This window comes from Pelmatolapia mariae, linkage group LG23, assembly GCF_036321145.2.
Source record: "Pelmatolapia mariae isolate MD_Pm_ZW linkage group LG23, Pm_UMD_F_2, whole genome shotgun sequence".
Classification (NCBI taxonomy): domain Eukaryota; kingdom Metazoa; phylum Chordata; class Actinopteri; order Cichliformes; family Cichlidae; genus Pelmatolapia; species Pelmatolapia mariae.
Window position 1 is genome coordinate 48995353 of NC_086246.1, and position 72089 is coordinate 49067441.

General features: G+C 40.3%; 3 protein-coding genes across 4 annotated transcripts in view; 2 read left to right on the forward strand and 1 right to left on the reverse strand.

The window, feature by feature from the left end:
• Nucleotides 1-1518: 1518 nt before the first annotated feature.
• slc44a5b (solute carrier family 44 member 5b) lies at nt 1519-40578 on the forward strand. 2 transcript variants are annotated; one of them, XM_063465784.1, is made up of 22 exons: nt 1519-1750; nt 18309-18357; nt 24803-24876; nt 27015-27099; nt 27383-27467; nt 27601-27714; nt 29049-29109; nt 29211-29334; nt 31120-31203; nt 32230-32342; nt 32647-32778; nt 33931-34030; nt 34116-34208; nt 35512-35599; nt 36067-36329; nt 36437-36531; nt 36634-36737; nt 36853-36926; nt 37398-37468; nt 37916-38004; nt 38942-39026; nt 39281-40578. In XM_063465784.1, exons 1-22 carry the CDS (start codon nt 1714-1716, stop codon nt 39394-39396), a joined length of 2136 nt encoding a protein of 711 aa, XP_063321854.1. In that variant the 5' UTR covers nt 1519-1713; the 3' UTR covers nt 39397-40578. The 2 variants fall into 2 exon arrangements, with proteins under 2 accessions (XP_063321854.1, XP_063321855.1); XM_063465785.1 differs by lacking the exon at nt 24803-24876.
• Nucleotides 40579-43926: 3348 nt separating this feature from the next.
• On the reverse strand, nt 43927-49665 carry LOC134620736 (LIM/homeobox protein Lhx8). The gene is made up of 9 exons (XM_063467018.1): nt 49585-49665; nt 48848-48925; nt 48050-48175; nt 47737-47858; nt 46882-47102; nt 46628-46731; nt 45732-45827; nt 45030-45219; nt 43927-44064 (listed from the first exon to the last, which is right to left on the reverse strand). Exons 1-9 carry the CDS (start codon nt 49663-49665, stop codon nt 43988-43990), a joined length of 1095 nt encoding a protein of 364 aa, XP_063323088.1. The 3' UTR covers nt 43927-43987.
• Nucleotides 49666-60448: 10783 nt separating this feature from the next.
• Nucleotides 60449-72089, forward strand: part of erich3 (glutamate-rich 3) — a 12731-nt gene continuing 1090 nt past the window's right edge. Inside the window, 14 exon segments of the mRNA XM_063467724.1 lie at nt 60449-60468; nt 61816-61909; nt 62001-62126; nt 62251-62322; nt 62452-62580; nt 65160-65318; nt 65601-65810; nt 66128-66308; nt 66421-66607; nt 67379-67611; nt 67697-67831; nt 68022-68375; nt 69618-69752; nt 69835-72089. The exon segment at nt 69835-72089 is cut by the window's right edge and continues 1090 nt beyond it. Of these exon segments, the coding sequence (XP_063323794.1) occupies nt 60449-60468; nt 61816-61909; nt 62001-62126; nt 62251-62322; nt 62452-62580; nt 65160-65318; nt 65601-65810; nt 66128-66308; nt 66421-66607; nt 67379-67611; nt 67697-67831; nt 68022-68375; nt 69618-69752; nt 69835-72089 (4290 nt within the window).

Genomic DNA, 72089 nt, shown 5'->3' on the forward strand with positions numbered 1-72089 from the left:
GCGCTTTGAGGGTCTCAAAAAGCGCTATATAAATGCAATCCATTATTATTATTATTATTATTAATTAGTTAATGTAGAAATACAAGAAAAAAAAACATGTTTTCAGCAGTGCTTTAAAAATAGGTTCCATTTGACTTTTTTTTCAATCTATTTAAAATCCAAAGGCATCTGGCACTGATAAAAAAGAAGTTCAAAGATATAAAGCACTGAAAAAAATCTAAGATTGAAACACAAGCACTTAAAGTCTGTTCTTCTGTTGACCACGCTATGCTGGGAACAGAGGCGATCTCTCTCTCTCTCTCTCTCTCTCTCATATATATATATATATATATATATATATATATATATTTCACTATCCTTTGTATTAGTCACGGCTGAGGGTCTCAGTTGGATCTCTGTGTTGTTTCATTTAAACTGTTCTCATCCATAAAAAGGTGAGAAACTATTGTCCTACACCAATGTCACAAAGACAAATTGTCCTACATTTATTTTATTGCACTTGGCTATAATGTGATTCTGATTCTCCCGGTGTGCTACTGGCAGTGAATCTGCCACATCAACATGCAATCTGTCCCCGGGAAGTCAATCCCTTCTTAATGACCAGCCTTTGGCAGCCTGAGCTCTCATTACTTTCATCCACAGCGCTCTAAGAGAGACATCACTTTTTAGATGTCAGTTTAATACAAATGCCCGGTCCAGTTTCTCATTAGGTATTAACATTTCAGATATACTGTCATTAAAAGGTGATTATATTCCATTATAATGGAGGTAACATCCAGGGCTGATCTCTGAGGTTGCAGCTTTAATAGGTATGGTGACCAATCAACTCTTCTGCTCATTGATTTCCTGGTTAGTCTCCACATCCTGAGTGGACATACAATACCCAGAATCAATGTTTTTCCATGAGTGCAAGACTGATAAGTGGCCTTCTTTCACCACATTTTTCAAAATATGCAAACACGTTTTGCAGTTTATTATCTCTGCCCGTGTGCTCACAAAGGCATTTTTACTTGTTCTGTGCAGCTGGCCTCCTCAGCATCATTTATTTTCAAGGCTGACTGTGTGATTCCAATGTCGAACACTAGGTGATTTTTAACAAGTGTCAGACCTGATTTAAAAACCGATGCCTTGCAAACCTGAACCTCTCAGAATTTTTTGGCAGGTTTTCTGTCACTTTTGGTGACTTCAGGAAGATGTGCAATGTGACGAAAAACCCAGCTGAGGTCAGTGTTTCTCCACTGGACGGCTCAGTTCGGACAGAGTTGCCACTGCCTAAAAATACTAGCTGCAAAAATGACTGTATTATTAATTAACACAAGTAGCGGCTACTCCTTTTGCAGGCGCAGGAAGCGTGCTAACTCCTGCCTAGCAGTTCACCAGCTGCTTAAATCGGCTGGTGCCTGATGCCCAAACTGCACAACATCCTGCGTGTGTGAGACAGCTTTGAATGTAACAAAGGGAAGCGGGACAGGGGCCCGGGGTGCGCAGCGTCCCCTTTAAGACCGTTTTGGAATAATTAATGACGTCGCGCTGTAAACACGACTGACGCTCAGCTGCGTGGCCGAAGCATCCTCCGACCAAGAGCCCAAGACCTCTGTGTTTATTTCACGACGGGACTACTGGGAGGCATTAAAACAGCTGGGGTTCACCTCGTCTCTCATATGCAGTCTCCAAAACCAAGACGACGGTGCTGCATCTGTCCTGCTAAGTGCCATGGCTAGAAAAACGGACATCCCCACCTCTTACTATGGTGAGTCGGGTTGTCTTTGTTGTAGATTTTTTTCTTCCTTTGTACCGTGTAACGTTATGACAGCAGGATATAACAATATATTCTTTGGCCCGAGTCTTTATTATTAACCCTTTGCTGTGCGTTCAGGGACGGTAGCTAGCTTGCACTATCAGCTGCTAACTATTGTAGGGCTATTTAAAGGTTGGCGTGAAATACGCAGTAACGGTATGACAACATTTCAAGAGGATCTTGGCTCAAATAAGTAGAAGGACGTGTTTTCGAGTTTCGTTGCAGTATATGCTTCGAAAAGAATCCGTGCGTCTGGCTTTGATTAACTGCAGTGGTCTGATCTTTTGCTTTGCTTTGTTTACCAGGTGTAAAAGTGCCCACGGTCCCGTCTCCACTTTCTGCTCCACTTATTATGTCGCCTTTGTTGTTAACGCCGATGTATTTATGCTCTATAACTGCTGTATAACATCATGACAACGGGACAGCTTTAGGGTTTTAGTGGGAGCTGCAGTTAGCCACCATTATCGATTAATCTGCACATAATTCTGTCGATTAATTGATCAATTTTTAGTTAGAGGGAAAAAAATGCCCGTCGTTTTTTTTTCTGATGCTCCAGATGATGTCATCAAATTGCTTTGTTTTGTCCTACACCAATCCAAAGCCAAAAGATGATCATGTTTTATGATAAAAGACCAACTAAGTAGCTAATTAGAGGCAGGGTCGTTATAAAATCATTTTATCAGAATACTTAATGATATTTTAGTTGGAACAGTCAGATGATAATTCCTTCTAAAGCTTTTTAAAAAGCTGACAGTGCATTCGTGTGACAGTCACCTAATGCATTCGTCATTTGAAGTTAACTAGTCCCCTGCTCACTCTGTGTAATCCTTTTAATCTCGATTAATATTCCCTGCTGTGATTTACAGGGACTTAAGCAAGGTAGGTCACCAGTGTCCACTCCTGAGAAGACTGTTTAGCATATTTGACGTCCAACAACATTTGGGGTTTTAAATAAAATGTGCAGGAATATTTGAGGTGTAGTGTTTTTTCATTGTTTCCTAATTTAGCATTCCAGATAATGTGTCTTACAGTAAAGGTTAACAGCAAGTTGTCCTTCTTCCGTAACAAAGGATATTTCTTCTCTCCCACTTGCATTTCTTTGCCCCTGCAGGCATATAATGGAATATATAATCCATGTGCAGATCCACTGTCCATTAACCCGCTTGAGTAATCATGTTGTTCATCAAAACAATATAATCCTTTATCAACACCAGATGCTACACAGACAGTAGAGTATTTTTTTATGAAACAAAGAGTTCCCTAGCTAATACTATTTTTTCTCTCTATTGAATGATTGACCTTTTTCCCCCTCTCACAGATTTACTCCTTTTTTTGGCTACTGAAAAGCAAAACTACGGTGTCACTGAAATCCAGATAAAGCTATCTGCCACAGTGATAGGCCAAATCTTTGGCCCTTTTATGTGAGAAATGTGAGAAAGAATCAAAGGTATACCAAAAGATATGTTTCAGTTATTCAGTTCAGAACTTAATTTGATAGATGATATGTCATTCTTATCGGTTTTCACACAGCCTTCTGCATTATTATCAAGTACAAATGCATTTTGTCATGAATCGTTGATCAAATTGTACACAGTCGCAATGCCCACAAAATAACTCAAAGTAGCACAGGCATTGTCAGGTCTGCTCCTGACAGCTTCTAATGGGGATAGCTGCTGTGTTTTGTTTTTTCTATTTTTTCCTCCCTATATTCTGCCCCTGTTTGTCCCCCAGACCTCATGACTCCAGCACTCTGCCAGTCAAGACTACAGCCTGTCAGCAGTAGTTGATTCTCAGTGCTCTCCACAGACATACAGCTCACCACTGGGAATGTCAGACTCCAGTCAGGTCCTGTTCACAATTTTAAGCTGGTACTTTGCAGCGCATCATAAACCTGACATGTGTAAAATGCCATGAGTAACAGGCTAACTGAAGCAAACACGTGTATAATTTTGTATACATTATTAATGTACAGAATACGGTTAGCGTTTAGTGTACCTGCATTTATATTCTATTGCATTAATGAATTAGAAGGCAGCAATTAATTAGGGGATATAATTTAGCCTTAATAGCATCTAACCACCTAGTTAGTAGAGCTTTGGATGGAGTTATTGTGCCTCCCAGTGTTCAGGTCAGCTACTTTATGTTGTTGACTCCCTGGTGCTTTTATTCAAACGGCTAGCTTGGCAAAGGAGCAATGTAAAGGTTTTTGGGTTTGTTTGTTTTTAACAGTTAACAGACAAATTTAATACCAGAATACTGTACATCATGATATTGTTGAGTTACACTGGAAAGTAAAGTTTCACACACTAAAACATCTGTTTTGTGGATTACAGCACATAGCACATAGTGAGTAACCCTAAAAGTCCAAAAAGACTGATAAGGCTGAAGACCTTCATGATGACTCATGATGAGCACTTCAGTTTATTTTATTAATGTCACACTGTTACCTACCCTAATATAAAGTTAAGCCCGCTTATTAATGATTGTATTTGTAAGAAAAAGAGCAACATAATGCATAGAGCCATAATATCCTTCACATTCAGCTGTCCTATATTTGGTTAATAGTCAGATTCAAGTGTTCTCTTGAGGCCAGTTTATTATATAACATTTCTAACTATGTAGCAAGTGTTCACTGTACTGCTGAAATGTTCAGTCAGTCAGAAAAATAGGAGAGTAGCTCATAATCATTCTGTGACAGCTTTGTAAGTAACAGTATAGATATGAGTTCCATTCACCACAGAAAGTGTTGAGTCGGGCACACTGTTAATTAACAAATTTCTCGCATGGGCAGCTTCCCTAAACGCTGCATTTTTACACTGAGTCAATGCAGACTCTTGACAGGAAGCTGAGGGCAATGGTTTAGAATCAAAACATTCACAGTATCTTCGTGTGAAATTGCAGTTGGAGAAGGTTGCGGCTGAATGGCCCATTTTGCACCCTAGACTAAGTGCTTTTTAAGTGACACTATTCACTCCAAATACCTGTTTCAAATAAAGACTAATGCTCACCCTGCAGAGGATTTTGTTAGTATTTATGGCATTTCTTCTCATTATTTTTAACAAGAGCATTTGCTTTTGTGTGCATTTTCTTAAGCAATAGCCATGCCAGTGCCTGAAATTTGAACTATATTATTCACACTTATAATAGGGCAGGGGTGGGCAACTCCAGGCCTCAAGGGCTGGTGTCCTGCAGGTTTTAGATGTGTCCTTGATCCCAAAAAGCTGATTCAAATGGCTAAATGACCTCCTCAACATGTCTTGAAGTTCTCCAGAGGCCTGGTAATGAACTCATCATTTGATTCAGGTGTGTTGACCCAGGGTGATATCTAAAACCTGCAGGACACCGGCCCTCGAGGCCTGGAGTTGCCCACCTCTGTGATAGGGTGTGTCAGTAAATATTTTCTGAGATTCACTTTTGCATAATACTGGATGGCCGTTCATTTGAGTCTGTGAAAAAGACATTTAGCAGAGAGGTTTTCGTGGGCAAAACGAGCAGAAATGAAATCTCCACTTAGCAGAACAAATATAGTCAGTGTTTATTTAGGACTAAAAGGCTAAGTGACACTGAAAGTGACTTATGAAACACAACCCAAAGACCCATGCCAGGCACATAGTCTTGAGTTGTTTTGAGTCTTGGGTGATCAGTGGAACTAGAAAAGACTTGTGTGCCCGACAGCATGGCTACCTGTACTCAAACAATCCATGCATTGATCCAGATTTGAATCACAGGGCAGCAGTCGCTCAGACCTCCCTATCCCGGGCCACCTCCTCTGGCTCATCGAGGCTTTCCAAGGTCAGCTGAGAGGGATAATCTCTGCAGTGTGGGCCCAGTAGCACGTGGTTAAAATGTCTTACCTGAGGTGTCCACAAGGCATCCTAGTCAGTTTACCAAACCACCTCATATGGTTCCTGCAGGAGTGCAGCTGTGGAACGAATGCATCTGTCAGTAACTAGAGTTAGTACTTCACACTTTTCTGAATGAGCATCAGTGTATTAAAGTGGGAGATGCTGATTGTCATCGAAGTTGCTTTAGTCTCAGCTCCAAACCACCTTAATTTATGCTGGCAGTCGCTGCCTGATAAGGCAGAAGAATTACATCATCTGCAAAGAGAAGAAATGTGATCCTGAGGCCGCCAATGCAGAAACCCTTTGCCAATAGGCTCCACCTAGAAATTCTATACATAAAAGTTACGAACATTACCAGTGACAGTCTGTAAGTGTCACCATAAATGAGCCTGTCTTACTACCAGCAAGTCATCACTAAGGTTGTACTGTGACTGAATGGCCTGTAGCAATGAGTCATTCACCCCGTAATCCAAAAACACCCCCCTATAGGCACAAGGGGTGGAGTCAGATGTGTTTTCCAAGTTATCAAAGGTTCACCTAATGGATGGACTCTCCTCTCCAGCACCCTGGCATAGACCTTCCCAGAGAGGCAGAGGAATGTGATCTCTCTGATATTGGAGCACGGTCTCTGGTCTGGACTTACATGTGATGCTACAGAGGCTTGTCAATTAAGACAGCTCAGTAATATCCAGAGCCTGAAGGAACTGGGTTGTCATTTTGAATACTTCAGTGACCTCAGTCACAGTGATAGTTGTCAAATTGCTTCCATTACAGAATTTGTGTCACTGAGATAGAGGAGATCCTTGTGTCACTATATTCTCAGCTGAAGCCTTTTGCCTTTCATGTCTGTGAAGGTTCTCAGTCATGCAGGTCATCGTAGTCTAAGGAGCTTGGAAAGAAAAGCGTCTGGACATCTTTAAGTTGCTTGAAGGCGTTTCACGCATGGCACAACATAGAAGAGCCACCTCCACGGGACAAGACTCAGCGGTCCATCTGCATCTAAAGGTCAAAGGTTACTCTTTCGAGGATGCCAATGTTCACATTTTGGACAGAGAAGACAGACGGTTTGAAAGAGGAGTGAAAGAAGCCATCTATGTCCACTGCGAGTGACCATCTTTGAACAGAGGCGGTGGCTTACGACACCAACTGTCTGCCATCTATAATCCAGTTTTGAGATCCTTCCCAGACGCCTTAATGCCCACTCACATCCTGGGCCATCTGACCTCAGGAAATCACATGATAGGGTGGGGTTAGGTTTCACAGCGGGTTCGCCCGAAACCTTGGCTGATTGTGACCTACACCCGTTTCCACACCTTGGCTCGTGTGATTAGGTAGAGGATCATTAGGGGGTCCATTGTCCCTCTTGGGGGGGGGGGGGACACTCCCACGGGGCTTAAATCTGGGACTCTCCACCATTTGACCCTAGAACTGAAGAAGCTTCTCGGATGAGAGGTGAAACGTCTTCAAGCAGCTTAAAGAAGTCCAGACGCTTTTCTTTCCAAGCTCCTTAGACCTCTTGCCCTTCCTGAGTTACCTGATTGTTTGCCAGAATTCCCTCTAGGACGACCGAAAATCTTGCTCCAAGGCCTCACCAAACTACTCCCACATCCCAGTTTTCTCTTCAGCTACTTCTATATGCAAATTCCACTTAGCCTGTCGGTAACCGTCAGCTGCCACAAGCCACCACAGCTCACTTGGACTCCATCTTCAGTTTGATGGCTCCCTTCACCTCTGCTGCCCACCATTTGGTTAAGGGGCCAACCACCTTGTGGCTCCTGCTCCTTACATCAGTGTCAACAATGGACGTGTGGACCATGGACCACTCTCTCTCAATGTCCCCAGCCTCCCTTGGAGAAGAGCTTTTGCAATTAGTATGCCTAAAAACAGAGAAGATGAGCAGAAAGTTATGCATTTGAGACAGTGAAGTCAGCAAATGTTTTTAAATGTTTGCAAGTGACTGAAGTTATTAAACTAATATCAATTAATTTGCTTTAATCACCTAATATATTAATGGACTAATTATTACAGTTCTACAAGCCAGGTGCTTGACATTTAATGACAGACTAAATTTACAGACCTGGATTTTATTTCTGCGAAGCATTTCGTCCCTTCGAGCTTCAGCAGTTTGCCAGCTTTTTGTCACTTCAACGTGTTTTTCATTTTATTTAAAAAAATAAAGTAGTAGAAAACAGTGCATATGATGACATTTTTTAATAGCAGTGTTACATCCTTCCTACTGTGCTGCTACTCGTAAAAGCGCAATTGCATCATGCTTCACATAAAACTTGTTAAACTTTAATGTGTAAAGTGAGATGAGGCGCATAAACAGGAAAAAAAACAACTCATCTCAATTAGTCATTCAGTGATTACAGAAATCTTAAAATCTAATTTTCCTAAGTCATGCAAACAAGCCTGCCTAAAGGGTAGGATTATATATGGTAACTTTTTCCACATATACTAATTATCAGAGCTGATCAGTTCTGTTTTCGTTGTCTTTAAAAGCTAAGGCTGCCTTCTACATCATATACCACTACAGAGGCACTGTGAAAGAAAGAGTGGGTAATTGCAGGAGCATGGCCTTTTTTTCTGTGTGTAGAGTACTACACCCTAAATATGTGTTTTCTCACTTTGATTTACTGCGTATTTGGATATTGAGATCTATCCTCTTACTCTTAAGTCTTTATAAATCCTGACCTAAGCCAGTTGAGCATGTCACTAATCTACAGTAGCAGTTGCGAGTCTCATGTCACAGAAACCCAGGGCTGCCACTGACATGCCTGGAGGCTCCAGCAGAAGTAACCAAGGTCACAGAGAATCAGCTACAATACTGCTACTTTTCTGCTTGGAGCAGCAGACCAAGCTGTCAGCATCTGACACTCAGATGCTGACACCCCTCTCGGGGGCTGAATCCCAACCCGTGTCCCACTATTCTCACTGCTTGAAAGGATGTCAGTTACCACTATGTGCCCAGTAAATGCTCTTCATTTACTAGTAGGAATTAACTCCGAGGACTAGCAAGTCAGATACTCCAAGTACAGTTCTTGACCATCTGCTAAGATTTAAGAGGATCCCAAGGGACTCCAGTAAGTAAACCTAAACCAGAGCTTGAGATGTTGTTGTCTTGTTACAATGAGGAGACAAGCACTTTAAAGGCTGTACTGTACTCCAAAGAGAGAAAGTACAAGAAAGGAAGAAATATGATTCTGTACAGAAGGGCAGTAGAAGAAAGGCAGAGAAAAGGGTGAGATGATGCTACATAGAGATTTGCCCATTTTTCTTTCCTTTTTAAAAAAACAAACAAAGCTAAGTCTTCTGATGTAACTGTTTGATTCTTTCAGAACAGATTATTGTGTTTTTTGCGGGAAACTGTAGGAGACTTGCAAGTTAATGTTTGGCCTCATGACCCTGTGTGATCCTTCGTGTGCATTTCCTGATTCAACTATGAAACCTTGACAATAAACCTGTGCTTTACAGATAATCCTGGTATTTCCTTTTATAGTTAATCCACCCAAGTAGGTCTGTTGCTACTGTGTCATGCAGAAGAAACCTGAATATGTGTAGCTTTTTAAATAAAAACTACAGGAAAACACAAAATCCCAAAGCCATATTACTGATGTTGCTTTCCTCTATGGATTGGCAAAAGCCAGTGCTTTGATCAAATATGAATGAATATACTGTACACAGCATTCAGACTTACAGACTATGCCTCCCCTGCCGAGCAACATCATTATGCTGAATTTTTAAAATTTCTGTTTTCTCTTTTTCTTTTTAACTACTGCTGGATCTAACACTCTAACCCAACGTAGCTCTGACAGAAGTGAAATCTCTCAGCACTTCACTCTCTCCGGCTCCTGGAAATGTGGATGAATACAGAGAGTGAAAACAACAAAAAAATAGTCCTTTCCAAATGGCTCCTTTGACCCAACCCATGCAGAGCACCTGCAGTGTTCGAGCTGTTTGCCTGACCACTGTATGAAAGAGGCCTGTGTTGGACAGTGGAGCCAGGGGACACTGGTGCCTGTGTCTGCCTGTGCTGATGTTGGATGTGTTTATGGCTACAAGCTGAGTAACCCTGGGAAGGGGAAGGGTGGAAACGGGTTAAGGGAAGTGAACAAGTTGTAGTCTGGAGGGTGTGTTATGCTGTACTCCGCAGTTAATATTTCCACCCATTTTATGTGTGGTAATCGATATATGATGTAGTGCAATAAATGTGCGTGTAATCTCTGAGCAGATTTCCTAAAAGTGACTCAAAGGAGGTAAGTCTGCAGGTTATTCTCCTAAATTTTGAAATGCACTGAAATGAACTGCTTCTCTGACTTTTCTCTGAAGTTCTATCACTCCAGGGCAGTTGTTAGATCTGGTTTGCTTCCAGCACTGTCACTTTGAAGTTGATTTTCTGTAGTCAGTGTTAGCACATCCTGCACTTCAGAATCTGACAGTAAATATGGGCCTTGAAGGTCCCATATCATACCCCTTTTAACACATTAACGCAAGTCTCACATATCTCCAAAATGTGTCTTTCAAGCACAGATCATTCTTTCTTCCATCTCTCTATATGTGTTTTTTTGTTCGCTGCTCCAGTGGGCTGTTGCAGTATCTGTAGCTTTAAATAATAATAATAATAATGGATTGCATTTATATAGCGCTTTTCGAGACCCTCAAAGCGCTTTACAAATCCACTATTCATTCACTCTCACACACTGGTGGAGGCAAGCTACAGTTGTAGCCACAGCTGCCCTGGGGCAGACTGACAGAAGCGAGGCTGCCCCAGGGCAGCTGTGGCCATCACCAGTAGGCGGTAGGTGAAGTGTCTTGCCCAAGGACACAACGACCGACACAGGGCTCGAACCGGCAACCTTCCAATTACAAGACGAACTGCCAACTCTTGAGCCACGATCGCCCAAAATCCAGCAGGGCTGGACGTATATGCGACGTATATGCGACGTATATGCAACGTATATGCGAGTGCCAGAGAACCAATGAGAGCAACATTCACTTGTAGGGCTGAGCCATATCATACCGTTCACGGTAATACCGGTATAATGTTGGGCAACGATAAGAAAATGAAATATCGTGATAGAATATGGGTAAAACCCGCATGCGCAGTGCCTTTGTTTTCATACGCACATGGCGGAAAAAGCATGGCGGCAACGGAGAATGAGAAGGGTGAAAGCGGATCGTTGAATGAAACGGATGAACCAGAATTGGTTTGTAAAAATGCTGCAGCTTCAGTGGTGTGGAACTGGTTTAGCTTTCGTCCGTCAGATGCACAACAAAGCACTATTTTTGGTAGAGCATGCTAGCGGGCCGTCGTTATTACCGTGTTTTTTGGAAAATACGGCACACTTAAAATCAATCCTTTGATTTTTCTGAAAATCGACAGTGCCCCTTATAATCCCGTGTGCCTATGTATGAACTCTGGTTGTGTTTACTGACCTCGAAACGATTTTATGTGGTACACGGCGCTCGAAAATCTGTCAAATGTTTTAGTACGACTTTGCTAAGCTATGAACCCGGACTGCTTGATGGATTGTCGGAGCATTACGGCTATCGTAGGCAGGAGCCTCGCGGAGTGATACGTACTGTGCTTCAACATAATATTACCGTATTGTGTGTGTATAACCTCTTTTTAAGTTTTGTGGATTTTATACATGGTTATGCTGAGGATATGTCGGCCAGTTTCCACTGGAAATGCTTTTTGGTTAAACTGTCAGCAAGGAATTTGCATTTGCACTTTTACATTTTTATATAACTTTAATGCAGATAAAAAAACAGCTGCTTGTTTAAGTGAAAATACATTGATGTTTGGGTTTTTTTGCACTAATAAAGTTGTGGAGTTGTAAAGTATTTTGTCTAGTGTCAATTATATCGTCAGTTATATCGTTATCGCAAATTTTCAAACGTATATCGTGATAAATATTTTTGGTCGTATCGCCCTGCTCTATTCATTTGACAGCACAGCAGCTGATCAGGAGTTAAGTCTGTTGCTTCTAACATTTTGTTTGAGAAGTTATTTTTAAATGTAAATACAGGATTTCAGCAGTGCAGTGCAGCGGCTTGAAAAAGATGTCTTGTGTCAGTGAACTAATACGTAGCTAATTGGCCACATCCAAGTCATTATTCTATGCTTGTTCCCTCCCAGAAGAAACAGAAAAATGTGTATATGAGAACAGCTTTATTAGAAATGGAGCTGTATTGAAATGCAGTATATGTGAGCACAGAGAGGAGAAGGGAAGAGGCAAACGGAGAGGAAAAGAGCTGGCGAGTTAATACACCCAGTCCTTTGCTTATTGGTTTATATTGATCATGAAATTGTCCACAGATGTCCCTTAAAATTATATTTTTAGCATAGATCTGGCTTGTGTGCATTCACTAAACAATAAACATGTTGTTGGGTTGTTGGGTTCGGAGTTGGCAGTGGTAGTTGGCAGTGGTAGTCTGTTCTGCTCTGCCGCCTTGGTGAGTTTGATCTAGCAGGTAGAAATCCAGTTTTCCACCTCCTGCAGTTTCTGGTTAGAGTAGTGTAAAAACTGGCAGCAGATTTTTACAGCTACCTTTGGTGGCTGCAGTCCAAGATCATGGAGCTGGAGGTTCCAAGGTTCCAACAAGAGAATCTCGTAAGAGGTAGCTTAATGATTTCCAGGGCTCCCACAACAGCGTCCTGGGGGGCCTGCTGGGACTAGCTGGTTAATGTGCCGGAGTTTTCAAAACTGCATCAAGGGAATTCTGCTCTATTAAATCAGTCGCGGTCGTGGTGTGGAGGTGAATAAATGTAAAAGAAAATGTTCAAATTAGTCACCAGATAGACCTGGTTAGTCTAACCAGATAGACTAACCAGATAGACCTGGTTAGTCTATCTGGTGACTGGTTAATATACTCTGGGAAACAGAGTGGGACATAAACAATGTTATGGTGGCTTGGGGTCAATAAAAAAGTGTATCAGGCAAGTTGATTGACCATCCACTGGCACTGACCACCAGCCAAAGTCACCCGTGATAGAAACTGAGTGAAATAAAACATCAGTTTCCTAAAAAGTGTTTTGTTTCTTTTTTTCCTGGAGTCACTATTTCATTGTAGCCTAAATAACAAGACTTGCATTAATTATTCAGGCCATGCAGCATCTTTTTGTAATATATATGTTGATGACACAAAAGAAACATTAATCATACAATAATCACGGGTGGAATATATGATATACCCACCACCCCGTCTTTCTGACACACATACAACAGGAGCAATCTTGGTAAAGTGAAAGAAAAGGTTTGTCTCAACTTGACAGCTCATTTCTGTTGTCCAGTGAAAATAGTAGTGTGTAAAAGCCAGTAAGAGTCCTCGTCACACTAGCTGTTCTACAAACCTAAACATGTAGGCGAAAAAGGATCCGCGTCCATCAACTGCTGAAACATCTTTTATGAGAGAGCAAAAGTTGCTTGTATGCAGATATCCTGTTAATTTTATGATAATCGAAAGTGTTTTACTATTTTTATGCATGTTCTCGCCCCTCCAAATTAATCCATAAATCCTATTGCTGTGGGAGACCAGCCACGAATACAAGTGGAAATGTGGAGAGATGTTTCTGCCAAAGCCTTTGTCTGATCCTGATGTGTAATTCTTCAGCCCATGAAGCCTTATTTTCTCAGAGCTTTCGATCACCACCATGATTGTTGGGCTGTGCATAAATCTTTCAGTCACAGAAGGACACGGTGGCATTATCTAACACTATGTCAATAGAGGAGACCAGCAGTTATGCAGCTAACAGCGACTCTAGCTGTCCCAGTGTAGCATGCCTGCCAGGCTTTTTCCGAACGTTTTTGACTACAGACCCCCATTCAGTCTGACTGCGGCCAGCAAACACATCCACTCCACCAGACTCATCTCCTACACTGGCAGACTGCAGTGCAGGCTAAACAGCCGTTATCTAATGCAGAGTCTGCTGGTGGCCCGGCATCGCTGATGATTTTCAACACTTTCTCTTAACCCTTCGCTGAAATCTGATTTGAGGGTCGGAGAAAGGTACAACAGCCGGGTGGAAGTACTCAGGCTCGTGTTGTGAGTCAGGAAAGCAGCTAAAGCTAAATTTAGCTCAGGCACATATTCCTTCTCCTCAGTGCTACTGTGTTAGAAAATCTCACACAAAGAGGTGTGAGATTTCTTTTTTTAGTGTTGGCTATTTTATTCAGATTCTGTTTAGATATCTAGATATTAGGTATTTATTTTAGATATGAGTGAACTGAATTGCTGAATATTTCTGCTATTGTAGAAATCGGGTTTTTAAGTTCCTACTGCAGCATTGTTTTGGCAGTTTTGGGTTTTAACCAGAGCCAGACCACTTGGTCCCCCTGCTGTGAAAAACCTGGAAAAAACTGTGCCCCCTGACATTTATTGCACCACAATCTGTCTTCTCACCACTGACTCTCCTTGATCCCAGTGTGATTCAGCTCCACTCACCATATGGACTAACCTGTTTTCACCGCAATAGTTCCAGCACTGTGGAGACGGACACGTATTTGTAATATTAAAATAAAATCTGTATTCTTACTAATAGTTGTCTTGTCTAATAGTCTAATTAGTTGAAATATTATGTTAATGAGATGAAATGATGCTGTTATAGGGAAGTGTTTCCCCAAACAAAGATTTTACAGTTATATTAACAACCACCCAAATATATTTGTTGACCTACTTTAGCATTTTTCTTTTATTTCATCACATCCATTTGAAAGAGCATCATCATCTGCCTTAGGTTTACACTTGAACAAGCTTTTGAATGTTCATTGGCTGCTAACCAGTTAACCCGGCCCTTACTGTCTACAGTTTCTTCACAGGCAGACAAACAAGGTCGCCCTTTTTAGTGGTATTCAGTATTCAGAGAATCAGACTGCACACTGCCTTATTCTTATCTGTATCTGTATGTTTGGGCTACACCAAACAGAACCTGCAGCAGGTGGTGAACGGGTTTACGTGCCAAGGCTACAGAGAAAAACAAGGACTACTGGTGCACACGGCAGTCCAGTGCAGTCTACCTGACTGTAGGTGCAGATAAAGAGGATTATAAATGCTTCTCTCTTTGTCTGACATAAAGTACTTGGCAGCTAAAATATTTGTGGAGGATCTCATAGTATTGCCCTGTTGTTAGCATTGATTATTTGAGCTTACCTGTTGTGTATCTGTTACATAATTTTAGCATTTCTGTGCGAGCTCTTTTGTCAACCTTACAGACTTCTGAGTTAAAAACAATAAGCTCAGCATCGTCTTATTCAATAGCAGTGCGACAAAAGCTGCAAAGAGCACCTGGTTTTGTGACATTGTGTCCTTGGGTGAGGAATTCACACAATTAATCCAGAGCATCTACCATTTTTAGACCTAAAACACCACTCAAGTGAGTGACTTTCACTGATAGCCAAGCAGATGGCTGGAAACGGAAGTTTTTAACAGCAAGGACAAACGGAAAGGAAACATTTACCTTCTCCTGTCAAATAATGTAGCATGAGGGGGACAGCTCGTAGCTTTTATTGCTTCTGTGACAAAGAAGCTGAAATTGTCGTCATCATCACACCTACACACATTCAAAAGTACATCCTTTAAAACCTTTGATCTTCTTCTTTCCTCTCTAATATAGGTCTTTATCAGAATGGAAAAAAAACACGGGACCCCTAAAACAGCTCTACCAGAGTTGTTTTTGTGTACTCACAATACTGGTTGGGGTTGTTATACTTCAGATGCTGGTGTGGTTCACTGTCTAGGGCTGCGGATATGTCTTGCTGTACTACTATTTGATCTTCACTTGCGTGTGGTGCTATAAGCATTAAACATGCTTGTATCATCCTTAATTGTAGCTCAAAGCCCAGCAGTTGCTATTTCAGTTATTGAGATCTGTGTCATGCCAAGTCTGCTGCCATCACAACTATACAGTCTATTTAAGCAACAGCTAGTGAAAACGCTGGTCATCCACTTCCTCTGTTTTACTCTCGTAGTCCAGTGGTTCAGACTAGTACCTGATGTGCTCAGGGTGCATTTATCTCTCCAAACAGATATCTGCATATGAACATGTAGAATATTTTGGCAACTGGCAAAATTTTTCATATTTGAAGCTTTCTGGTTTCTATTTGTAGTCTTGAGTAATGACCCACTAATGTTCAGCAGGCTTTGGTTGCATGCAGGTATGCAGTCTCTCTGGAAAACACAAGAGGGACCGTTTTTGCTTAAATGTAATCTCGACCCACTATCTGATGAACTTTTCACTTGTTATTTGTGTTTTTATGCTTCATCTACATGCATAAATGAAAAATGGTTCATTATTTGTGTGTAGCTTTTTTTGTTCACTTGCTGCAAGCCCATTTCTTTCCTCTTGGGTGAGGGTTTTGGCATTTCTGTCCTTCAGACTGCAACACTTTAGTAGAGGAAGTAATGTGTTTTTTAAAGGACTCTGACTCATTTTACTGTCTTTCAGTGTGTTGTCATTATAAGGCAATATTGGCTTTAGAAATCCCTCTTGTCACACCACATAGGAATAACACTACGCCAGACACTTTTTCAAGAGTGGTAAAACACTCACTTAGGGATCCGTAATGTAATCTGCCAGTTTGTGAGGAGCAGCTTCTGGGCTTTACTGAAAGACGGACGTGATACAGGTTGGTTAAAGATAAACTGAACATTTCATGAACAGTAGTAAACAGACTATAGAGGAATATGTATTTCTACAAATGCACAAGTGTACACAGTCCACTGAAAGAAAGTTGAGCCAATGCTTTGTTCATTTCACATTAACCTCATTAACTCATGCACGATTGCAGAAGTTAATTAACTTTGGCCATAGCTTCAAAGTTCAGCTGGGCTCGTTCATTGTGTTAATGTTTTTGTTTTTTGATGTTGGGTTTCTGTTAAGTCACTTCCTGTTTTATTTTGTAACTCTTAACCTGCTTATACTTTTGATAATTTTACTTCCTGTTTTGACCCGTTTGTGATTGTTTGCCCCGTCTTCATTAGTGTCACTTGGTTTTTTTCCTATTTGACATTACTCTCCTTGTTAAGCTCTCTAGCTATATGCTTGTGCTTATCCTGTTGTTTTCTAGTTTATTCCTGTTTCATTTGTTCTTTGTGTTTTCTTGGATTTTCTCATCTTGTGGCTTTTTATGTTTGTTATTTTGGAACTTTTCTTCAGACTTTATTGGCCCAATGCAAAAGCTTTACACCATATGTGTCGCGTGCTCGGCCCAGTGAGTTGCACCAACACCCTGGACATTTTGCCTATTTTTGGATCTTGCCTTTTTGTCTGCCCCTGTATTGTTTACCTTCTTTGACTTCTTCTCTGCAAACAATTAAAGACTTTATTTCGATTTCACTCTGTGTCCTGCGTTCTTCAGCCGCGATTGTTCCAGTTTTTCAGGTAAAAAGCCACATCAGATGAAAGCGATTATCTTGATTTTATACTTACAGGGAGCACATTTTAGGCCTAAGATTTGTATTATCGCCTGATAATAGAACTAGCATTTAATGCAAACATGCATTCTGTTTCCTTTTTTCATTTAAATGATGAATGCAGGTTTTTTTCAACAGTAATGACAAATAAATAAGAGCTACAGAAAATGCAGTAACTTACTTTCTGTGCTCTAACGGTTGAGTTCCCTTGTTCAGGAGAGCAGAAAGCATGCTATACTTTGCAGTTTGATTACTAAAATGCAACATTACTGTACAGTAAATGTTTTTAACCAAACAAAATCAAACTGACAGTGCTCTTTGTGGAGATGTATTGATTTCTGGTCTTTTTAGTGGATGCGAACATGATTTTTTGGGGGGGAATGTGGGTGTTCTAAAATAGTACAGTACGTTAAGAACAGGCTGAATAATATGTATTTGCTATGTACAGTGTACTCATTCCTCACACTTTTAGAAGCAAAACTGGCTCATACGTCTGGACAGGATCAGCCTGGGAAAAAGGCAGATGGGAAATAGGCCCACTCATGATGCCCCTAAGTCTGCCCCAGCTGCTTACAGATATTGCACTCCATGTGTGATGATTAATAGGTCCTCGGCAACACGTCATAATTAGTTTCAGCCAGGGTGCAGGCTACTTATAGACCAAAGAAGCAACCGATGATAAATGCAGTTGCATCTGTTACACATACAAGTCAGAGTTAGGCTCTTGGATGACAAATAGTGCTGCAACTGTGCTTCAGTTTCAAGTTGGGTCAAATGGGGAAGCCTCAGTATGACCCAAATAAGCTGTTAGGATTAAGACTCGTTAAGATGATTTATTATACTTCCCTGTTCATATTGTTTTGGCCTTTACTGTAGTGCTGCCTTACTGTACTGCTCCCACTCTGCCAGATTTGCTAGGAAACTTGCACTGTGAAATGACCTAGTTAGTTGGTGCTGACCATTTGAATGCCACAGCAGGTGAACATTTTCATTGCCTATGCTGTAATAAAGTGTTTTCACAGATTTTTAGCAAAATTATCCTGCTTTTGTAATGTTTCTTTTTGTTCTGCGTTTTTGCTCGAAAGCAGAAGCATCATAAAAACTGTCATCTGACGTAAAGAATATTTTGTCTGTTTTGCTGTGGCATTATCTCTGTGCACTGTTTGCTAACTCTGTCAATGAATAGCTGCTTGGTTTGATCGCTCCACAGTATTGTTACTAATTTGTCTGTACTGTTTTTTGTCTTATAGGTGAACCTCGCAAGTTTGACCCAAACTTCAGAGGGCCTGTTCAGAACAGGTACTCAGCATCCTCAGACTATTGTGTAAAATACATTTACAGACACACTTTGAGACATTATAACATCACCCTCATTCGATAGTTCATAACAAGAAGCTAATTTTTATTCACTTGGATTGTGTAAGACTGGAAACAGAAGACACCAATACAACTTTTTAGTGTAATATGCATTTTTTATTTTGATGAACTGACCTTGCAAACATCTGACTTCTTACATGTGTATTGAGTTTGCTCACTGTATCATTTTTTTGGCGCACACTGCTGTTTGAGGCTGACAGATTGATTATTTGTCATGCTACATTAATAAAGACTGAGGCCTGAGTGCTGGCAGATCTCTCCACTCCACCACACAGATCAATGGCCATAAGTCAAGCTGGTGGCTGGAGTTAACCCAATGACACACATTAGCAGCCAGCCAGACACACACGAAACACATGTACACACAAGAGATTTCATGATAACGAGTACTCTGTCTCCAGGCTCATGTAACAAAATGTCCACATTACGAAGTGTTAACATTATACGAAAATGCACCGAGGCTCTTATTAACTTTTTTCAGCTAGTAGAGTGATAGCAAATACTGAGCTTGACACTGCTTATATCTGTAGTAGCCACTGTCTGACAAATTACATGTGTGCGGAAAAAATAAGTGTGCCCTATGATTCAGTAGCTTGTACAACCACCTTCAGCAGCAGTAAGTTGGAGTATTTGTTTTGTCAGACTTTATCGGTTTCTCACATCATTGTGGATAATTTAGACCTGCTCTTCTTTACAGTTTGAAGGCATTTGTTTATGCACAACTTTCTTAAGGTCCTGCCATAACATTTCAGTTAGGTTGAGGTCTGGACTTTGACCGGGCCAGTGTGACACCTTGATTCTTTGCTCTTCAGTCATTCTGTTGCAGATTTTCTGTTGTGCTTGGGATGATTGTACGGTGGCCCTGAGAGGCCAAACGGACTGCAACTTAAGAAAACACCAGCAATAAGAAAAACGCTGCAAAAGCACACAAAACACAACAGAAATAGGAAAAACAAAAACAGAAAAAGGAAAAACAGATTTCCAAAAGCACAAGGGAAGTGTTTCTGGGGAGACAATAACCCGACGGACCAGTTGCAGGAACCAAAACATGCTAGGTAAGTGTGTTTTGATCTCATAGGCTAACACACTTACTCTCATCTTTTCTTTCCTCACAAAACCAATAGATCCTCCACTTCTTTTAAGTGTTTCCCAGCGCATTTCTTAGCATATTTTGGTTCCTGCAACTGGTCCGTCAGGTTATTGTCTCCCCAGAAACACTTCCCTTGTGCTTTTGGAAATCTGTTTCTCCTATTTCCGTTGTGTTTTGTGTGCTTTTGCAGCGTTTTTCTTATTGCTGGTGTTTTCTTAAGTTGCAGTCGGTTTGGCCTCTCAGGGCCACCGTATGATTGTCCTGCTACGTGACCCAGTTTCAGCCAAGTGTTAGTCACTGGACAGATGGACAGCTTCACTTTTGACTCTAGAATACTCTGATATACAGTGGAAGTTGACTCAATCAAAGCAAGCCTAAACCGTCATGCCTCCACCACCATGCTGATAGTTGGTTTTAGTGCTGAGATGTTATGTTTGGGTTTTGCCAAATGTCCAAAAGACGTTGTTCCAGAAATCTAATAGGTAATTTAGATGCAACTTAGCAAACCTAAGCTATACTGCCGTGTATTTTTTTTAGAGAGAATAGGTTTTCTCCTGGCAGCTCTTCCAAACAAGCCATACTTATCCCGTCTTTTTTCTAATTGTACTGTCAAGAGCTGCTAATAAGCTTCTGCTAATGCTTGTAGAGTCTGAGATGTAGCTCTTGGGGGTTTTTTTTAGGGGGGTGGGGGGGTTTGCAATTTCTCTGAGCACAGTCTGATGTTGAGGTGAAATTACTGGGACTTCAACTCTTAGGAAGACTGGCAACTGTCTTGAATGTGTTCCATTCTACAGGAAGAATGACAGACTTGAAATTGTTTGGAAATGTCCTTCCAAAATAATGGGCAGCAGCAATAGCCCCTTTAAGGTCATTGCTGAGACTTTCCTTCTTGACATTGTGTTAATATTAACTTCAAAATCCAGACCTGAAAAATTCTAAAACGTCTGTTTTTATAGAGGCGGTCACGCTTGCTGGTGAACTGACATTTGATATTTAATATACTATTTAAATTTTCACATAGGGCTTCTGCGTTTTTGTTAACCATTCATCAGAATCTCAGCTAAAAGCTCACAAAACCATTTCAACAACATCAAACAGCTAAAACAGCAAACAATTAAAGAGCAGGTAAACATCCCCCGTTCACCCGACAGCACGTACGTGGGTGTTGAAAGCCGACATCTGACAGATTCAGAAACTGCAAGTTTCATCACTTTCATTCCAGAGTTCACTGAACCAGCAGCAAAAGAAGACGAAAACTACGCTTCATGTTTTAAAGACATTGTCATGAATTCCCTCTTACTTTTGCTGTCTTATTTCCTGCATAGCTCTATCACTCAGTGTGCTTTGAGACCAGATTTCCATCAAAAATCTTTATTTTCTGCATTCTGAGATGCAGTTTCTGCTTATTACGCACCAGTCTACCATTGTTGTCGGACGCTGTTTTTTCCCCAAAAGTGACTCTGACAAGAAAGCCTAATTTCTGCTATTCAATACCAAAGAAATGTTGACTTTCACAAATTATGCCAAATTTTGCAAAGCTGTGTTTCTAATAAAGCCTGAGCAACTTTCTCTGCTTCGTTTCAGCAGCATCAAGCTTTGTCCATATGTTGATTCATATTGTTATAAGACAATTACTTTTTGATCTGCCGCAGCACATTTTCAAGGGTGTTATGTGCTATAAAAGACCAGACCAGGAAAAACTCCTTTATATTTTTCTGTTTTATCCTCAGTTAGTTTGACACAGTGGAATCTGCTGTGATGCTTACACCTGTGATGAAGTGCTAGCTTTATTTTGATACCAAGATATTTTACACAGAGTTTGTAATTGCAGAGAAAAAGTCAGTTCACGTTGGGCATGTCATTTTAAAGCATTTAAAATGCCCCCCCGTCCCCCCGGGGGGCTTTATGGGTTAAGTAAATAAAGATGTAATTTGTTGTTATTCATCAGAGGTTGTAGTTACTTGATTATATAACCTGCAAGAACAAGATTATTTTTATTATGTCCTGACACATAAACATGTAAAAAGGCCATACTTTCTTTTTCACATGACTGTAAATCTGATGAAAAAGATTTTATATTAGTAGTATCTTTATCCTTCCTCAACCTGATAAATTAGATTTATACTGTAAGAAAACATTTTTTTTATTACAATGACAGGTGGGATTTTGCAATGGAGCAAAACTCTTGAGGGTGTCGCTGTAGGCTTTTCTTGAATTAGTCATTTTCAGAGATAATGTAGGTTTTTACCTCTTTTATGTCCGACGTCAGACTGGCACCCTGCTGCGGAGGCATGTTCCAGTTCTCCTGTGCCTCTTTATCCCACCCTCTCCAGCCCATTTCTCCGCTACTGGTGGGTGAAGGCACCAAGGATACTTTGATGTTTCTGTGGCCCAAAGGCTTTTCTTAATGAGAACTGGAAGAGAACCAACTCTGTGGTCGCCTTGTTTTCATGTAAGCTCAAAGCCTAAATGAAGTAACCATATCTGTTGATTGAGCAGTCCTCTGCAAACTACACAGAAGTGGGCATGCTGTAGTGCTAATTTTATTTGCCTATAAGAGTCAAAGATGCAGTCATTGTCACATCTCCGCCACTTTAATTTAGTCCTTTCTATAATTGCCCCTTCAATAACTGTGCCTTTAAACTTTGCTTCCGATTCTTTCTCTTCGCCCACTACATGTGACAACTTGCCTAACTGGGCCTAATGTTTGTCAGGAATACTGTTCACTTGGAAATTTGTCCCTAATGGCTCTCATGACCATGTGAAATATCCCTTTTGTGTGAAAATTTGGCCCTCCTTCCTGTAAATGTCTGTTACAAAGGAGGGACAGTCTGGCAGATTCACACCACAATGGCACCCACGCTATTCTGTGGCACTTCTGCCATCTGTGTCACCTTGGCTCCTGCAGAATATCAGCCTTGCAAATATAATACTGACACAAAAGTTTCCGGTAGCACTGACAAAGGTTCCAGTACTGATTTTTTTTCTTGCTAAGCAGTACTGCGTGCAAACAGAGTCCACAAGCAGAGAAAAGTGTTGGTTCGTGTGAACGTATGTGTAAGAGGCATCTGAAGAGAGCTAAAGCTTGGGATTGAGCCCAGGTTGGAAGCCAAATAGATTTTGTTTAATTATGTTTTCCTGAGATAAGAGAACGAAGCAGAATTGTTTTCACTCTGCTCACTTTGTCAGCTTCCCTTAAACACTGACCGTAGCACGTTTCAAAGGTCACTTTCTTTTAGCGCCGAGTCGCTGTGTTTGCACTGTGTCCTTCTTTTTTTTAATTGCAGTTGTTTCCATATGAGGGGAATGAAAATCACAACAGACCTACAGTAACAGTCATATTAAAGTGACGATGAAGCGATTTCAGCTTAAGACTCCCAGCCCTCATATCTTCCCAGCTCATCAAACAGGATGTGTGACTGAGTGGTAGCTAACTTATTTACCAGCTGGAGGATGGAGAGGGATTCAGAGGCAAGGAATGCAAATTGCCATAGCAACGCTGACAGCTCTTTTTTGAATTAAATGAAACGATACTCTCTTGCCTCCCTTTGTTAATAACAAGCACAATCTCAGCAACTGTTTTGCTGGTAGTGTAGCAGGTTGTCTTTGTACACCGCATACCCACTGTCAGTGTAAAACTGCCGCTGTGTTCACTTGGGAGAACTGTGCCCACTTCAGTTGCCTTTGCTCCTCTCTTATCTCCAAAAAATAATTGCAGTGCTTCCAGAAAATGGTTTACACCTCAAAATATTTCACAAGTGCCAAGTGTCTATTTAAATTATCAGATAAATCTCTCAGTCAAGTCACTCTCTGAATTCATTGTCTCATCTATAAAATGCCAGAAAATTGTTACAAATCGTAACACAATTTTTAGGGAAGTATCTGTAAAAAAAGAATCTCCCAGTTTCCATCACTCCATAATCAAAATATTGATCTTGAATGTGAAACCAGATACGGTAAAGCCATCTTTAAAAGCACGGTCCAGGTTTTGAGTGGCTAAATCACGTTTTGTGTTTGCAATTATCTGCAGTCTTAGTGCAGGTCAGATAAAAGAGATGATAATAAAGTCATTTTAAAACCGGAAACAATGAGTATAGGCTGAGATTTTCTGCCCTCTGTTTTCAGCAAGCTACCACCGCTGCTAAGACAGATTGCGAGCTTTACCGCAGTTATTAATGCAGGGCTATAAAAATGATCTACTAATTGTACTTGAAAACAGTCGTAAATCCTTTGCAGTCCAAGCTTAAATTAAACAGCAGAGCCTAAATCTCAGAGTCTAAGCTAAGCATACAGTCTAAATAGTTTTGCTTGTTTCCTTAAAAATGCATTCAATTTACTTCACTCACTGTAAACACATTACTGTCTATTTAAGCTACTCTCCCTGTCTCCATGGGTTCCTCCACATTGTGTATTATGTCTGTACATCAGTGCTTCAGTCCTTACTGCCTGCTTGGTAATTGTGAAGTAGTGTTTGGAGGCTGAAGAGCAGTAGTGCCTGTAAACAACCGTGTAACCATGCTGCATACAAAACAAGGACAGTTCACTTGTTCAAAGAAGCACACAGAGGAAACACTGCACTTCTCTGAGTTTAGGCCTCCTTTGACCTTGGCTTTGAAATCCAGAGGAGATGAGGGTCTCAAGTCAATTTCATTACCATATGGTGTAAAGGGGAGGTTATGCATGTATGGTACTGCTGGGCACGGTAGATTAAACTTGGCTTCATTCATGGCTGAGGCTGGCACTAAGAGGTTCTGAAAACAGCCTGGATGGACAGCATTTTTAAAAAGGAAGTCGGGGGCGGGGGGGAGGAAGCTTGTTATTTGGGAAACACTGAGACGGTGAATAAAGACTCAGAGGGAGAAAGACTCTGAGATGCAGTTTTAAACTAGCAGACTAAGGCTGCTGAAGTGAGAGTGGAAAACTTCAAATAACGGTCTCTGTGGCTGCGGGACAGTTAACCCTGAGGGGCATTCAGAGTCTCATCAGGAAGTCAGTAGAGCTCTACTGCAGTTTCTCTGAAAACATAGTACACAGATGACACTTACTCGTCTCTGGAAGTAAAGCACTGAGCTATAACTTCGTTACCATACAATAGTAATTACATTGTCAACACACACTATACATTATTTTTCTCTGTGAGGTGAAGCTAATTTCATATTCCCCCTGGGGACACATTACTAAATATATTTGCATATATTACTGATTTAGACTGTTTTCCACTCGTAATCTTGGATTCCTGCGTCACACACTGTTCCCACATCCCTTTTCTGTTTCCAGGAGCTGCACTGATGTGGTTTGCTGTGTTATCTTTGTCATTGTCATCCTTGGATACATCGCTCTGGGTACCGTGGGTGAGTTTGACAGGTTGCTAGTGATTACATCACACAAACTTTCTTAATGACACACAAACATGTACACACGATGATGAGGTATGTGTGGCTGTGGTATGGAAGAATGAATTTCTTTGATACCCTGTCCTTGCAGGTAGTTTAAAGCGCACCATATGGCTCATGGTATAAAAAGGAAAGGTGAATGCAGATTGTGTGCTCTGCCTGTGAGGTTTTGTCTGAAGAGGTCAAAACTCCAGCTACACTTGTAGTATATCAAACAACTTTACTGCTTGACCAAAGCTGTTCAATATACACTCACCGGATGCTTCATTAGTTGCTCCTTAATGCAAATATCTAGTCAGCCAATCATACGGCAGCAACTGAATGCATTTAGGTATGCAGACAAAGACGACTTGCTAAAGTTTAAACTGAGCATCAGAAGCGAGAATAAAGGTGATTTAAGTCACTTTGTGTTTGACATGGTCGTTGGTGCCAGACATGCTGGTCTGAGTATTTCAGGAACTGCTGAATTGCTGGGATTTTGCAACCCAACCATCTCTAACGTTTAGAGAAAAAGAGAAAATATCCAGAGAGCAGCAGTTCTCTGGCTGAAAATCCCTTGTTGATATCAGAGGTCAGAGAAAAATGGCCAGACTGCTTCAACCAGGATCTTTTTTTGGCACCCATAGTACCAGCGGAGCATTATTTCAAGTGCCACAACCAACCTGAGTGCTGCTGCTAACAATGAAACTACATTGTTATGTGTCATGCCACAAGGCTCAAATCATCTGAAACTGGTTTCTTGAAAATGAAAATTAGTCCACTGTATTCAATCCAGTAGAGCATCTTTAGGATGTGGACCAAAATATCCCAGGAATGACTTCAGCACTTTGTTGTGACAAAAAATTAGGATCGTTCTGAAGGTAAACTTGTTACTAACAAGATGTATCTAATGATGCGTTGCTGAAGTGTTGACTTCCTAAAATTTGACCGCCTTCCACCTTGGAAGTGTTTTAACTTGTGGTAGCAGCGTCTACTCTCTGAGGTTTTGTTTGACAGTAATATACCGCAAAAAAAAAAAAACCTACAATTGTCAGCACTTTTGTTTGTTTGTTTTTTTTAGTTAACCTGATCAGAATTTCTGATGGCTTTTTACAAAATGTCTGATTGGAATTGATATCCATAGCTCCATCAAAGAATGGGAGTTTCTCATGATAAGTAGAATAAGTTGGATATATTTAACCTTTCTTCCTTTACTCACTGACCAGCACATTAATGCATGGCATCTCTTCTCTCTTTGTAACACGTGTAACACACGTAACAAAGTTGGGGAAAGTCCCAGTGCTGTCACTAAACTGGGCTTTATCTTGCCAGCTTACTGCCAGTTGATTCATGTTTCAGTAATTGGAAAGGACTTCCTGTTTCCAAATAATTTTAAAAAGAGCGACGTGTATGACGCTGCATGCAACATGTCTGCAGTCACATAAAGAATGTGGCCTTCTGCCTTCATCCTTTGCAGTTTCATCCTCCTTGTTGTGACTTGTAGAGCATCTTAATTGTGCTGCCTCACATTCAGCACAGTCCTTCATTGACTGGCAAGGTGAAAGGCCTTAACACTGTGTTGTTTAGCTTGGCTAAATTAATGAAACACAAGCATTGCTCAGAAAATTGATTTTTAGGGCTGCCACCGTGCTATCTAGAGAAAAAGAACAGAACAAATTAGAGGATTGATTTCTTTGTCTTTTGTTGTGTTTCTTCTTAATTACTATTCATACCCTTGCTTAAATAAATTTGCATTTTGTATTCTTAATTGTTTTGGTTACTTTTTAACATACATGGCCTTGGCATTAGACACTCAGAAATGTTATTGATATAGTGCAGAGGTTTCATTTTGTTACAGCTGTATCTGAATGCTAATGCGTGTCTTTTGGTTTTTATCAGCAGATCATTTTCTTAGTTATATTCAAAGTAAAGTAGATGTCTGAAAATGTTAGCATTTGTCATTTAGGAATACAGACAGTCTGAACTGGGGTAATGGGCTGGCCAGTGGCCTCATGTTCTTAAGCAGGTAGACCAGTTTGAGTATGATTTGGGGGATGATTGTGCAGATTTTAAAATTCAAGCACCTGAAATGAAAAGCTCTGTTGGTGTCGTTTCAGCCTGGATTCACGGTGACCCCAGGAAGGTCGTCTATCCAACAGACAGCCGCGGTCAGTTCTGTGGGCAGCAGAACACCCCCAATGTGTGAGTGGAAAACTGTCTTCTTCTTAAATTGTTTACAGTGGAATAATTATGTTGTCCAATTTGTCTGTCAGCATTATGTTGTTATCTTTACATGAACAATAGCCATTGTCTACCATTCAGTACACTGAGATGATTCTTGATTAATCCTGGCAAGTTTTATTGCACAGCACACTGTGTGAGTGTGAGCACCTCCATGCTTGCTGATAAAACATTGCACAGTAATGGACTTTTGGATCTGTCTAATCTGACTCCCCTTTTTTGTCTTCATCTTTTGTCTTCACAGAAACAAAGCCATATTATTCTACTTCAACATGCTGAAATGTGCCAATCCTGCAGTTTTAATTAACCTCCAGTGCCCTACAACCCAGGTAGGAGATTGAACGAAGCCCCGTTTTGTAGCTCTATGTACAGTGCTTGATGTCTCTCTCCAACGTTTTCGCCACGCACGATTATGCAAGATTGATGGGCGCTCTCATTAAGACGATGTGTTGCCTTCCTCAGCTCTGCGTCTCAAAGTGCCCTGACAGATTTGCCACTCTCCTGGATGCAATGAATACCAAAAACTGGGAATATTACAAGCAATTCTGCAAGCCAGGCTTCGAGATTGGCAGTAAGGTGAGAGATGGAGGGTAACAGGGCATTTTGTCTTTTTGCAAACTCGATGGAAGTGTGAGATTGTGTTAAATCATTGCTGCTTTGAGACCAGCTCATGTACAATACATTGGACACTTAGCTGGGAAATATGTGCAGTTACTTAATGACACGTGCAAAAATAAATATAAAAAGAGTATATACGAGTATCTAACAGGCTTGAAAGTCAGTATTTGGTATCTGCACCTTTATTCTTAAATACCACCTGATCCCTTATTGGCAAGCTTTCTTCAAGTAGTCTTCAGGAACAGTTCTCCAGGATTCTTGAAGGACATTCAAAGCTCTTCTTTAGATGTTGCTGCCTTTTGTTCTGTTCTCTGTCAAGATGATTCCACACTTTTCAGATGGCATTACATGAAGGATCACCATCTGATGGTACTTCTCTATGTTCAGAATTTGAACGAGACCCTCAACACCACTGCCTGAAATGCAACCCCAAACCATGACTGAGCCTCCACCATATTTTACAGACACACTGTGGAATGGTCAGGTGCATCTCTCAGTTCCTTTCAGGACTTTGTTGGATATTTGTTCCTATTTCTTAGAGATTTCTTTAGGCCTGACACTACTTACAAAGAAATGAGAGATGACTCGTGACTTTAACACAGAACTACTCCAAATTTTTCAGAGCTCTTTGGACCTTTTCTTTTTTTTTTTCTAGAACATTTTTGAAACGATTTCATCAGTTTTAGTCTTTCTAATGATGAAGAGCACATAGTGAGTGAGCTTCGAGAGATGGGCGGAGGTGAGCCAGCAGCCACTCATGCTTATCACAGCCCTGTTCCGTCAGCTGGCAGCAGTTTGGTGGCAATGACGCTGGCGTTATGGTACATGAAAGTGAGGTGTTGTGTGGGAGCACTTTACAGCTCAGTCAGACTGTCTGAATTGAATCATAGTTTCCGCTTTCCACGTCATCACTAAGTATGACAAACTCTGTCACATCTGTTTGTAAAATCTGTGAGTTGTGTGTTTAGTTTACTTTAGATACGTTTTTTTGTTGTTTTTTTTAGATTAATGATAATTATTGTAACTTGCATAAGTATTTTTAAAATGAATTTATTTATGGTGCATTTTCAGTTGGACATTTCATTGCAGGACTTGTGAATGATAGAGAAACATACAAGATTTTTTTAAATACTCAAGCAGGCAGGACAGATTCAAACAAAACAAGATCACAAAGTTTAATAGAAAAGAAGTTCTTTTCTGTCTTTGTAATAAAGGCTGTGAGGAGTGAACGCTCAGGGAAAAGTCACTTGTTTTCAGCTCTTTGAATCATCATCTCTTCTGTTCCCTTTCAGTCAGTCAGAGAAGTCATACGAGATGAAGACTGCCCGTCTATGATTGTGCCAAGCAGACCTTGTAAGTGAATCCGAGCAACTCTAAATACATTGCCTCAATAACTTACTGTTTGTTCTGCCAAGAGGGTAAATACAACAAAAATATCTACAAATGTGTTTTAGTCCTTCAGCGGTGCTTCCCTGATTTCATTAGAAGAAATGGAATTTTAACTGTAGCCAATCAGACCATCTTCAAAGACGGTGAAAATAACAAGAGAAGTGTCGACGACCTCAAAGATGCTGCCAAGTAAGATCTGCTCCCCTGCTACACCAGTCTTTGCCCTACTTGTTTAATGGGTTCATTTTTAGCAGTAGGAGAATCACAGATTAAGATTTGGCAAACAGAACAAACAATGAAACTACTTTTTTTTTTAAATCCCCTCCAGAATAAAGTGTTTTTAAACTGTTATACTGTCTGTAGGGATGCCAACTCTGCACCCAGAGAGATCTGGACAGAAATAACAGGGTAGGACCAGTGGGCATTTTACTGATGCCCATGAATGTGCTCAGTCACATTCAAAGTCATCTGCATGCTTATTGCATGAAAATAAAGCTTACCTACAAACTCAAGAGCCTGAGCCAATGTTATGGATCTCTACAAGCTTAGCTGCTTTGTATATATGTATATATCTATATGTTATCAGCATGTAAAAGGGCTGAGGCAGCAAACTTCAAAAATCATGTATTTAAACCAGTGAGCTGATATCATGATCATACATGATTTGTATGGCTGCAGTAATCTACCTTGAATAATATAACTTGATGCTTTTTTCTTTAGCCAAGTAACCGCCAACATAAAGTAGAAAGGGCTCAAAAATGATTTATTTCAGCTTTTTAACTTTGCTTCTGCTTTAGCCAGTTGCTTTATATAGACTAACCTGCTCACCTGTGCTGTTTATCAATAAGAATACATAACTATATTTTTTGTTTGCGGCATTAGATGCAAAATAGGGCAAGTTAATACCTCAAAACATCAAGTCATGCCTCTACCGTCTGTGTGAAGTAAATTAGAGAGTGCTGTGCTGCCCCCTGGTGGCCATTAGTTCTGCTCTCCTGGCGCAGATTTTGGGAGCGATCCAAACTCTTGTATGTGTGGGCAGTGACCTTTAGGAAGCTTAGTTAGACAGTAAGATTTAGAATTGATGCTGGCGTCCTGTTTGTCCCACAGCAATGTTATCTTGCCCTCTATGTCTCACCAATTTCAAGATATACCTGAGTCACTTCTACAGTAAACTTTTCAGTAATCATATTCTGACTTTGCTGCCAGTTTTGTAGTTTAAATACTCCCCAAGTGTTTAATGACAAGTGGAGCTATTTAATGAACCCAGAAGGCGAGCTTCTGAAATAAACAGGCATTTTCTTTTGTGCTTATCTGAGTTAGCGTGACGGGGACCTGAGGTCTATCCCAGCTTACACTGGGCAGAAGGTGTGCTATGCCCTGGACATGCTAACACCGAGAAACAAACTACCACAAACTCACATCCACACCTACCGGTGCAAAATTTCTGATTCCTGTTCTGTTTGAATTCTGATATTCAACAAAAACTCTTACTTTACTTTACTTAAAAAAAAAAAAAAAGATAATACTGAGTCTGTGACGTTTACTATCTGAAGCATTTATGTTATTACTGTGGAAATGAAAATGTGACTTCCTGATCTAACACTTCCATTACTATTTGCTTTACCACAAAGTGCTCCTCTGAGTGATATTCACTTCTATACTATTTCCCACCCTGCTGTAATAGCTGCCAGTACTGCTTCTGTAACTCTAATTGTTTTGTGGCTTTTTGATATGAAACTTGAGCAGCTCTTACAACTGACATTATCAAAAGCATTTTAGAGCTATAGCTGTCTCTGTTCCATGATGAAAGCAGTAAAGATCAATCGGGTGTCAAAACATTTTCGAGAAATCCTTGTGAACTAAGCGGCATTACCATAAATCCACCAAAGTGCGTCCCTGTGCTGTTTAATCACTTTCTGTCAACTCCTCTTCCTCCTATTTTTTCCACTTCACCTTTTTACTGAACCACAGAGGTATCGCCAGTCTGCTCAATGCCAAAGAAGTCGGCATGAAGATCTTCGAAGATTATGCAAACTCCTGGATCTGGATCCTCATGTAAGAATGGCTTTTGGTAATTTTAGTGATTAGATTCATATGAATGACTCTTTGTGTGTAGAGAAAAATCTCCGATTCATTTATGAGATTATGAAAATGTTCACATTATTACTTTGATGAAGATGCTCCTGCTGTTTATGATCTTTTAACCCATCAATCCAAAGACAGCAAAGAGGCAGCAAAGCTAAATCATAATGCACCAACATGCTTCATACTTGTCAGAACACCGAAACAACCCAGGGATGTTTTATTCCTGTCTTCAGAGCTTCACGTTGGTCCTGGAGACACTGATTGGAACAGCACTATTGCCTGAGATTATTTTCTAAACAGCAGCGTCACAAACACATTGCAGTCACAACACTTGACACCAAAGATGAAATCAAGGCTCTGAGATGCTTTTAACTCAGGCTACGCCCACACTAATACGTTTTCGTTTGAAAGCGCATCTTCTTCTCCCCGTTTTGGCCTCCCGTCCACACCGAGATGGCGTTTTCGTTCAAGGCAAACGCAGCGTTTTGAAAACGCTCTCCAAAGCAGATACATTTGAAAACGCCGTTTTCGCGTCGCAGTGTGGACAGCGAACCCGGAGCCTTTTCGAAAACGATGACACATTTTAGTCATGTGATGCAGTCATGTGACCAATTAAACAAAGGTAGCGGAGGGCATTATACAGCAGTTGTTTTGTTTGCTCTCAGTTTTGACAGCCCTATTAAAGATTAATATCAGTCTGTACATGCTATAGAGAGCTTTTCTTCAAATTCTTTAATTCTCACTCGCTTTTGCAACTTTGTGCTTTTGTGTTACTCGCAGCAACAACTCCACCTCATTGTGAGTCCATTTTCAGATGAAAACACAGTTTTCAAATCTATCCGGGCCAGTGTGGACGTAGCCTCAGTCACCCTTTAAAAAAACAGAACTTTTTTTCAAAGATGACCACGTGTTGCTTGTCCGGGTATTTAAAATTAATTTTGTTTTGTTTTTCACAAGACTTTATATTGTTTTTTTGTTTTGTTTGTGGTGTTGCAGAGGTCTGGTGATAACCATGGTGGTCAGTCTGCTCTTCATCTTGCTGCTGCGCTACACTGCTGGTGTGCTACTGTGGCTCGTCATCTTTGGTGTCATCGTTGCAGTGGGATACGGTGAGGATGCAGAAACACTTGTCTTTGGCTTGCTGTGTATTTAGTCCAAGTGTAAAAAAAAACTGAAGTGAATGAACTGAAGAAGCTTCTCGGGCGAGAGGTGAAACGTTTTCAAGCAACTTAAAGAAGTCCAGATGTTTTTCTTTCCAAGCTCCTTAGACTACGATGACCTGGATGACTGAGAACCTTCACAGACGTTAAAAGAAATAATTTTACCTGTGCCTTTTCCACCAGTTGTGCTGTGAGCAGTCATGGCGAGACTAGTAGATCATCTTCACTGTTTCATTCTCTCTCTCTCTCTCAGGCATTTGGCACTGTTACTGGGAATACAGCAATCTGAGCAGGAAGCCAGGCTCCAATGTCACCATCACTGACATTGGCTTCCACACAGACTTCAGCATTTATCTTCAGCAAAGTCAGACGTGGCTCATCTTCAGTAAGAATTCATCCACTAGCAAAGCAGCACTTACTGCACTTACAGTCACACCACCACATAGTACTGACCCACACATATGGTTTCTACACACACACTGGACATTCTGGACATTTGTTTACACTAGTGGCCACTGCACAACTACACTGCGTGGTCATCAAATCAAATCACTCTATCACAAGTCACTTAAATAAATCACTTTTAAGCATATTTGCACTGCACACGACACTTAAATATGTGGATTGCACAACCCTGGACATTACATTTCTTTCATTACCATTTATTACTCGTACAGCTGCTCTTATTGTTCTATATTTCTTCATATATTCTTATATATTTTCTATATTGTGTATTTTGTTGTACAGCCATTTTATTTTTAACTTTAATTTTTATATTTTATTTTATTCTTTCCTAGTTAAATTTACCCTTTATTTTAATTTTCATATTTATTTCCTATCCTATTCATAGTCTTTTATTTTAGGTCACGAGCAGTTGTCTAAGCATTTCACTGCATATCGTACTGTGTATGACTGTGTATGTGACAAGTAAAATTTGAATTTGAATGCTGGTTTCTGCTTTACGTGCACGGCAGTTTCCTGGTTGTATGTATTACTGCTGTTAATTCCTTACAAACCAAACATAAATTGTGAACATTGTTTGTCTTGGTGAGCTTTTCAAAACTGTGATTATGGCAAATATTTTTGATTTAGATGCTTGCACTGGGAGTGTTTCAATCTTTTATGCGTGTAATCCCAGCCTTTGCTGTCGTGTCAGGTTGGTATGTTGTTCTGTACTTACAGACATCCTGTTCTTGTGGAAAGGGAATCTCTCGACCTCCTTGTGGGAATTTATTTAAATTTGGCACAGATGTCCATTTGAACTCGTTTGAACTGATTAGATTTGGATGATCAAAGGTCAAGGTCACTCACTGTCAGGTCATCTGAATTATCAGGAGCACCCAGAGGGAACTTCTTTACATCTGGCACAAACTGACTTGGACTCACAGATGACCTGATCAGAAATTAGTATTCAAGGCCACTGTGATCTAACCAGCACTTTTTAGCCATGACTCATGTGCTCATTTTGAGCTAGCACTTTCTAAATATCTAAAAGCATATTTGTTACGCTGCTGTTGACTCGACCTTTATTTTGTAGTGATCTTGCTCTCTGTGACTGAAGCCGTCATTGTGATCATGCTGATATTTCTGAGGTCAAGGCTGCGCATCGCTATTGCATTACTGAAGGAGGGAAGCAAGTGAGTATGGATACTGCTCCTGATAATTAAACAGTGCGTTTTGCTCTTTTTCATGAATTTAATGTTTTTCTTGGGGTTTTTTCAGGGCAATCGGCTACATCATGTCCACCCTCTTCTACCCTGTCATCACCTTTTTCCTTCTGGCCATCTGCATCGCTTATTGGGCTGTCACAGCAGTGTATCCTTCCAAATACTGACAAACTGAAGCAGAGTTTCATGTAGAGAATTAAAGGAGTTGAGCTGCCTTGAAGCAATCTGTTTTTTACTACAGACGAATTGCAACATGTTAATTAGAATCATCCACAAGATAATGTGTAATATCAGTAAAGATGTTAGATTAAACAGGTTAAATTCAGGTTTTTTGATGTTGTGCTACAGCATAATTTATCTCAGGACACTTGAAATAGTAAAGTAAAGACTACAGTATTAGAGGGAAAGCTAGTAGTTCCCTTTGAGCGTGCATTCAGCTACAGTGGAGAGGAAAAAGTCTTCTAGAACCAGGCACAGGTAAGTCAGACCTCTGGATTGGTTGTTGCATATGCTCACAGGTGACTTTGCTAGGTACACCTTGTTGTCACAAGGTTGGACTCTCTGTTACTTTCATAACTGCCTTAGTTCTTAATGGCATCAACAAGGTGCTGAAAATATTCATTTTGGTCCATGTTGTCCTGGCAGCATTGCGCAGTTGTTGCGCATTTGTCGGCTGCACGTCTAGGATGCAAATCTCCCGTTCTACCACGTCCCACGGGTGCTCTGTTGGATAGATCTGGTGACTGTGGAGGCTGTTTGAGTATAGTGAACTCATTGTCGTGTTCAGGAAACTAATTTGAGATTATTTGAGATTATTTTTTGACGTGATGATGGAAATGGTTGATGCTAAACAGCCTAAAGTATCCTCCACACGATTACACCACCATCACCATCCTGAACCAGTGAATTAAGGCAAGAAGGATCCATGCCATCCATTCATATTGTTTATGCTAAATTCTGACTGTACCATCCAATTTTTCCAGCTGAAACTCATCAGACCAGGGAACATTTTTTTAATCTTCTGTTGTCCAATTTTGGTGAACTTATGCTGCATCAGTTTTCTTAGCTTACAGGAGTAGCATCTGTCTTGGCTGTCTGTTTCAAGTTTCGATATCTTGTGCGTTCAGAGATGCTCATCTGCGTACCTTGATAAGAATGATTGTGGTTGTTTAAGTTACTCTTCCCTTCCTATCAGATCGAAGCAGTCTGGCCTTTCTCCTATGACCTTTGACATCAGCATTTTCACCCAGAGATTTTCAGCACTTGGTCGCTTCTTTGTGATTTGCTGATTAGATATTTGTGTGAACAAGCAGTCGAACAGGTGTACCTAATGAAATGGCCCGTGAGTCTTTGTAACAAGTAAGTGAAGCAGTCGAGGAAGTCCAACTACATGTTCGTTAACTCACTGATTCTTGAGTGTTGAAATTTTCCTTTAACTAGTTTGCCCTCAGCTTCTTAGCATCATCGGGTAACGCAGTCTACAAGGTCACACCTGCTGATGATAAATGCATGTATGCAAACCTCACATGCAATCCACAGGTTAGCCCTATGCTCCCTTACAGTTTATTACTGAAAATGTTTAGTTACCGTGTAATTTCTCCACCACTTGGCATGCAAAATATCTCTTGATCAGATTCGTTCTCAGCAGTAAAGTGTAATTAGTCAAATTAGGTGTAATAGCTGCTTTATGTCTTATTAATAAAATGTCTTAATGTAAATACATTAGATGTTCCGACGTAAATCGAGTTCAATTAGGGGCTGGCAGCAACAAACATTTATCTGACAGATGTTATTTATCAGCCAACGAGTAATTTGAGCATGTAAACAGATGAATATTCAAGGATTCCCCTAAAGCTATTCATGTGGAAATAATTTATATTCAAGGTAGAGGCAGGAAAGACAAGAAGAGAAAAGTGGCGATTAAGTATCTTGATTATGGTGACAAATAGAATCCTGTTATTACTACCTGACAGCGCATCAACATCTAATCTGCTGCTTTATTTCAGACCTTCAGTAAGACCAACATTACCAAGGTGTGCCCCGGGTCACAGTGTATGTTCGCCTTCTACGGTGGGGAGAGTCTGTACCATCGCTACATCTTAGTTTTCCATCTGTGTAACCTCTTTGTGTTCCTCTGGCTGGTCAACTTTACCATCGCCCTGGGCCAGTGCACCCTGGCTGGGGCCTTCGCTTCCTACTACTGGGCCCTGAAGAAGCCAAAAGACATCCCTGCATGCCCCCTCTACTCCTCCTTTAGCAGAGCTATACGGTGAGTACAGTCCCAAAACAAGCGCAAATCCATTAAGAAGCTGAAACGTGAAAGTAAGAACGTGAGGAAAATGTTCTCATTTCATATTCTCCGTTCTTGTGGCACAGTTATCACACAGGTTCTCTGGCCTTTGGGTCGCTAATCCTTTCTGTGGTGCAGATGATCCGAATTGTTCTCGAGTACCTGGATCACAAACTGAAAGGCAAGCTTGGAAACCCTTCGAGGCCTCTTACTAATTTATTACTGATTATTTCAAATGACTTTTTGTTAATGATATTTATTTATATTCCTGATTTTTATCCAGTTTCTCAAAATGCCTGCGCTCGATTCTTGCTCTGCTGCCTCAAATGCTGCTTCTGGTGCCTGGAACATTTTATCAAGTTTCTAAACAGAAACGCATTCATTATGGTGAGTAATTTCTAGTAACACTCATTTATTGCAGACATCTGTTAGCAGCTGTTAATTGGTCCAGCTTCGGTGCTTAACTACCCGCAACCCAGCGCTCTCTGCTTCTCACCAACAGATGGCAATATATGGGAAGAACTTCTGCACCTCCTCCAAGGATGCTTTCTTCCTCTTAATGAGGAATGTTGTTCGGTAAGTCCCAGTTAAATGTTTTAGAGCCACATGGCTAAAAAAAACTCTCAGCAGAGTACAGATGCTGCTGAGGTGGTAAAGCTAAAGCTTTGTCTTTACCATAAAAAATGCCAGAACGTAACAGATATAAGTATATTTACTGTCTTCATGTTTGTGAAATAATGGGGCAGTTTCAGTTGACGTAATGCACGGGAGTTTGTATCTCTGCTGTTTGTGTTTCTCTTCTACCTCAACTTGAGGTCGGCTGTAACTCAGGAGGTAGAGCAGGTCATCTAATTGGAAGGTTGGTAGTTCGATCCCTGGCTGCTCCCGTGTGCATGCCAAATATCCTTGGGCAAGATCCAAGTTGCTCTCTGATGTGTCCATTGGAGTATGAATGTAAATGTTAGAATGGGTGAATGAGGGTGCTCAGCTGGAGGTGAGAGGCACTATAATAAGAACCAGTCCATTTACTCACGTTCCTCCTCGCAGGGTGGCCGTCCTGGACAAGGTGACCGACTTTCTGCTGTTCTTGGGAAAACTGCTTATTTCAGGAAGTGTTGGTGAGTTTATCTTTTATTTGGATACATGCAATAAGCTCTGTTTTATTTACTTATTTAATTTGCATCATTATAAGTTGACACTTACATCCCAGTAGTGACTGACAGGAATTTGGAGGACCTTGATTTCACTTCAGTTTATAAGAGCTTATATATTAAATGTAAACCTTGATTCTAGCAGTTACTCTAATTTATACTTGCAGTCTTTGAAAGGATTTATTGCATGGCCTAACCACTTTGTTGTTTTGTTTCAGCAGCTTTTTATATTTGCAGGACCTTTATTGTAAACCTTCAGTATATCATGAGACCCTTGTTTCAAGTTCTACCCACTCTGTGTTTAACCTCCTTTAAAGCCGATGAGGATTTGACAGTTTTTGTTTATGTCAAATGATGTAAGAAAATATATATTTGCTTGTTACTCAATCAGATTTTTATTATTATTTTTTTCAGGTGTTCTTGCATTTTTCTTCTTCTCGCGTAAAATACCAGTTTTTCAAGAGGAGGTGCCATCACTAAATTACATTTGGGTCCCCCTATTGGTAAGGAATTAAAAATCTACAATGAGAATATGACTATACTGTGATGAATATAGTTAGTATTTGGACAATGACAGAATTTTTCTGTCAAAAAATCAAACAATCAATATGTGATTGAAATGTAACGTTTTACCTTTTTCATGGGGTTTAACAAAAATGTGTTTGTTTTGTTTTATCTTTAGGACTTATTTAGGTACATAGTACCCAATTTTCAGAGGCTCACAAGTAATTGGATTACTTACTAGCAAGCAGTTTAATGTCCTCAGTAACTCTAGATCATATACAAATAAATCTATCAGAGTTCACTGATGACAGAATTATTTCCATGGTTGAAAAAAACAGCAACAATGTTATTAACATATAAAGTTATGTTAGTTTGTCTAGTTAAAAGTGAAAATGAGTAACTACTATAAAAATAATGTTAAAGCTGAAAGTCTGGACTTTAGTCACATCGTGATTATTTGATTTAAAATTCTCTTTACAGAGGCACAGTCACCAAAAATATATTCATATTCTGACTTGGTCTTTTACACGGTGCACAAAAAAATGATGTAATCTATATTCTTTGTTGTACTTTGTTTCCTTGGTACGGTGGAAAAATCACTTCTTATGTTCAGACTCAGTCAGTGCTTCTAAGCAGCGCTCCTCTACTTATGTTTTGTTTAAATATAGTCGAACCATTATTTTGGCAAATATTCAATAATAAATATGTAACACTTGGTAATTACATATTTATTCAGAGTTGTTCTGGAAAGCTTCACAGCTTTACACAGTTGCAGTTTTTACAGTGCTGCACAAGCTAATTAATTTGCTCTAGGATTTATGACTCAGCGATTTATATTCTTCATAATGTTTTTGCCGTTTGTTGCAATGCAGTGTGCACAATAAAGCAGGAACACAAGTGTAAGACTTTCACACTTTCACCTGTTAACTCTTTCAGACGGTGATATTTGGATCCTACATGATCGCACATGGCTTTTTTAACGTCTATGCTATGTGTGTGGACACATTGTTCCTGTGCTTTTGTAAGTATGCTGTTTCATGTTTAGTTTGTTATATACTGTACGGTGCAGAAGCACTCCTGCTGTTAAAAATCGAATGTCAGCAGCTTTGTGTAACTCTTTCTTCCTTTTAATAACTTTAAATAATCGCTGTCTTGCATATCTTCTTGTTTATCATCTCTGCTGAGTCTCTGCTTTCCTTTCTCTTTGTGGCTGCCGCTCTGTGTGCCGTTTGCTCGTCCTGCTCCTCCTGTTCCTTTGCGGGGACCTGGTCTCAGGTGAAGACCTGGAGAGGAATGATGGTTCTTCCTCCAGGCCCTACTACATGTCTCCTGGCCTGCACAAGATCCTGCGCAAAGGAGAGGAGGGTGCCAAAACTTGCGCTGCTTCCTGAGTGATGCATTTTACTAAACTCTTGGCTCTCTGACTCACTTCTCCATATCTGCCGTGTGCGTGGGGGTCTGGACGCTTGAGAGCAAGTACTGTAGGGCTAAACATTGAAACTGGATGCACCCCACCCAGCCTGTCAGGGATGACCTGTGCATGAAAGGACATGCTGTTACTTCGGGTCCTCGCAGAAAAGGCGTAGGGGACTAAGATAACTGTTCACTTCCTCTCTCGAGCCAACTCAGATACTTGCCTTTTTTTCTGCTACACTTTTGTGTTTCTTTCTCTTTGTCATTTTCTCGTCTGTATTCTCTGCTGACCTCTGCCTTACCGAGAGGGTACACGTCAACTCGCAGGATGGATGCACAGGCTGAAAACTAAAAACGAGACAAGCTTTTCTTTCTTTTTTTTAACCCAAACAAACACGAGGACCGTAAACAATGTACAGATGCCACTTTGACATAAGGCATCACCACGAAAAAAGTGGTGGACTTATGGGGCACCCTCTTGTCGCACTTTGGTCTTCTAATGTAAAATCATGTTTTGTATGCACTTTCACATACAGGAAACGAACCATGTGATTTCTTTCTTCTGTGTAGCATGATTACTTTGCTGGCTGTTGGTGTTTACCATTGGTTTTATAACCACTATATTTATACTAACACAAGCACACAGATCCAAAAATGGTGTGAACTCTGCACTTAGCAAAACAGGTTTCTCTCATGTTAAATCAGCGTCACATTAAAGTTTTCATTATGCTCATAGATGTACTGTAAACCAGACAGAGGCTTTGTTGGAGGTCAAGACTTCAAAAGACATTTAATGGTTTATGCTTAAAGAAAAAAGATGTGAACCGAACCTGAGCGTTTTCAGGAAACTTTTGAATGCAGCCACTAGTTTATGTGCCTAGATGTGAAAAAAAATGTAAAAAAATGTTCCTTTTATTCTGTTTTAGACCTAACACCAGGAACCTTTGCGATACAGTTTATAAAAGGATGTCAAAGCCATTTTTGGTAAATTTTTTTATTGGATGGTTCAGATGTTGTGCTGTTTTAATACTAAGTATAATACACACATCTGTCTGGAGGTTATTCAGTGTTCTTTTTGTATAGGAGAATTTTTTTATCAATGAATCCAATGAAAATGTGAATCTTTGTTTTCGAATAAACATAAATGGTTGAACTACTGACCCGTGCATTTCCAGAGGCGTTAATTTTTTACAGTCGAGGTGATCGCAGGTTAAATTTTGATGTGCTGCATGATTCTCTCGCCATTGGTTTTTAACATGCTGCTGCTGCTGCTGCCTCGTAGTGTGGGACCTGGAGGTGAACCACGGCGCTCCAGCCCGGCCCTTCCGCATGAGCAAAACACTGAGGAAGATCCTCCACAAGAAGAACAGGAGGAAGTAGCCCGGAAGGAGAAAGAATAAAGGTTAACACCAAAGCATGGTACAAGCCCACGTGGCATATGGGAATAAACACTTTGCCATATTTAATGGAAGTGTACACAAGTTGAAGCTGTACACTATAAGAGACAATGTTGTAGCTAAGCAAAATGAATAATTAGATTCACCCACACATAGTAATTTATGGACTCAGTGATAGTTATGAATATTTTTATATGTGTCTATGTAAAGGAAATGTGTGTATTTGTCTACATTTTACTGCCACATACTACACAATAATGCAACAGTAGATTTGTTTTGAGTGTCTCAGCTTTGGTTTCATGTAGTTGCCAATTTTCACCACTTGGTGGTGCCAGTCGTTACCAGATGACCTGTACACTCTGTGCTGTTGATGCTTGAATGCACTGCTGAGTTCCTCACATTGAGAAAAATATTCACCACTCATTGCTCACTGTTTTTATGTTTAATTGCCAAGTACATGATGGCACAGCAGTTCAGATTACTTCAGTCTCAAGTGTGTTTTGCTTTGAGTTTCTGAATATTGAAGTATACGTTCTTTGGACATCTTTATCAACATTCTTAAAGGGATATTTAACAGCAAGAGATGGCTAACAGGTCTGGTTTATTAGGTGTGGGTGAAGCAGAATGACATTATGTGTTTGTGTGCAGCAGAAAATGCAGAACCTCAGAATTCTGCATGCGTTTTGATGTGGGCTTGTGTGTCAGTGACAATGCACTGAAACCAGTGACAGGTATAAAAAGTGTTAAAGTGATAATCTTTGAAAGTTACCTCATTAGTGTTAGAGTCCATTCTTACTGGATTTAAAGGCTTCCATCACAGGACGATGACGGCGGTCACTTTGAATAGACGTCACCGCCGTCCTTAAGTGATTGTGGATTTCCAAAATAATCCAAGTGCCCTTGGACGCTTCCTGTAACCACGCTTACAGTCAGGGCTGTCATGTTTTATCCAAATAAAGATAAAAATCATCATCTCTGTACAGACCATTGAAAAGCAAATAATGCTGTCAGTTTAAGTCATCTTTAATATTGTTGTTTTTGTGTGTTTTGTTCCTATTTTTATGACACTAACCACCAGTCCAGGAGGTGGAAAGAGAGCCTGTACCCAGAACTGTACAAATGGAAATATAAATGGCACAATTAATTGATAGTGAAAATACAACCATGTGACCTGATGAACAGCAAATCCACAAGGCTTAATGTCCACGTTTTAACTCATTGCTGGATTATTTGTGATATAATCATAAGTGTATTATTGAAACAGTATCAATATGTATTTTTTAAAATATGATGGCTTTTGTCGGTAATGATGCCTCACACAACCCCTGCTTCTCTACTGACCATTTTTATCTTTGATAAGTTTAAAAAACATATAATTAGGTCCCATTATGTGGCAAACGTATGCATGTAACACGTCTGTGGGGCAGAACAAAACAAATAGAGGAGCTGGTTTAAAGATGCTGGATTGGTTTTAATAAGTCTTTTAAATGCACACTAAGAATATTTGAGTCTTGTATTAATAACCTTAAACAATAACAAAGTTTGTTATTGGAGCAACAGTGTTAAGTGTTTTTGCTACTATGTGTCCTGTTCTTGCATGGTTGTTTGTAACACTAGTGAGTCACTCATGTCAAAGCTGCCGTTGGATAGATTTATTAGTGGTGAGCCACAGATGAAGCTGATTCCTGTCTGGGAAGAAAAAGATTTAGAGGATTTTGGGAGATCAGTTTGTGGTTTAAAATTTCCCTCAGGCATCGATGTTAGCGAGAGCGGCTCTGTGTGTCAGCCCGGTGATGGACTGGCGACCTGCCCAGGGTGTACACCACCTCTCTCACACCTTGTGTTTTACTGCCATCAACCTTTTACTAGGTTGTGCTTTTTTCAGAGTAGATTCACGCACCGCTTAGAAAGATGTTCGCCTTTAGATCTTTCAGATGTGACTCATGTTTGTGAGTCTCTGCGCCGTGCTTGTCAAACCTGAGAACCTGCCCTCATGGTGCCTCTGAGTGACAACACTGCCAGACTGCCTCACACACCTCCCGCCCCTGTTTGAGCTGAGCACGCTGGGACATGTAACATTCAAAAAAAAAGGAAAAAAGAAAAACAATTCCTTGTGTATCTGAAAGAAAGAAGAGAAATGATGCATGTAGAGCACAGTGGGGCGTATTACGCATGCAGCAGGTTGTTTTTTTGGTCTTTTTCTTTTTCTTCTTCTTTCTTTTCTCCACACAGAATAACTACCGTACTCCCATCGGAGTTCGATATCTTTTTGTGTATGTAACTCAGGTTCAGTTTCACTCCAGGTAGTGTGACTTCGTAAGATCTGATAAGTGAAGTAAAAGAAGTGTTTTTATATGCCTTCTCCACCCTCCTGTGTCTGGAAATTGGATTCTTTTGGTCAACCACAGTCAGCAAGTACACACAAGTTAAACGTCTCTCTTGGTATAATGCGAGACAGTTTTCTAACCACAAGCTCTTAAAAGTCAAACTCTGAAGATGCAGTGCTCGAACCTGTCGTAAACACAAACACTTCAGTTTTATCTATATGTCTGCAATTAAAAGTTTCAGGTGTTTGTGTCTTATCAACACATATGTTGCCTGTGTGTAAGTTTGACATACAGATATAGTTGTATTTTAATAATGTTTGCTTTCATCAATAAATGGTTTTTTCTATTTCCTAATTTCTAAATATGCCGAGCCGTGAACGCAGCACGGCCTCAGCTCTCGTGTGTAAAAGCTTTTCAATGACTCCTCTCCCAGGTTTGTGAAATTAGACATTTATTCTCAAAAGAGACGACACATACAATAAATTAAATTGCAACACTGCTATTCAGTTCATCTTCATGTGGAGTCGACTTTTGTGGGGCTGGTGGCTTTCACTAAGAGTAGCACAATCAGACTTTGTCACCAACAAACAAACAGACAACAAACAAATATAAATATATAATGTCGTGTGTGACGTGCACCGAAGCGTAGCCATTTCCATGATACATCAGTACATTTAGGGCTGTAAATTATAGTGATCCAGAATTTGCTTAACAAACAATATTACGGGCAGATTTTATGGTTCACAAAAACTTTAAATTATATTTACCACACATATCAGAATACTGCTGCTAATAATGGAAAAACATTGGTCAGGTGTGTGTGAGTGTAAGAGAGAGAGAGCAGCTCAGGCGTTAGACACAGGCAGCGAGGTCATGGCGTGGGCTGGCAGCAGCGGTTGAAACAAGGATGGAGGCGAGTGTACTGCAGACACAGACAGAGAGCAGAGTGAGAATATTGATCCAGGGCAATTTTCCACAAATTGTATTAAAATATGTAACAGTCACAATAGACAACAGCACAGTTATATATTTGCATTGTGATTTGATTGGATGTTTCCTCGTTGCGCTCCTGACAGGGTCAAATATTACATCTCCAGAAGGTTTAGAACAGCTGCTCCCTGATTGTCTCATCACAGCGGACGGAGCCGCACGTTTGCTTTGTCACAGATTTTATGCCAAATGGCCTTCCGGATGCAACCCTCGCACTTATCCAGATCTGGGACCCTAACCCTAACACCCCCCCCACCCCGCCTACACACACACACACACACCCCTCCCTGGCTGGGTTTGTGTCTCCTCCTAGTATCAAACAGGGAGGGTGAAATGCTACACCAAAGGAAGCACAAAAAGAATGGCAACAACAACAAAAAAACATTATAAGGTTGATTATCTGCTATCTGACGACAAAACTTCCCTATCTCACCCTGTGCGGCGTGGCTGCCAGATCATTTTTTATTACCTGCGTCATTTCATTTTTCATCCTATATTCTAGAAACGTCATCTACCACTCCTCTAACTTTGAAAGGGATTTTTTTTTCATGTTATTTTACTGAGACAAAATCTCAAACAGGATAAAGTTTTTCTTTCTTCGTCTGGATTTATTCTAGTCGTTTCTACTGATTGTCTAGTTTTCTGGGTCAAAGTAAAGCAGGAGATGGAATAAATTGCTGGTTGTAATATTTAAAGTTCCTGGATTTAAAGTCATCTTTATTTCAGAATTATTGTGTTTGGAATTTAAGATATTTGTCCATTTACCCTAAATGCATGCATATGTTCAATGGGGGCAATTAAAATAAAATAAATATATATCGTTTAGAAATAAGAGAATAAAAAATTCTATTTAATTTAATTACAGTCATGGAAATGTATAAAAAGTCTCGTGCTCACTGTCTATGAAGGAGTGGAGTGCTGAGAGCATCGACCCCTCTGGACCTCCGTAGGCGGTGTATTGCAGCTCCTCAGGGGTCGGGGTGGGCTGGGACAGGTGGCTGGGCTGCAGTGAGGTCATGGGGGTGCTGGAGGTGTGGTTGGGGCTCACGTGCTTCTTGTGGCGTGCTCGACAGTTCTGGAACCAGACCTGAGTTAACGGGACAAGCGCCTTTAGCAGGACTGCATTTGAAAGTCCAAGATAGAAGCGCGTCGCTGTTTTAGCTCGTGAACTCTATCAGCCAAAACAGATATCATTTTTTTACAGAGTTACAGTCAAGGAGTCATCTTTTGTCCTGTGAGTAAAACCACTGTCACTGTCTTGTAGTTTTTGGACAGTCAGCATCAGTCAGAACAGATAAAGGTGTCTTATCTAAAAAAGGGTCAAACTCTAGTAGAAGCTGCATTACAAATCTGCTTAAAGTATCTCAGGCTTCAGTAAAGTTATGTAAAAGCTTCAGAAAGCATTTTTTTCTTTACAGGGTGAACTGTTTGGTCATTTAGGAGTTTGTTTGGGAACATACGTCGTCTGGATAGTGCAGTAATTACACACAATACATTATACACACCACATGATATATATTGAAATCCAATAACAATAAATGTCATAACAGATGATATATCCATCATCCGTTTTGTCTTCATGCACCGATCTTTACTGACCTGAATGACTCTTCGACTGAGGCCTGTCTGCTCTGCTAGTTTCTGCAGTGTTTGGGCGTCTGGGTTGTTGTCCTGAGCAAACTGAGCCTGCATCACCTGCATGTGCACAAAGTAACAAAATAACACAAAGGTTTACTATGTGGTCCCGTGGGAAGGAAATCCATGATTCATCTGAACATGAGTAACTGTGAGGAGATCTGAGAGCTGCCTTTTAAAGTCTGCCAAAGAGGGTTTAATTCACACAGACAGATAATTCTTATAAAATCATGGAAAATATAAGCATTTTGGGATATTCTGCATAAATCTAAACCATTTATTACATTTTAATTCAATAACAAAACTAAAATGGGAATTACTGAAATAATGTGCATTATAAATATTATTATTGCGAAGAGAAGACAAACTGCACATGGTCCAATTTAAAAAACAGATTTCTGACTTATTTTTTTTTCTTCTCTTGTAATTCTGTCCTCTGTGTCATTCAGAATAAATGTATTAAATATCTTGTATCATGTCATCTCTGACGGTCAGACACAATGACGCATCTTATCCACCTGTGAAAATAACATCAGGGCATTTTTTCCTCTTGAATCCTTTGATTTTTTAGTTTTATTTTTTGACACATAGAAGTGAATTTCCACAATTTAAAAAAAAAAGTATATGTAAACTATGTAAAAAAAAAAAAAAAAAAAGGAAAAAGGAAAAAAAAAAGGAAAAAGAATTTTTGAAAGAATTCCAAAAAAATAATTTAAGGGCCAGAAATAGAATAATTCAGCGTTTGTTTGTTTTCTTTTTTTATATACATTAATTCATTTTTTACCTAAACACAATCTACTTATTTTGTCTTTGTTTTTTCTTATGTGATGAATGAAGAAGAGGATGAGGAGGAGTTGAACCTGCAGCTGGTCAGCAGTGAAGCTGGTCCGAGCTCTCTTGGAGGGTTTGGGCTGGTTGATCTCCTGTTCGGTGGGCACAGCTCCTTCCATGTTAACGCTGTTTCCTGCAGCAAAATATATTAATATGTTAAAATGAGACATAATACCGTTTCTGGTGGCTTCATTGATGACTCATAAATTTCAAACAGATATTTATAAAACAGAGAGAGCAAATTATTCTCGGTCATTTTGGTGGGGTGAGACTTCGGCCTCACCTTTTTCCACCGCCCGCTTGAGGTTGTCCAACATGCAGTCGTAGTGAACCCTGCAAAGCACTTTTCCCTCCACCAGGGCGAACTCCTCCCCGGTGGACAGCTGCCTCTTGCAGGAGAAGCAGGCGAAGCAGGCCAGATGATAGACGTTGCCCTTCGCCCGGCGGACCCAGTCTGTGGAGTGGATGTTCCGCCCGCAGCACGCGCACCAAGTGCCGTATCTCCTGCAGGTGAAGGTCAAAGGAGACAGCCTGATGGTATTTAAAGGATAATAACAGTTTAAATTCCTGTAATGATTTCTGCTATTTATGCGTGTAGTTGCACAAAATAATGATCCCACAGGCTAAACAACAACAGGAACGGTGAAAAAAAAACCCCACCTGACGTCGATATAGGCCCCGGTACATGAAATAAAAGATGGACCTTTGCCCTGGACCTGGCACACAATTTGTTCCAATTATCCAAACTTACGGAAAAAAATCCTCGAAGTCGTTTTATTAATTTTTATTTATGTCACTATGAAGTTCGTCGACTCACAGAAATTAATGTAAGAAATAATAATGCATTTATTGGTCATTTATTAATTTGATATACATGATATTTGAATAAAATCGGAAACAAATCTCAGGTCCGACTGCATTGTATATTATTATTATTGTTACAATGAAAGCACAGTAATAAAAGCTTAATAAAACAGGACTCAGTGTTCGATATGTCTAATTTCTCAAATGGATTACTTGTGGTATTTTTTTTTAACGGATCGGATTTCATGGGTATTTCCTTTAACGAAAACAGACCCAAACTTATGTTATCGTTTAATCTGCGCTGATAAGCATCTTTAGCGGGCGATATACTCACCGAAAGTAATCCAGTTTGCAGAAAACCTCTTTTTCTTTGATGTAGCAACTTGTGTGGCTGCCAAGTGAAGTCTGACACACGCTGCAGGAGAGACAGCGCACATGCCAGCACAAGTCGTTAACCTAAAGCAAAAATATGATGAATTGGCAAAAGTCACTCGGTGAATAAAAGAAGAAAGAGGGAAAAAAGAAAAGCAGTTTAGAGCCAAACAGGAGCGGGGAGAAAGAAAACGTATTCCAGTGTTAAATACGCAGGAAAAACAATGCATGCAAAATAAATAAATAAAATAAAAATACAAAATGACAGGATTTACCTTTAATAGATATTTATCAACTATTTCCTCGTTGCAGCTCGCACACACAGTTCTGCCCAACAGAGGCGCAGAGGACATCGCCTGCAGGGACGACGCTTCTTCATCCAAAACTTCCACCGGTGCGCCCTGAGGAGATCAGACCTGCGGTTAGAAAATTATGCACAGGAACGCATCCACTCCTAACCTGCAGTACAGCATGAGCTGGTACGCACTGTCACCACCAATAAACAACGTGATTGATAGACTGAAAAACAACCACAAGAAACTGTCTCTTAAAAATTTACCATTTTTCCCGAATTTATGTATTTATTTGTTTTAACTGTTAAATCTCGGTCAAGTCACGCCTATCCTTGTCTCCTGGCCAGCTGCTGAGTTAGTAATTAAAGTAAAAGGAAAAAAACATAAAGAAAAACACTGAAAGCAAAGTTAAGAAGCTCAAAATAGCTAAATCACACTACAGAATAAAAAAGGTAAAGCCATAAGGGTCACAGTTTGACCAACGCGAGAACAAAAAGCTTTAAAGTCCAAATCCAAAAAGAAAAAGTCAAAAAGATAGAAAAGTCTGAATAAAGAATAAAGTGTCTTGCGTTTTTATTCCTTTTAGATGCCAGTTATTGACAAATCCATGAGAAACACATGTCATCTTTCACTAAAAGTTGTCATGTTGTCTGTCCACAGACACAAAAAACCAAAATATAATAAATAAAACAACTTTTTAAAAAAAAAAAACAAAAAAAAAAACGTGCTCCTTTTTGAGAATAAACCAAATTCTGGCTGCACCGTTTCCTTTCCGCCTACCATTATGTCTCTCCTGTCTTCAGTGCATTTGCCCAGCAGCTCTTCGTCTCCTTTGCAATCTTCACACATGACGAGAAGCTACGGCGAGAAGAGGATGCTGGTTTGTCAGACTGTCGCAGCTGCCTTAAATGCCCCCTGCTCCTTCCCATAAATATCATGCCTTTCACTTTTCACCATGACAACGCCGGCGATTAAACCAAAATGACATTTAAAAAAGAGAAGGATAGTCATTACTTACAAAAACAGACAACACTTGAACTAATACTCATCCCGTGTCCATTATGTTCTTGAGCTCTGAATTTGTGATTCAGCCGCTGCTCGCGGGCGGGCGCGCGTGCGCGAGCTGCGGTTAATCCAGCCAACACGCCAATTTCACGCGTCAATCAGAAAAGCAGCGCGAGGTCTGAAGGAAAAGGGGATTGATTTATTTAATAACAGCAATTAAAAAGGCTAAGTTCGCCACAAACGTCTACCCGGGCCAACCAAAAGGTGAAGAGGTCTCATTAACTACTTGAGTTTTAATTGCAGAATTCAGGGAGGGCTAATTTTCTTTGACATTTCTTCAAATTGTAAAAATACTGAGCCGCAGCGTGCGAAGGCCGGCTTTAATGACAGACCGAAGCCCACTCTGATTTAATTGGCAAAGCAATCTCGACTAATATTTAATCTCTGATACTGACTCACGGCTCAACCTGCTGATCGCGAGTGTACAAGCTACACGCCCGCCCTTCACTCACCTCGTCGTTGGACACCAGAGATCCGTTTTCATTCTCCTTACCAATGCGACACTCTACTTTTACCTCACTTTTCCAGCGCATGTCTGCGTCCAGCCTGGAAAAGTCGTCCCACTTTCAAAGCGAAGGAAATAAAAAATAAAAAAATCTAACCGCTATCCTTTCCTTCTCCTCCAGGGTTCCTGTGCTTGTGTCAGTCAGTCTGTCCCGAGCTGTTTCCAGAGGGCGTTTCATAACTCCTACCTTCTCCTCGGTGTTGCTCGCGCCTCCCCTTTGGAAATAAGCTTTTGCGGTTTGAATGCAACTTTTGAGAGGGGCAACAGTCTGGCACAGTCAGATTGTTATAAATATTTTCAAATGAGCGCTTGATTGAAAAAATCAGCATGTTTGAGTTTTACTTCATGATTTCTTTGAATGATATGCAAGTGGTTCAAAAAACCAAAAAGTTTGAGTGTTTAAATATTGCGTGTAGTTCACAACTTTTTTGACAGCAGGTTGTACTTCCGCTCCTTCAGAAAGGCCCGCTTAAGCTCCTCTTGCTCCTAAAAATAAAACAGGTGTAATCATAAGGCAAATTATAATAAAATGGTAGAATTTACATAAGCTACAAGAAAGTGAAAAGCAAGTGGATGGAAAGATGCTCTATTAAAAAAATTAATTGTTTAATATTTTCTTTAAGGCCTTAAGGAAGGACTTACAGGTAAATTCAGACCACAGATCCTGTGACTGCACGCTTTACAAACATGGTTTTACAGTGGATTTAAGAAAAGTAATCTGATTTCCTCCAGGGTGGTTGTAGCCGTGAATATAAAGACCTTCAAATCAGCTAGGTGCAACATGCAACACTGAGGTGCAGCAGCAATAACAATAAACTAAATGGAGAGCCAGTAATATAAACTATAGACTATTTACTAATGTTCATAGAAAGAAAGATGGGAAAGATGTAATTCCTTCATAAAAGGTACAAGTGGATGAATTTTACTGCTATTAAGAGTCAATCAATCTCTTTATTTTCTAATCTTTACAATATTATTATATTATATTATCCTGTGTGAATATTTATTCTGCCACAAGTAATTACTTCTTGAGCTTTGTACCATCTGAGCAGAAAACCAAAAACACTTCAATCTCATAGTTTGCGCTCAGTGAATGTTCCTGTTAGTTTACAGTTTGAGAACCTTTAAATGCCGTCGTTTATCGGAACATTAATTAGAGATCATAAGAAATAAAATCATTCTTTTTAGAGGATTTTTTAAAATCATTGTTACTGCACTATTAAGTATCTCACTATACCCTGTATGGAGGTCTTGAAACTCTGTATTATTTTCCTTTTTCTTTTTTAAATGCCTACCATCTTCTCTTCTTCTTTATTTTCATGCAGAACAGATTACTAAAGAACGTGCACCACAGTCTCTCCAAACCGCTGGACCCACATTAGATGATTTTGTTGGTAACCAGTTTACAGCAGAGCAAACAGCTAAAACCAGTTGATATGCAGTGCACCACAGGCATCCAGAGTCTCTCTTGTTCTGAAGGCTCAGTTATTCAGTTTTGTGCTTCCGTTTGAATTATTAGGAATCCTTTTTCTGTCACGTTTGCTTAAATAAAAGTGATTCAGTCTGTAAGAAATCCAACGTCTATAATGGTTTTAATATCTTTTTTGTTGTGTGTTTGATTTTTTTCTCAGGGTGGAAATATGAGAATCAACTTTCACCGCTCGTCCTTAGGAGAAATAAACTGATTAAATAATTTTGTTACTACCATTGTATGACCGTAAAAGCAGCCTATAACATAAAACAAACTATATCCAGTTATTATCACCCCATCCAGCCATCAACTGCCGGGGTCAGGATTATTAAGCTCGAGTACAATATGGGGAACGAATAATAATCAGCAGACTGCTCTGTAACAGTTTGATGATTCATGAGATAACTGGTTTTCTGCTAAAGCTGTGGCTCTGCAGCTCTGCCAAAAAAACAAAGAGGAAAATGCAAATTGTTAATTTTTGAAACTTGGGAAGCATCAAGAACTGATTTTTTTTTGTTTGTTTGTTTATTTTTTAAGTTCTACATTAGTTCAGTTCTAAATAAATTATTATTATATAAGTGGCTCAATGAGTGTTGGGGTTTTTTTGTACATACTGCATTGCTCAAAAACAGAAAGACCCACCTGCTGGTATGCAAATCAGGTAAATTTTCACTCTACATCTAACCAGTGACATGAGGACACTATATGTTCTCTTTAGGTGGAAATGTAGAAATCCCACAGGGATTAGAAGGACTGGAATTTCATCAACAAATAGCTTGAGCTACTTTACAGAAAACACATAGTTTGTTGCTTTTTTTGACTTGTGGTTTGTTTTTTATTTTTGTTTTTTTCTTACTCTCACTCATTCACCCACTCAAACCTGTCACTCACGCAATCCAACACTCGACAAATCCTTTCACTCCAGCCACCACACACACACACACACACACACACACACACACACACACACACACACACACACACACACACACACACACACACCAGCAAAGGGATATTTTCTGTCCACAGCTGTTTTGGTGGGAGCTCTGTCTGACCTGCACCAGCATGAGCCTGCATCTGTATCGCACCATCGCAGAGGCATAAAGGAGTTAGCGTGCCTTCAACGAGATGTGTCCTGTTCCACCTGGTGGACATGAATGCTCCTTATCAGATCACGCAGCTCAAACATTGCATTCTGCGGATCAGACATTTCAACTAAAACAGACACAGAATCCTTCAGAGCAGAAAGGGCTTTGAACACAGTAGGAAAAAGTCAGAAAACTGATTTATATTCTTGTCTCGAGTTCACTGGGAGACGCCAAAGGTGAGAAAAAAGACATGAGCATTTTAACATGAAAGACAATCACATCTCACTCCAATTGACCGTCTGTGGAAAACCTGATATGAGCAGATGTTGGGAAAGATGGAGATCTGAGTGTGTAACAGTTGCATGTTTTCATTTTCAGCGTTGCACGGCTGACTTCGAAAATGTTTTGCGTGATATGGACCAGACAAAAACAATTTCTCATCTGTCAACATACTTACAAACTTGTTCTGCTGCTGCACTGCTTTACATCTGACTGTGGGTGGCGGTTTGGGTATATACAGTCTGTGTATAGGTACTCGAGCATATTGTATGAGAGGTTTAAAGTTATGTCAACAATAGTGGCATCCAAGCCGATGCCACAAAAGGGTTTAGGTTAGAAGTTGGGTTCACACTTTTGGATCATTGTGGAACCAAAGACCAAAAGTAAGTGGGTTTTTGTGCTTTTGTCTGACAAAATTGGGGCTAGTAATGGATTCATGTATAACTCATATTACATATAAAAGTAGTTTCCACCATAACAACAGTGTTTAAACTCGTTTTAGCACTTTGTCGCCAGGCAAAGTTAAAGGTTAAAACTCACTTTAGCTCAGTGGCCACATACAGCCCAGTTTGATCTGTCGTGGACCAACCCTGTAAAACCGAATACATGTAAGATTATAGTGTATAATTCCTCTTTCTTTTAGTGAAAATAAGATTTTATGCATTTCAAATTTACATTCAGTAAAACAGATGATGAACAAGCTAAGATTTTTCTTTGTTTTTTAAAGTGCAGTTTCAACACTATATCCCAGTTTCTCCACAATCAGTCGGTCTGCTGTCATCACTTTGGTAAATCAAAAAATTGCATCAACACGGCTCCTTGGCTGAACCACCTTACTTTTGGGCTACGGCAGCTTTGTCTGTACCAAAACAGTATAACCAATGAAGATGATGATGATTCAGACCTCAGGCTTGGATAAAATGAACAATTCAGACAACCACACGGAGAATGTGATCACTTTCTATAGGACTTGCAACACAAGTTACAAAACAAAGTGAAAGGTCCCAAAATGAAGCAGTCGTTCTATGCAGTGTTTCTATTCTGCAAAAACCCTCCAGGTGCAGTGTTCCCTGCAGGTGGCCAGATTGGACCATTCAAAAAAACATACAAAACACAGACGCCTTTTAAAGTAAAAGGCATCAAAATGTGTTTAATATAGTTCTGAACAGATAAATTAGACTGATTGGTATTTTTTTCATTTCATGCACATTTTATTTTATGCACAGTCTGAAAAATGAAAGAACATTTGGCATAGCCCAGGAAATAAAGAACACTCAGTGCAACATACAGTGCAATAATACACACTGATAAGTAGGTAAAATAAGTTAAGATAAGTAGTAATAAGAAATGTGACAGGATAAAACGGTCATCCTCACTTATATGAAGTATGAAAATAGGAAATGTCTGCTGTGAAAATCCGAGCCCTGCACGTAATTGTTTTTTTGTTTGTTTTTTTTATGCAAAGATTTCTCTACATACAAATTATATTTTATTATTTCGTGAAAGATTAATTTCCAAGGACACACAACATACCCTAATATAGTAAGAACAAGGAATGTGGATGAGTCTCAACCAGTGACGCACTGAGCGTTTGACCCTGACCAGTCTCTCTAAGAAACTCTCCTAATTTGCTACTTCCACATGGACCTTTGCTTTCTTTAGAGCTGCAACTACTCGTTTATTTCATTGAAATCAGTCCAAATTGGGGTGGTTTACAATTGACACAACGAGTTTGGCATGACCTTTTCTCCTTGCTGTAAATGGGTACTCATTGAATCTGAAGGGGGAGATGGGGTGCTGGAGGGTGGGAGGTGGCTTGGGGGGGTGGAGGAGTGTGGTTGCATTAGGTGGGGAGGGGGGGAGGCGAAGGAGGGATTGGGTGGAAATCACAGCGGTGAAAATGGCAGTGCACTGAAAGAGGGGCCTGATTGCATTGGGACAGCATGTGCGAGGGAGCAGCATGCTCAGCCCAATCAGAGCGACACAAGGAAAAAGTGCTCTTATCAACGAGTAATGGCCCACTTCACAATCACACAGGCACAAAACTGTTCTATTTAACGCTGATTGCAAAAACTGCTGCCCCCCCATTTCTGAACCGCATGACTCCCCGAGATCTCCCTGCCACCTCCCAGCTTACAGCCAAGACCCTTTCCTGAATGGAATTTATAATCACCCCTCTTCCATTTCCACGCTAATTGTTATTTTAAGACCTGCGTTGTGCATTAGGTATTTAGTGCTGGTGAAATGTCTGCCGTGATTACTGTGTTTATTGTGAGCGTGAAGGCATAGCCATCTTAATCCCAGCAGCTTGACAGGTACTGAAAGTTCAAACAGGAAACTCACCTGCCTGGCACGTTCACCTTTAGTGTACATCTATACGTAGAAAGGTTATTGATGAAGTTCCACAAAGGATGCTTCTCATGCAGCTCTGATGACTGATGACAAATGAGCATGTCATTCCTTTCAACTTCAGTCCCTGTTTTTTAATTTTTTTGTATACAAAAATGTATCTTTAACGAGAACAATGATCTATCTACCTATCTAGAGAAAAAGATACTAGATATGTGCACTACCTGCTCAGGTACTGCAAATATTTAATCAGCCAATCACCTAGCAGCAACTCAACGCATTTAGGTGTGCAGACATGGTGAAAACAACTTGCTGAAGTTCAAACCGGCCATCAGGGTGGAGAAGAAAGGACATTAAAGTGACTCTGGATGTGGCATGGTTGTTGGTGCCAGATGAGCTGGTCTAAGTATTTCAGAAACTGCTGATTTAATGGAGTTTTCTCACACACAGCCAGCTCCAGGGTTTACAGAGAACAGTCGAAAACAGAAAAAAATCATCAGTGAGTGGCAGCTCTCTGGGAGAAAAGGCCGTGTTGATGCCAGAGGTCAGAGGAGAATGGCTAGACTGCTTCGAGCTGAAGGGAACCACTCGCTGCAACCAAGGTATGCAGAAGAGCATCTCTGAATGAACATCACGTGGAGCTACAGCAGCAGAAGATAGCTAAGAACAGGAAACTGAGGCCACAGTTTTTTGCAAGAAGACTGTAAAAATGTTGTCAATCTGATGAGTCTTGATTTTATTTCGATTTCCTTTGAATGGTAGTTTAAGAATTTGGTGTAAACACCATGAAAGCATGGATGGTGGTGTAATGATGAAGGAGAGCTTTTCTTGGCACACTTTGGGCCCCTTCATACCAACCGAGCATGTTTTAAACACCAAAAGCTGCCATTATATACACAACATGTCCAATTCCTTTATGACCACAGTGTACCCAGCTTCTGATGGCTGCTTCCAGCAGGATAACACACCATGTCACAAAGCTTACATCATCTCAAACTGGTTTCCATAACATGACAATGAATTCACAAAGGCCTCCACAGTCACCAGATCTCAATCCAGTAGAACACCTTTGAGATGAGGTGGAAAGGGAGATTCAAATCACCAATGTGCAGCCAACAAATCTGCAGCAATTGTGTGATGCTATCATGTCAATATGGGCCAAAATCTCAGAAATGTTTCCAGTACTTTAGTGAATCTGTGCCAGAAAAGATTATGTGTTACATGTGCAGTTAACTTTGCTTCAGGATAATATTTGTGAACAGTCACACACTGCAGTTCTGCTCATTAGTCATCAGCTTATCAAGCTGAATTTATCAAATATATGTGAGAAAAAAATTGGTTTACAAGTCCCCCAATTCTTGACCAGGGAGCATTACAGATGGTGTGCAGGTATGGCATGTTGAAATACAATTTTTCTGATGCCTAAACATACTGTGGTTCTTCTCTCAGGCAGGACATTAAAGACCCTGCTGAACATCTTTACTTGTAGAATGATGCTGACAAGAAAACCTCCAAGAAAAAGGGGGATGCTGTTCAGCAACAGCATCAATTCTGACCACTGACCCTCCTGCACACACAGTGCCGTGATCTACTATTTACAGGTTGCATGTCTGTATCTCCTGTTGAATATTTGAACAGTGTAGAGCAGCTGAGTACAAAAGCACAGATTGATCCTCTCTTGTGAGCCAGATAGTAGCATGGCTCCCCTCCCTGGCTAACCCTGGAATTGACAAGCCATCAAGTGATTATGAAATTGAGCTTTATCAGAGAATTCAGAGTGATGTCTGACATTATGTGTCATACAATAACAAAGTAATTAGACACTGGAGGATAAGAAGTAACGAGCACTGATGCAACACTTAATTAATCAGTAATACGGAAGATAAACATTTGAGCAAATATACCATTTATATTTGCTCATACATTTAATTAAGCGCTGCCTTCAGACCTGAAACATGCTACTACATCAATATAAAAATTATGGTGCATTGTGGTAAAATAAATAAATAAATTATAATAATAATAATGTTTTTTAAAAAACCCATAATTACAACAGTTGTTCAAATTTCCACAAGAGGGCCACAGAGGACCTACAGACCACACTCCAGTTCCACTGTGAATTTATTGATGGTGGTGGAAAGTGATGGTTTTGCCACTGGACCAGTGATTGCACAGGTTAGTACAGCTCACATATTCAGCCATCACTAAGAATCAGTCATGAAGAAGAGCGCACTGATTTTCATGCCACTCAGCTTCCACTCAGTGAGTTTTTACAGCAGCAGGTCTGTGCTACACTTCCCATTTTAGATTTCCAGGGACACTGCCAATGCTTGCTAGTAGCATCACATTGTCAGCATAAATATATTGTGTTTTATTAACTTTTAATATTAACCCCACTACTTAACTCCATTAACTTTACTCCTTTTCTATGTTTGTTTGTTGATTTGTTGCAATCTAAACAGATTGTTTTTGAGATTATATAGCTGTGTTTAAAAGTTTGCTGTCCCCCAGGAAGTTATTTTAGTTCTGAATAGAACCCTAAACCTAAAACACTGTGTGATTTTAACAGTCCCAACAACAGCTAAAGAGGGACCCTTTAAACAAATGACACAAAAATATTAGATTTCTTCATGTTTTTATTAAATATAAAGATCCAATATTACAGCTGTGAATTTCAAAAGCAGTTATGTGGAAATATAAGAGAGCCATGGGCTTTAAAGCAACATTACATAAGATGCTAGAGGTTCTTCAAATTTTAATATTTGATCTTCATTGTAGAGAGAACAACACAGCTTATTCATTAAATTTATTCATCAAGTCATGACAACATGATTGTCTTACAAATAGACAAATGTTATGATAAAGTTTCTGCAACTTTTGTAACATTATGGGCCAAAAGTTGAATCATTATAAGTACTTAGTTACTAATGAAAACTTGCAATACAACTTGTATCTTATAATAAAAAGTTACAGTTAATAACGTATGCCCTCACTCACTCAGTAAGGTTTTTGGTATCAGAACATATTCAAAAACAGGTCTTAAAATGAGTTAAACAAAACCTCAGATGAACAAAAACACAGAACACCGAGAAGCCCAAGAGTTATATCTAAGGCTCTGGAGGCCTTGGTAAATGTTAAAGTTCATAACAGGGCTATTTGAAAAGACTGACCAAGTTTCACTTTTTTCCTCTGCCACCAAAGTAGTTTGGAGTCAAATGTGAGGCCGTCTGTCCAACAGCCAAAACTTGGACCAAACCGGATCATTCATCGGGACGATGATCTTAAGACCAACAACAAATCTATAAGAGGCTGGCTGAAACAGGAAAGAATGAAGTTGTTGCGATGGCCCAGTCAAAGTTCAGACCTCAGCACGACTTTAATGCTGTGATGAGACCTTAAGACAGCTGTGCTTAAATATACTTGCAAACAGGTGGTTCAGGTGTACTTGGTTTTTCACACACTGCTTCTGTGTACATACAAATTCTTCATCTAAAGCTGTATTAAAATAATTTAAAACCTGGCATTCACATGAGAACAGTTTTTTTATTATAGGATATAAGTTGTATTACAAGTTTTTAAAACATAGAGAAATAAGACTTAAACCCTCTGTCTGTACTTTCAGCTTTAAAAAGTGCTTTACAAGTTGAAAACTACCACAAAGTACATACACAGATAAAAGGTAGGTAGATATATTAAAAACATAAGTATCTTGATGCATTCTCAATCATCCAGGAAAGTAAATCTCCAAAAGTTGATTCTGTTCATCTGGACGTAGCGTTTTGTGGGAGAAACGTTTCGTCACTCATCCAAGTGACTTCTTCAGTCTCAGCTGACTGCAGGTTTCTTATAAACAGGACATTTGCATAATGACTGAAACCAGCCCACTGAAGGAACAATGGGCTGGGAGGTCAGTTCCTTAATCATAATTATGCAAATTCTCATGACCATTGATCAACAACCACTGACCAAAACCCACTGATCAATGGCCATGAGTCCCATTCACAGAGAGTTGGGGAATGGCTGCAATCACAGCATTGTAAGATGGTGACAGATGTACCCTTAGGCCCCCTCCTCGATTCAGAGATGGTCTTTCCCTTTTCACGTGAATGGCCTCCTTGACTCCGCCCTCAAACCAGCGTTCTTCCCTGTCCAGGATGTGTACATCCTCATCATTGAAAGAGTGTCCACTGGTCTGTAGGTGTAAATAGACTGCAGAGTCCTGGCCTGACGAGGTAGCTCTTCTGTGTTGTGCCATCCGCTTCGCCAGAGGTTGTTTGGTTTCCCCGATGTATAAATCCTGGCAATCCTCCTGGCACTTAACAGCGTACACTATGTTACTCTGTTTGTGTCGGGGGACCCGATCCTTGGGGTGGACCAATTTGATTTAAAAGCCACAGAGACCCGGTGTTTAGAAAAAATGCGTCTCAGCTGCTCCGATACTCCTGACACATATGGGATCACTACAGGTTTTCGCTTGGGCAGCGGTTGTCCTTCTCTCCTGGATCGGCTGGAGCTTTCTTTAGGTGTCTTTCCCACTTTGACAAAAGTCCAGCTGGGATAACCACATTTACTCAGGGCCTTCTTGATGTGCTGTTCTTCTGCCTCCCTGGCCGCTGTGTCAGTGGGGATGGTGTTCGCTCTGTGTTGTAGCGTCCTGATGACACCCAGTTTGTGCTCCAGTGGATGATGAGAGTCAAACCTTAGATACTGATCCGTATGTGTAGGTTTACGGTACTGTTTATAAGATTTGGGGAAACCTGCAGTCAGCTGAGACTGAAGAAGTCACTTGGATGAGTGACGAAACGTTTCTCCCACAAAACGCTACGTCCAGATGAACAGAATCAACTTTTGGAGATAAAAAATAAGTACATTACTTATTGAGTACATAGTCAAACATGGTTCTTAAATCTAATTATATGCAATAAAAGACCATATTTATATCAATTTGATAAGTTTGTATATTTCAGCTACATCTGCACTGTATAACTGTACTGCACTTCACTGCATTAGTAAGATAACTTTGCACAAAAAGTTAAGCTTTGCTTCACATTGAAGCTTTTCCTGCAATTAGAATATCTATCACTTATAATCATATAATATTTTATGTCTCAAAAGGGCTTTTGTCCATTTGTTAAAAAATATATTTGCAAATGTGCTTAAACAAGATTTCCAATGTGAAACTTGTAACTAACTGCTTCTTATTTTGTGTTCTCTCATTACTTAAGGTTACAATAAAAAAATAAATAAATAAACAAATTAAGAAAGCTAACCGACAGAAGTAGTTGGTGCTCTTAATGAAAAACTGACAGATGTATATAAATCATTAGTTTGGGATGGACGTGTGCGTGTGGCTCTGTCAGTGGGAATCTGTAAGTGGAAACCAGCCCTGTTGGCAGACTCGTCACGTGATTCGCCATGGCAACCAGGGACTGTCATCAGTTCCGCTGTGGGAGAAGTGCAGCTTCAGTCTGACTCCGCTCAAAATTTACCTTCCTCACTTTCTAACAACTCCTGTCTGTTCTGACATCACGTAAACCTGAACGTCTTCCAACGAGCACCGAGTGCCCCTGCCTTCATATCTCAGACGCTGGGGGGGATTTTAAAGAGAGGGCAGGCTGAAAGCCATGAGTCACTTCAACTCAGGGTAAGAGCAATTTCATTTTTTTTTTATTCAAAGAGGGAGCCGCTTGGTTAAAGCTGCATGAGTTTTGATTCCCCCCCCCCCCCCCCCCCCCCGGAGGCTTTACGCTAGTTAACCTTAGCCCATTTCTTTTCATGTTTTTCAACTGCTTGAAAAGCTGGAAATTGACTTCATGATAATATTAGAGATCTAGCTGCATAATAGCAAGAAAGCCCATTTAATTCTTAAACTATGCCTGCCCTGCTTATAAAAACAGTTTAAAAGTGGTTCTGAGTATTCTGAGTCACCCACTGTGTCTGTTAATATAGTCACCAATGAGGCAAATGTTATTAATTGTGTGTGCTAATGGGTCCACTCAAACCCATAAATGATTCAAAGAAAACTTCATAGGCAGCTTTGCTACACACTGGGCTTTATTATGAACAAGTGACGCTACAAAAACCAGAACGAAGCTGAAGCAAGTTTCACCATGAATTCAGATTTGAGGTTTTCCATCTAATGCTACTTTTAATGCACCACATTTCAAAGGAAAACACTCCCAGTGGTTTTAACGTAATGCACAGCGATGGATAACAGACTTTAAGTTAAGGAAATAAAGGTTTAAATAAGTGTTAAAAACAGTCTAACAAGGAAAAGAGATGTGCACACACACAGGTAAGATTCTCTGTGCTGCTGCATTTTTTCCCCATACTGGTATATAAGAGAATGCACGCAGTATGATTTTTGTCTACAGGATACCTTCATACTGTAACATAAACTATTTTTTTTAAAGTGCTTGACTCCTTATTCCTTATTTGTAAAGACAAATAAGAGCTCATCAAGTTCTGTCATGACAAGTAGGATACCTCTTAACTGCTTTGCAACCTTATATTTCTGTGCCATGTGCCTCCACTTCACCTGCTCATAAAAAACTCATGTCTAGAATGACAGTTTTAAATGCAGTGCCTGTGATCAGGGCACCAGAAACAAACAAGCCCAGTGCACAAAGAGGAGGCAGCCCGGGTTAAGTGTGCCATTCCCTCTAATTCCTGTAGGTAATCAGACACCTGACTCTATAATTGTAAGATCCTGTTGTGTCGTACACAAATGGCGGTGGAAATCAAATCTGTATTGGAAAAAAAATACTGCTTTCACACAGGCCGCTCTGGGGACGAGCTGATGTCTCGTTAATGAGGACAAGAGAACAACTGCCAACAAACAAACACGGTGCCGTGCCCCAGTAAAGCATTTGATCAGGGTTCCGGTTTTCCGATAGCTTTAATCAACACACGGCTTACACGTTCCCCCTCACCTGAATTGTGGCTGTTTAGTGCTGACTGGGATTAAATACTTGTGTTTTGGTCTCTGCAGACTTCTTTCGACCTACAACAGCCTCACAGACAAACATCTTGCTGGATACTTTAGCAACACTCGAATCAGGAGACACCTGCAGAGAGCAGGACTGGTGCGTTTAGGTTTTTAAAGCAAAATTGTGAAATTCAGTTAAAAATATCGATCGACGGATTGAATTTTGTTGATATTATTGTTGCTATTAGATCACCAGGAGTGGGCGCATTGTCCCGGACAAGGAGTACAGACACAAGCTGATCCAGAGAGCGCACCAGAGACACGTTCGAGAATGTCTGGCACAGGCTATTTTCCACAAGGTGCTAGAGATGGAGGTGGGAAGAACACGGTGTAAATGAGACAAAGTCAAAGGAAAAAGAAAAAACACTGTCATGTAATTTGTGTAATTTTCCTTACGCAATAAATCCTGATAATTTGTCCTTTTTGCCACCCACACAGCGTCTCCACCAAATCGAGATCAAAAGAAAACTGGAGGAGTTTGCGAGGAGGGAAAGAGTGCATAAGATCAAGGTACGTCTTTAACATATAAACACTGCTTTGCTGCCCTATTTTGTAGGATTCCTAAATTATACTGGAAAAACTCTAAACTTCTTATATATCACTACATACTATATAATAATGAATGGTGTTGTTTGGCAGGTGGAACGCTCTAAAAGGTATGAGGAAGGCATTGTCCACATCTTGTCTCCACATCCTCCCGAGGGTGCCAGGGGCATCCGGAAACAGCACTCTGGGCCCGAGGGGGAGCACTCTGAGTCCTCTGAGTCGGTAGGTAAAAGGATGTTTTTATTAAATCTACTGTTTCAGTGTTTATTGTTTAAAGTGTGACTGTTTAATTAATCATACAAAGTAGATTAGTGTCTTTAAACATGATGCAATGATAAAAATTACACTGATGGTTTTATGAAAATTATGTATGAGTTCAAAGCAGCAACCTTTTGTTGAAGAATCAATTTTAAGCTCGTCAGTGTAAGTGGGAGAGATGATTGGAGATTATTTATGTATTTATTTGTTGAAACAGATGAAACAGCATTTCCTGTAGTGTACACTGAAAGCTGGGAACAGAACTGCTCTGATAAATAATACATTAATTTAGTGCAATAAATATATAATAAATCAGTGTTCTTTTGTATATGCAAGTGCTGACTTTATAACAGACATTAGATAGATATAGATACAGACATATAGATAATTTAATATACATACAGTCATGTGAGAAAGAAAGCACACCCTTTCTATTCTATTAAGGTTTTATGCACATAAAACATAATAAAAAGTCACCAGGTTGTAAAAAATCATTTGAAAAACAACCTCAGATGAAAAGCAGCACACTGTCCTCATATATTTAACAAAAATGAAGCCATAAAACAGAATCAGTGTATCAAGTACACCGTTACTCCTTCCATGGGAGGCTAAGTAGCAGACAGGTGCTGCCTATCAAATGCAATTAACTCATCATCGGCAAGTGTGAGCATCTCTAAAAAAGCAGAAGTTTTGGCAGTTTGCAGGTGTGAAGCCTTCAGGTGCATGTTAACACAATGCCAAGGAAGGAAGACATCAGCAATGAGTATAAGTCGAGTTTCAAATAATTTGAAGTCCATCATTCTACAGTGAGAAAGATCATTCACATGTGGAAAACATTCAAGATAGTTCTGGAACAACATCCTTTGGACAGATGACACCAAAGTGAAGATGTTTGGCCATAATGCTCAGCACCAAACAAAGAATATAACCACAGATACCTCGTGTTAACAGTCAAGCACATTTTTGGAGTTGGGTTTGGGCTTGTTCTGCAGCCACAGGACCTAGGCACCTCCAGTCATTGATCCCTTTATACCAGTACAAATTTTGTAGAGTTAGAAATGTGAGTCCGTCTGTCCAACAACAGAAGCTTGAATCAAATTGTGCCATGAAACGGGACACTGAGGCCAAGCACAGCAGCAAACCTACGAGAGCATGACTGAACAAGAAAATCAAGGTGGTGCAACAGTCCAGACTGCAACCCGACTGAAATACTATAGAGGGACCTGAAGAGAGCTGCATTTAAACAAAGGCCTGCAAAACTCAGTGAACTGAAGCAGCACTGTACAGAAGAGCGGGCCGAAATTACTCCCCAGCGATGTGAGAGATTGAAAAAGTCATACAGTAAACTTCAAGTTATTGCTGCCAAAGGTCGTTCTGTTGAATCATGGCGTGTGCTTTTTCACACACTGCTTCTGCATTTAGGTGTATTTTGTAGGAAATAAAGGAGCATACAGTGTAGTATGTCCTGTTGTTCATCTCAGCTCACCTCCTTTTAAGGCTTGGATTATATTTTTATTATGTCCTTAGATTCTAGTCTAACTCTTAAGAAGCAAACATCTTGCATTTGCCAAAATGTATAACTGATTATTTCATTGAGGAACTTGCATTTAGTCAATTAGTTAGTCAAGTGTTTTGTTTTGTTTTTTAATTGGGGGGCAGAAAAAATTTACATTCTTTGTAACACTCGTAATGTTAGCTGAGCAAACATGGAAAATCTGACCTGCAGGTAAGGAGATGATGTCCAAGTGAGAAATTGCTATAATGTATGTTGTAACCTGTGCATCCTGATAGTTGCCATGTTTATATTGACGCTGCCATTTTAGTATGAAGAGTTCCAGCTTCAGCTGTTTGCTTTGTGCACAGACGAGAGTGTTCTGAGTGAAGTGCTGGGATTAGCTGTGTGTTATCTTTGAAACATAAAAAGTCACACACCTTGATGCCAGAATAAATAGAGCCAGTAATCCTGTCTTTGATCGCTATGATCGCTCCTGTCTTTGACCCCCCCTTAACTCAACAAAAGTCACATACTAAAGCACGCTGAGCCTTGCCTGATATACATTGATGGGGATTCGTTACGTAATGATAAGAAGATAGCTAATATGCATTTTGAATACGTTTATTGTCATCATGATTTCTTGTGAATTTATTAAGAAGTTTGCAGTTTTTAAAAGTAGTGGGAGACGTTAAAGATCGCTAACAATAAAAAAAATTAAAAAACTATTTAAAAAACGTGATTATACTACCAAGAATTAAATATAATTAAAAGATTAAGATTAGATTAGAAAATAACTGCTTTTTACATTCAGCAACGAATGACAAGCCCGAGGAAAGAAACATTTGAATAGCAAATACGCTTCATTTCGCAAAACACCAATATAATGAGCAGGTCGTTTTTGTGTTAAAAGAAACACAGTATGGCATCTTTGCATATATTCCACTGTAAAAGTGCACCATAGTGATGGTTCAGGAGCAGTGCAGGGCATCCTTGTATCGTGCGCATAATTAGCAGAATGCATACTGAATGTCTGTAACACGATTTTTAGCCGAGCTCATCTCGACCCAACACGGCCCCAGGGAAGATGCAGAGGCCCGTGCGCTTGAAACCAATCCACAGTAACAGCACCACGGCTTCGGTCAGACACAGCTCCCCTTACAGACTGCTCCAATCCTCTCATGACAACCACCTGCCATTCAACTGCACTGTGAGTGTGAGACTCAAGATACTCACCTGTATATGAGGGTGTCATAGCGTTTTCTCTGTAGACAAATTAGATTTTCAAGCGATATGAAGTTGCAATTTCTTTTTTTTCACACTGTATTTTTGGAAACTACCTATTAGAAGTATAGAGATATAGATGTAGGCCTTAGCATGAAAAATAATTGATAGAATCACACCTATAGTTGACTGCATTGAGAGAAGCCACAATCACAGAGCATCAGTATCAGCAGAACCAGAGTAAAGATTTCATTAACCTTCCTACCAGATGGAAAAAGAGCCTCGGAGACGTTTGACTGCAGTGGAGGCCTCCCATGGCATCTCGCCCTATTGCCTCCCAGTTATCAACAACTTTGTCACTCCGGTGCCTCCAGCTATGAAGAGGAAAGAGAGAGGGTTAAAGGGCACTGCCAGCAGTACTGTCAGAGGCCGCAGACTGCGCCCGACCACCGCCTCCAGTGGAGCTGACGTGAGTTAGGTCTTTATCTGTCCTCGTTATTTCCCTGGCAACAAAAGTATCCACAACAAACATTAAACTGCACTTCCTTTGGATAAATCGGGAACAACAAATAGAATTTCCTGTGGATGGCACGCATTTTCTGAGACACTTCATGACAAAGTTGACAAATGAATAGTATTAATGCGTCCTTGATTATATTTATGATATAGAAACAAATCTCATCCACCTCTGTGTATCGCTAACATCAGATTTTGGATCAGGAAGTTGAAATATAAATGTCAAATATTTTTATTCAGTAAATAACACACCAAAAACGTGTCACTTTTTCCATCCAGGACGCCCCACTGCTGAGGAGCTCTGTTCACCAAAGCAGAGTGTGTGTCAACATGGTGTACTTTGGCAAAACGGTGCGTCTTTCCAGTGACCTGACCGACATGAGGGACGACGTCAAAGTGTTTCAGCAGCACTGTGGAGGAGAGAACCTGTGTGTGTACAAGGGAAAGCTTCATGAAGGGGGTCAGTGTGTGAAATCGGGTTGTGTTTTTTGGATTTGTATATGTAAATATATACTGACAGATACCCCAAACCATTCAGAATGGCTTTTTGTGTCTCATCATTTCTGCTTCAGAAACTTTCCAGTTTATTTCACGTCGACACAGAGGCTTCCCGTTCAGCTTGACCTTCTTCCTGAATGGGCTGCAGGTGGAGCGGCTGAGCTCCTGCTGCGAGTTCAAACACAGGAAAGGCTCACGACTCGGCGGCAAACACGGGCACTTTGGCTTCACGGGCGTGGAGGGGGCCTCTCCATGCTACAAGTGAGATCTCCACAGAAGCTTTAAAGATGAGCCTTAACTGTAAAAGGTTGAATATAAAACAAAATGAACAACAAAAAGGAGAAATGTGAAAGGAAAAGTTTAACATTTTTACTCATGAATAAATAAAAAGCTTCTGTCAGCCACTTTAGTTTAGCATATAAACTGCGTGTAGAGAATGCAGAGAGTCTGGTTTTGTTCAAAAGTAAGTACAACAAACATTACAGTCTTCTGGAAACCAAAGCATGTAGTGTGTCTTTAGTCTAACAGGCCAGTGTTTGAGCTTAAATGGGCTGGCAGCAAAATTAATTGGCATTTTTCAACCATATAAACAGTTTTCCCCATTTTCAAATGTTATTGCACATTAAAGTAATGGTCTGCTAGTTGTAGCTCTATATTTAAGCAGTCCACAGTGGCTAGAGTCCCATGGATGACCTCTTTTTGGAGGCCAACTTAGAAGTTAGCCCCGCCTTGGTTATCCTGGAAAAAAAGCCAGTGGGATTTTGGATAAATCCACAAAATAAGCTCTGTGGAAAGAAACTTTGTGATACACAGTTTGTTCAACAAGATTATCCCTGCAAATTGATGATTTTATAGTGAAATAGAATATAAATGAACTACAATATAGGCAGATTATTGTGTGAGCACCGCTGATCCTCTGTGTTCAGTGTGGTGGTTTGAATGTACCCCACTCGTTCTCTGGGTGGTTTATTGATTTATTTATTTAAACAGGAACAAAATTACTTTTAAAAAGACTTCTTGCTCATTGTTCAGATGCATCATAGCAATGGGACTGGACAAAAAGCCCACTCCTCCACCAAAGAGGATCAAGGAGGATACAAGAAGAGAGGAATCAGTCAACAGCCCAAAAGATGAAGGTGAGATGGAGACGGAGAGGACTGGGGAGGATGCTGGCTCCCACTTGGAGGGTGAAACCAGTGAGCCGCAGAACATGGAGACTCCAGTCAAAGAAGAAAGAGCGCTTGATGAGGAAAAAGGCAGAGATGGTACAAAAACTGGTGCATCTGAGCACAAACTAAAGATTTGTGTGCTGCGCATACCAAAGTCTGTATCTGTAATTCTCTACTTCAGATTATGAAGAAGACTTTGAAGCAGATGATGAGGGAGCTGCAGAGGAGGCAAAAGAAGAGAAATCCCCATCTCCAACCAGTGAAACAGATAGGCAGGTTAAAGAGAGGGATGCCTCTGAAAATGATGACAGGGATGGTGGGTGAAGCACCTTAGTTGTACACATAAAGCAGAAATCCCTGTACAATGTTTAAATATTTAAAATCTTTTTTTTAAAGACACAAAGTATTTTAATTACAGAACAACAAAACCATCTTGTGAAATGTTTAAATGTGCATTTTCCTACTTGTAGAGTACTTATTGGTGTTCATGTGTAACTTTCTCGCAGACATGAGATCTCATTCAGGCTCCAGCTCCTCGGGTAGCGAGCACGAGGAGAGTGATGCTGAAGCCACAAGAGACATCAACGAGGACAATAAGGCAAAGCAACAGAAAGAGGACAGTCAGGAAGAAACCATCGCTCAGCCAGAGGAAAAAGATGAACCAAATCCAGAAGAAGATGTTGCCACAGAAGCTGAGTCTTCTGCGGCCAAAGACTCGCACATGGACAGTGCTGGGGACAGCATGGAGATAGAAATATCTGACACCAGCGTCCCCTCAGGAAGTGAGACTAGACAGAGTGATGACAAAGACGCTGAGAAGACTGTAGAGGAGGGCAAACAGGAGGAGGAACCGGAGAGAGGTGAGTAAAAAACAATGAATATACAAAACACAACACTCAAGACCACCTAATTAGAGTCTGAGTTAGTCAGAAGCACATGTTTTAAATACAATGCTGTAATACAAAACAGAGCAGAATAGCTTAATGTCATATTGCTACAATATTGTCAACGTGTAATGATTAAAATAAAAACTTTAATAGTGGAAAAATACGTGTGTGCCATTGCAATGATTCGTTTCCTATCTGATCCACATTTATTGTCAAAGATCAGTTTTATTTTTTTACTTTTTTCCACATTTTTTTAATATACTTTTGTCTTGGTTTGGGTTTCTAAAAATAATGTGTAAATATATAGTTAAGTAAACAAAGGCAAGCAACACCAGGGGTGAAACTGCAATCAGCGAAGAAGAAGTAAGCAGCCGTGAAGAAAAAATACCAGTATTTGCATACTGTAGAGCATATCAAAAAGCTCAAAATATGCGTCTGTGAAGAGCTGCTGCATATTCATTCATTTGCATTTATCGTAAGAAATCTACTTTTGCATGACAAAGAAAAGCGGATTTGCTTTGTTTTTCCTTTTCTCTTCCTTCTTTTTACCTCAAATGCAGTTTCTAATGAATGTTTTCAGGGCACAGTAAGTTACTTTTCCACATGGTCTACAGCAGAACAAGCAGAAATGGACGAGAATCATTGACTTCGCACTGTTTTTGTGTTTTCACCTGGAAGGATTAAAGAGATATTTATCTGTCACTCAAATACATTAAATTCCTCAGTCATTTAACCTCCAAGGACCTGGTGTCCACATATGTGGACATCACATTTTGGGTTGTCTGGACCAAAATACTAAATTTTGCTCTACAAGGGCCTGATGTCCACTTACGAGGACATTATACTGCTACTGTTCTGTCAAAATTTAAAATGAATGTCCTCATATGTGGATCTCATTTTTGTCAGAAACAAAAATCAGGTAAAAAATAAAAATCAGGTAATTTTTTGTTTCTACATTCATCGGGTCCCAATCAGCCCAAAAAGCAAAGAGAAATTAAAAATGCATGCCGTGGAAGAGTTCAGGTCTTAGGAGGTTAAAATTCTGGACACAATGCAAAACTTACTGATCCCCCTCTTTGAAGCAGGAGTGGGTTTTTTGTCCAGTGCCATTGCTATGATGCACTTGAACAATGAACAGGGACTATGTTTGCTTAAAAAAGGAGATAAATAAATCTGCACTGGTGTTTATTGTCCTGTTCCTTTTTTTTTTTCAAGCCAAATCTGTGCAAGAAAAACTGGCAGAAGCCATATTGAAGGAGTCCCAGTGCAGCTCCGAGCCTGAGCTGAGTGACACCAGCACTGAGGAGGAGGAGGAGTCCACACATAAAGGCCCTCAACAGGACAACAAAGGTATCAGATTTTTATTAGACTTAATTCATAAACTGCACAAAGACTGTTCTTGTATTTTGAAAATCCATTTTGTATTTTGCAGATGCAGCTCCAGTCAAGCTTGTCACACCTACAGAACAACAGCAGACCATTGCAGAAGAGGAAGAATGTGAAGAAAGTGATACTGGTGACGTGGTGGTGGCACAGACACAGGAAGATTTACCCGAAACCAAAGAACAGAGTGGAGATGATGAGCAGGAGCCTCAGGAGAACAGGGACAGTACTGAAGATGAGAAGGTTGAGGAAGATGACAAGGCTGCAGAAGAGGAGGATAAATCAGAGGAAACAGGTGAAGCTTTGCATCCTTCGAAAGAAGAAAATGTGACACAAAATGACAAGACAACTGAGCCTCTTGAAGAAACCCCAGCTGAAACTACTGATACTGAGGCTGCAGAGGAAGAGGAAAGAAAGGAGAAAACTGCTGAGGAGACTGACGTTCAGCGTGACGAGACCGGGCAAGGGGCAAAAAGCAGCGAGGAGGATGAGTCATCAGTATCAGAGCCGGATAAAAAGACTGATGAGACAGCAGCGCCTGATAATGCAGAGGCAGAGGCAGTGACAGCCAGAGAAACAATAGAGATAAAAGCAGAGTCCTCAAAGGAGCAAGAGGCCCTCAGCTATGAAGAGGCACCTGTAAGTGACGCAGAAAAGGGGGAGCAGGCAGACAGCGAGGACAGAGCTGCAGGGTCAGAAACTGAAGTCAATGCAGAGAACTCAAGCAGCTCGCCAAGTGGGAGTGGAGAAACCACAGTTGAAAAAATAGCAGATACAGGTGAGGAAAATGCAATAGAAGAAAGCAGTAAAGATGACATTAAAGAAGAACAAATATTAGAGGATGAGAGTCACGAACAGTGCGAGCTGCGAGAGGAGAGGACTGGAGCATCTGAGGAAACAGGTGAAAAGGAAGACAAAGAGAAAACTGAGGAGGGTGGAAAAGAAGAGGAGGAGAAACAAACTCATGTAACCTCTGATAAAGGAGAAGAAGATGAAAATACTGAGAAAAGAGACAATGATGAAAAGGTTAAAAATGATGAAGAGGGTAATGAGGAAAGTAAGGAAGATGAAGGGACAGACAAGCAGGAAAACACAGCAGAAAGTGCTGATAATGGCTTTAAAACAAAGGAAGACGAAGAAGAAGCTGTGAAAATTTTGAGCGAGGAGGATAAAGTCGTCGATGACGAGAAAGTTGAAGAGCCAGAAAAGACAGAAAATGATGAGAACAGTGAGTGTGTTGAGAACAAACTGGAAGAATCTGAAGTAGGTGATAAAAGTGAGGGTGACAATGAAAATGAGAGTAAACCAGCTGTTCAAGAAAAGGATGATGATGCAGAAAAATCAGAAAATCAGAATGAAAACAAAGCTGAGAAAAGTGAAGATAAAGAGAGCAAAAATGATGAAGAGGATGACAAGGAAAGGGACATAAGTGAAACACCTGTAGAAGAAGGAGAAGAAATATCTGAGACCACAGAAGAAGCTGAGAAAAGTGCAGATGTTGGTGCAAATGGAGCAGCAGATGGGACTAAATCAGCTGATGAGACGCCAGAGGCTGAGAGTGTTGAGCAAGATGCTGGAAAAACCAGTAACACGAGTGAAAAAGAAGAAATTAATGCTGAAAACGGGGAGATCTCTACTGAAGCCGAGAGCAATAATCATGAAGACGACGGAGAGTCTCAATTAAAAGACAAAAATGACTTGAAAGCCAAAGAAGAGGGTGATGAAGAAAGCAAAGCAGACGGGCCTGCTGACGACGAGAGCGCAGACATTAAAGAAGTCGCAGTGGAGTCTGAAGAAGGTGCTAAAAAACATGATGCTGACGAGGTTGATCAGGCTCCCGGGGCTGATGAGGTAGAACGTGATGCTGAGGACGAGGGTGACAGCGTGGAAAAAAATGATGAATCAACTCCAAGCAACTCACAGCCTGAGACAGCAGGTACAGAAATGAAAGAGGAGCCTAAATTAGGTGACAAAACAGACAGTGAGGAAGCAGAACAAGATCAAAATGGCAACAAATCTGACTGTGATAATGAAAACAAAGAGCCAGATTTGATAAAGAAGGAGAGCAGCACTGAGGAAAACATGGATGAGGTCGCAGCTGTTTCTTCAGGGAATCAGGAACAATCACCGGTTGCTGCTGACTTAGATGTTATGGCTTCCAAATTAGATGAAGAAAGCAAAGATACAACGTCTGACATATGCCCACAGACTGATGAAAATGCAGTTGGTGGTGATCTCTCTGCTGCCGACGGAGAAAATGGAGTAGACGCAGAAGATGCGAGTAAGGCATCGGAGGAAGGAGCA

Bases quoted from the DNA above. Each gene is read 5' to 3' on its own strand.
- slc44a5b (XM_063465784.1), top strand. From the start codon at position 1,714: ATGGCTAGAAAAACGGACATCCCCACCTCTTACTATG. The intron at 36,927-37,397 runs GTAAGTCCCAGT...TCCTCCTCGCAG, and splicing joins TTAATGAGGAATGTTGTTCG to GGTGGCCGTCCTGGACAAGG. The intron at 39,027-39,280 runs GTAAGTATGCTG...ACCTGGTCTCAG, and splicing joins CACATTGTTCCTGTGCTTTT to GTGAAGACCTGGAGAGGAAT.
- LOC134620736 (XM_063467018.1), bottom strand. From the start codon at position 49,665: ATGCGCTGGAAAAGTGAGGTAAAAGTAGAGTGTCGCATTGGTAAGGAG. The intron at 48,926-49,584 runs GTGAGTGAAGGG...TTCTCGCCGTAG, and splicing joins CTCTGGTGTCCAACGACGAG to CTTCTCGTCATGTGTGAAGA. The intron at 44,065-45,029 runs GTGAGCACGAGA...CTGTGTCTGCAG, and splicing joins ACTCCACTCCTTCATAGACA to TACACTCGCCTCCATCCTTG.